This window comes from Phlebotomus papatasi, chromosome 2 (genome assembly GCF_024763615.1).
Source record: "Phlebotomus papatasi isolate M1 chromosome 2, Ppap_2.1, whole genome shotgun sequence".
Lineage (NCBI taxonomy): Eukaryota > Metazoa > Arthropoda > Insecta > Diptera > Psychodidae > Phlebotomus > Phlebotomus papatasi.
In genome coordinates, this window is record NC_077223.1 from 87,543,813 (window position 1) to 87,615,901 (window position 72,089).

Genomic DNA, 72,089 nt, shown 5'->3' on the forward strand with positions numbered 1-72,089 from the left:
TTTTACAAAGGTAAACTTTATTAGAGTAATTTTCAGCAAATATTACAAGCCTTTCTTTCAGAGTGCCTCATTCAATAAAGAATTTTACTTCTGGAACTCAAAGAGAGAGAGCAGTTATATAATAGTCTTTTTCTCAATTTGTCACCGTCCTAGAGCTTAAACGATAAAAGATATAAAATCCCGCTCGTCGTTGACCGCCAATTAAAAAACAATATCTCCAGACGTTCTTTTCCTACTCCCCACTCCTATCCATCCCCCAAAACCATGTTTTTTTTCGTAAACGGATCATACAATTTTTTTCAGTTTTAAATATGTTTTGGAAGTAGTCCAGGCGAACATTTCGTCCAAACAAATATATGACCTAAAAAAATCACCATCTTGAATTTTCGAAAGTCAAAGTTTAACTAGTCTTGAAATCAGTAATGAATTGGTTCGCAAATGGCTTATCTTTCTCGTATTTACATTTTTTGTTTGTTTGTATTCTTGTAATCTTATGCCAGAACATTTTAAAATAATCATCTCTTTACCAATTTTTGATTTTGAAATGCTTTTGTGATTTATACCAAAAGATCATGCGAAAAATTAATTCACAGAGAGCCCTGTCTCATGAGTTCGTGCGTTCCGCAAAACTGGGAGACTTTGGCATCTCTCTTCATTTATTTAATATTAAAAGAAATTCTTAGACATTTATTTAAATAATTAACTTAAAAGTACAGCAAATACTTATTTTAATTAAATTTATTAAAGCAAAAGGGTGGAAAAGCGTCCAATACTTTCCGGGCTGTTCGAATTATTCAAGAAGAGTACTTTAAAAATCATTAACATATTTTGAATTAATTGTTTGGCCAAATCAGGTGAAAATTAGGTCCCTTATCCTTGAATAATTCAAGATGGAAATTTTTCTGGAGAAAGGTCTCGAAAGATTTAATGTTCAGCTGAACCACCTCCAAAATGACAGTGAAAACTTGAAAAATGTGCATTGTAGAAACTATTCTCTTTTGAGTTTCAGCAGTTAAAATCTTTAAAATTTGAAATAATCGTAAATTAGTTTATCTCCATAGCTCAAAGTAACCCCACCTGCCTCTACTTCATATAAATTCAGAAATTTGTGGTCAATTTAAAGTTCATTTACGGACCTAATTAAAATACATTGCTGGTCAAAATGACACAATTCATTAACCATTTAAATTCTTCTAACTATAAAACTTATCATCTGACTAAATTTCATTTATATTGATGGAATTGTTTTATTCATTTGATCAAACTGCAGCTGGTTTATTTTTTTACAAATACTAGTTTCTTACAGTTTATATGAAATTTAATTATACTATCTCTTATAACAATTTCAAAGATCCGTGTAAAATAAAAAATAGGATAGGATGATGTAAATAGTTACACAGTAGGAAATTGCCGGGACTCTCCGGTGGTGGTCAGTGGATTTGGAGTCACTTCACAAAGAAAAACACTTCTTTAATCTTTCCCAGAGCTTTCGGTCCTGGATGTGGACCTTCTTCAGTGGTCGACTGAATTATGTTTTTTGTACTTTATGAGGATCGTTATTTTGTGTGGGATTGAACAATATCATCACTTTCAGATTATCAATTGGGAAGGTACTATCAGGAAATTAGGTACTATCAGGAAATTGTTTTCACTGATTTTCAACTTTTGAGCAATTTTTCTTAGGTACGGATATGATGTGATTTGGCGCTTTCTGTTAATAATTTTCTTTTGTGACACACAAAGCTCTGGGAAAGACTGAAGAAGTGTTTTTTTGTGAAGTGACTTCAAATCCACTGGCCACCACCGGAGAGTCCCCTATTAATACACATCACGCCAGTTCTTCATTCAATTGCCGTGTAGATTACAGTGATGTTTTCAGGTATCTGAAATATTTTTATTAAGATGTATTTATTTAGCAAACGTTTATGAATTAAATGCAAGATAGCTTTGATATTTCTTATTTATATTAATTTATTAACTTAAATCCCAGTATTCCCTATTATTTTACCTGGAATTCTTTGCCATATCTACTTCTAAGATTCGAGGTAAAATCCAATCTAGTTCATTGTTCATATCCTTCAGCCTGTAAATCTGTCTTCAGACTAGATGCTTAGGGCTCAATATTTGATACAAGCTGATCCTCGAGAATATTTAAATTGCAAAATTTGGCAGTGGAGGATAATGCCCTAGGTACACTTACGACTGAAGCCGAGAGACGGCTTAACGTAATTATAATCAAAATAATGAGTATATTACACTTCCATCAGTTTCTGACTAATCCGTTAGTCGGTTCAAGCCGAGAGACGGCTTAGTTAGTGGGAAACTTATATGGAAATTAAGTCAAATCATTATTTTGATTATAATTACGTTAAGCTGTCTCTCGGCTTAAGTCGTAAGTATGTCTAGGTCAAAAGGTAAAAGAAATTTATTCAATGGACTTCTAATTGATCATCCTAAGCCAACAGTGTATAACAATTCAGGATAAATCTTTTACCGCCAAATTTCACAGGCTAAATTCTCGAGGTCCATCCGGAATTTCTTTGAACTTTTAGTACAGTTCTCTAAGATCTTAGAATTCTAAATATCAACCAACTAGTTGGTTCTTCAGAATCTCGTTCTTTAATATTAATAAACCTATCTTAAGTAAATATTTTCCATAAAATTTTAATTGACAAGGAATTAGAGTATAGTTAAAGCCATATGGCTATGCCTTAAATCTGAAGCTCGTATTACGTTTTAGTCCCTTTAATATTTTGGTCAATCGTTTTCTTAATATTTGATTTCACTTTTCATATTTTAAACTACAGTGATACATACTTAAAAATCACTGAGATGCAATAGATTTAAAATAAAACGTTTTATTGTTTTATTTGATTGTGCCTCTTGGTATCTCAATGAGCCAAAGTGACAAAGCTTTTGTTTAAGATAAGCACATTCTATCATTCATAAAGCAATAAACTTACTGCACCGAGTCGTTATTGAGATTGCATTGCAAGTGCTATGAAATCTTAGAATAAATCCGTCCTAAAATCCGTCTCCTGTTCTTACTGGTTAATTTGAATATGGTAATTCAGTACCGCGAGCTTCGCCCTTTTTTCCAAGACCATATGGCATTGAAGGTGGAAAAAAATCAAAAACCAGAACCACTAGTTTCAATCACATGGCACTTATAGGTTCCTCAAGTTGTAAGAACCATTTGAAATACGCGCAAAATATTTCTGTGTATGTGATCACCTCAAAAATTTGCCAGAAGATTGTTTTAGAATCTTTTTTTGTGGTTCTCCTTCGTGGATTTTGTTGGACTTGGGCCGAATCTAGAGGCAAACATTTGCGAACAACGTGCGGTGATGATGGTGCCATTAATTGAAAGGTTCCCGTCCACATTTCAGCCAGACTCTGCATCAATCCACTGTGATATTCCATCGCGTTCGCATCAACTCGAGATTTGTTTGGTGGCATTGAGAACTTATGACAACGCAGTGATTTTATAATAAAGAATTTGATTAATTCCTAGAGCAGTGCAAATAATCTACGGACCAGTGATTTTGCATTCAGTTAGGGCAGTGGTGATCAGTTGTTCTCAATATTCCTCTGCTTCAGCATCTGCATCGTTATTCTGTTTCGTAGCAAAGTTCCTCTATACTCATCTTCCTGTAATTGTGTCCAAATAGCAAGAAAAAATTACCGGACAATTACCCAGTGATCTTAAGCGTGTAAAAACGTGATATATTGCAAAAAAATTAATAAAATTCCTTCCGTTACTTGACATTGAAGGAACTTTTCGTGATCTTAAGAGCAACAAAGAACAAACGAATTTTTTTGGTAAGTAAAATTACAAGATTTCCTTAATAGTTTTGGGCAAAATATTTAAATATAACTCAGAAATTGAAATCCCACCACACCAATTCCGACGCACATTAATTTTTTCTGACCTTTTTAAAATTTCGCCAGTGAGACCCATTAAGAAATATTTTTTTTTACACTCTTTCAACACAATTAAATTCCCAGTGATGCATGTATTGGTAATGTTAATTCTTCCAACTCTCTTTTTCGGCAGATTAATTTATGTATGAGATCATGATCTCATCGCAATCATCATTGGTTACTCACGTGTATCAAAGCACCAAATACCTATAAAATGATGTATGTTTTGTCATTCAACTTCCCTGTTCTCTCTTGCAAATTGTCAATTTCCTCACTCTCTTATGTTCTACCTTCCGTTAAAACAATTAAGAGAAAATTATACTTACGACTTTTATGGAAAAAAAATCGCAACAAAAGTTTATAGAATTTTCCTCACCGTTTGGTGTCACAAATTTGTGTCTTGAGCATTCATTGCGCCTGATGGGTTATTAAAAGATTTTTGCTTTCTAAGCTCAAAGCTTTCAATAGAGGGAGTTCTTCCACGAAAGCTCTCCCATACGGCTTTGAATTTGAAAGTGTTATACAAACTGATTGAGGCTTTTATCTTATCTTGGCTTTTTTTTCCTATGCCTTAATCAAAAATTGAATAATTTCTCAGGAGTGCACTCTCAATTGATGATTGAAAATTTAATAAGCGTTATGGGCTGTTAAATCTTTTCAATTTTGAAGAATCAGTTCCATTACGTCATTTTCCATTCCACAATCAATTTATCGCGGGCATTTGCAGTGGTTCTTTATTTCATTCTGTTCAAATAAATACAACAATTCACGGTACTTCCTATGACTAAGGGAAAGGTGGGGACTTTTTCAAATGTATGACGTTGGAAAATAATACGACAATCACAAATTTTTTTTGAAATGTATTACAAAAACAACTAGAAAAATTAGAAAAATAAAAATAGAAAAATTACAGTAGAGTTCGAGAAATATTTAATTTTTTTTAAATAAAATTTAATGATGTCTAAAAAGGATGATTTGTGAAAATAATTTTGTAATTAACTTTTAAAAATATTAAAAGTTTGAATAATTTAATTACCCGTACTAAAAAACTCAAATTCAGCAGATTGTTTTTATGAAAAACGTATTTCCATATTTTCATAAAATTAGCAGATATAAATTATTTATAATTCAATAAGAAAATAATACTATGATAGAAATACTACTTTTAGTCGCTTGATAAATCGTTATCACATAACTTAATTGGTTTATCGAGTTTAGTACACTACATACATTATGGGAAAATAAAAGGGACGCACTAATATTTTACATACAATATTAGAAACATTAAATTTTCTAATTTTTTTGTTTCTGTAAAATTTCAAATTACTGAAAATAAAATAGTATACCAAAGTCCTGTTTTACAATAATTATTTTTTGTTGTTTTTAATTGAAACTTTTTTTTATATAAATTCAATATCATTGAAGATTATTGAGGTAGGGTCGCAGCATGACCTATTGGTACTTTAACAAATTGTGTCATGATCTAATGGCACTCTTTTGTACGATTTGTAATATGAAATCTGCAATATGATAGATAAAGGCAAATTAATGGAAAATAAAGTCATATTTACTTTCTTTTATGATAATAAATTTCGATATTTTGACGAAATTGCTCATAAGTGTTCCTGCCGAAAAGGTCTACCTTCGACCCTTTCTGTATTTTCGCTTTTCGATTTTAATTATTTTTCAATTTATGCAATAACAATGAAGCTTTTCTATTTAAGTATTTATTTTAAATTAGCGTAGAGGGAAGTGGGGCACCTTTGAAATTGGAACTTTTCACCTATTTTGAAATAAAATTGAGCCTTATCGTGATATAATTTAGCTTCTCAATCTGTTTGTGCAGTTAAATTATAACAAGATAAGGCTTAATTTTATTTAAAAGTGTGTGAAAAATCCCAATTTCAAATGTGACTCAGTTTCAAAAGTGCCCCATTTCGCCCTATTGATAAGTTCGAAAAGAATTAAGGCTGTAAAACCAAAAGATAGACTTTTTATACTAAATTATTAAAAAAAATAGTTCTATATTGACTTTCTATCCCTCCTCACCCTTGACATATGTCTGAAGCCTATCGTGTTATTATGACCAAGATCTCATCACAAACAGAAACATTAACAGTTTGAAAATAAACAAATATCCTTATAAAAAAAATTATCTATCACTATAAGTCGGTATTATTTAAATACACCTTAAACTTCTTGAAAAATACTAAATTTCTTCTGATCCTAAAGCGTGGACATCTAAACAGGACGTGATCCTTTTGTCCTCATGTACATTACAAACCTGAAACGGTGGGTTTTCTACAACCTTAATATGAAAAAAAGGTCGATAGTGATTTGCGATTAATCGGCCAATAGTTGTGATAGCTCCTCTTGTTAAATCTCCCAATTTAAACAATAAAAAATATAGATCCTTTCTGTTCTTCTAATTCAGGTTTGCTCTTTAATCATTTTTTTGTAAGTTAATTGAATTAATTAACAGACAGTATATAAAATCCTGTAATTAATTGCCTTTTTTGAGGATAGATATTATCACAAATTTTTTATGTTCAATGTGTAATAAAAAGTTAGGTAGATAATTTTTTTTTTAGAATGACATTAATGTCTTAAAATCGTAATGTTTTAGAAATTAGATAGGATATTTTAACTTCAGAAAAAAATTTAACAATAAGTTTTATTATTTAAATTTAAGTATTTGAAAGTTGATCTTATATTAAAATTTACGTAAACAAAGAAGAAACATTAACATAATTTCTTGACATGTTCCTTAATTAAGTTTGTAATATTTTATTCATTAGTAAATTGCAAGTTCAATAATTTTTCTCGTTACAAATATGCATATTATCAAAAAATGAAAAATTTATTGTCACATTATTTTAAAATATTTTCAATGCTGTCGCAGATTTTGTGTGGTACGTTAAAGCCGGGGCACATTTATTAATATTTTTTAATCATAGATATTTAGTATCAAATTTAAATTTTATTACATTACGTAAAGGAATAAAATATCGGTTTATAAATGGATTACTACCGGGTTGTAATCGATTAGAACCAGTTCAGATTAGTCAGAAATTTTCATACCTCTCCATAATTCATTCGGTTGTGAAATAAGCTCTCTAGAGCCTTTTTAACTTTTGAACTTGAAAATCCATTATTGGGAATGATTCTACGGTATTTTCCTATAGGGGAAAGTACTCTCCCTTCGAACGTTCATGCCTTTGAATAATGTGAGTTTTCTATTATTTTTCCTAAAGACTTACACACAATTTTTACATAATTATCAATAATTCATGATAAGATAATTAATATTTAATAAAAATGTGTAAATCCCTTAGGGAAAATAAAAGAAAATTCACAGTGTTACAAGGCATGAACGTTCGAAGGGAGAGTACTTTCCCCTATTGACGAAATGTCCGAGTTTTGAAGGCAGTGCTGGAGAGAAAATTAGGAGCATGTTAATGAACACAGGATTGACTTATAGGGGGGTGTCCTGATAATCCCAAATATCTATGTATAACCGTTTGAGTTCTAGGTGTGGTAACGCCAGGGCAGTCGGACAAACAACGTGACATAATTTCTCGGAAATTGTCTGAAATGCGAAGAAATGCTGAGAAAAGTGGTCCCCGGAAAATGGAAGTAGTCTCTGTCGATCAGTGACATGGCTAATTTAAAAATCGTCATAATTCTAAACTACGAATGATAATCATCTTAATATTTTAAACTTATAGTTAACCGTTCTCTGTATTTTTTTGGACACTGAATGGGGTTTATGGATAGAAAAACTTTGCCTTACTAGCTCTAAATTATAAATGTCTCGGGTTTAAATCTATTTTAAAAGTAACCAGTAATTTTCGGATATTAAGGGTGTTTAAATCCAACTTGTAAGCTTCATGGCACCGTATTCCACAGGGAATGAACCTGACAATCCTATCACTGTATAAGTAAAAAAGTAAAAATACTTCAAGTGATCATGTACCGTAATTTAAAATAGTAAATTTTTCGCTTATGTCTGAGAAGGAATGAAATATTTATTCAATGGTTAAGCTCTGTGCGCAGCATCTAATTTCCCGATATACATATTTTTGTTTATTAAAAGAAAATGAAAAATCGGCAAAAATATTTTTTTACCATGACCATTGGGATGTCTCCATCATTTATTAATTTGAGGGTAGAGAATGTGGCTAAATTTAAAATTTGTTTTGATCTAAAGTTTCCGCACGTCATGCGGATAAATACACACACCTCCCGCGCCTAGAAAAATAAAACAAGGCGTCAGATGAACCTAACATGTGTAACACACACATTTGTAACCTCGTGCTTCGGCCTTATTATGATTCCCGATATCAAGCCTAATTCCATTCATACTCGACTCTGACCATCCTGATTCAAGAACGACGCACAAAACTTGAAATTCGTTGGACTTGGCGCATGATGTTGCGAAAGATGTTCCACAATCAACTTCACAATTGAGACAAACGTCCGAAAATGTCTCAATTAATTGATGGATGAACTGGAGTGCCGGAGAAAAATTGCGCATCCTCGTAAACTTTTTCCTCTTGGTGTGACGTGAGAGATATTAAAAGTTTAAAAATATTTTGAGGGTCATATTCACTATTATACGACGGATGAGGATGTAATTTTATGAAATTTAAGTGGGGACTTTTAAGTCATATTTATCACAATCTTCTGTAACTTCAAACAATTGGTTGTTTTATGCGTCTCTAATTTTCCTCTATCAGCACCATTTTGCAAAATATGAACTTTTTCCAGTAAATCACCAATGTCACAAATATTTTTCCACAATCTATCTTTGGAACCATGTTTAGATTCGTGATCATATCACTGAACACCAAATCACATGCCTTCAATGTGTAAATTCGTCTAAGAACACACACTCATTGAAGATTCTTTTCCACGAAAAACTCCATGAAAACGTCACGGAAAAAGAATATATTACACGATTAGCCATCGGCGGCTGAATGTAGATTGACTGCTAATTAAATTAGCTACCTATTGACTTTCCCCCACAAAACATCTCTTTCAGCAGTGTTGAATATTTATTTGCTGATTTTATTTATGCGGAAAATTGTAATATGTGGAAAATGTTCTCGTGACAAACAATTCTCACCAGCTTCTGCAGTTCATATGTACTTTTCTAATTTCCCTAAGACACATGGAGATTTTCCTGTAAACAATTTCATTAGAATTATCGTACTGATTTTACAGTAGTCATAAGAATAAATGGAATTTCCAATAATATAAGTTTTTATCGTTAATTTCATATTTTTCCTGGATTTATGAAGCTCTTTTTTCACAATTTTTTTGCATTGTATTAGTTTCACAAACATATTATTCTTCTTAACTGGTTTTCTTTGGATTCTATACTTATAAATAACTGAGAAGAAAAATATCTTTATAATGTTTCATTAGAATTATATTTAGAAAACCAAATTTGAAAAGAATTTTAATGTGACAAAATTTATTTACAATCTGTGGAAAAGTGTTTTAGAATTCATTTCTTGAAAAAAAAAAATGACTTAGTATTTATTGCAATTATTTAAATTGTTTATTCGTAATAAGAGAAACAAAAAATATTCAAAGAGTGTTAGAACTTTCTACAACGTTCTTTTTGATTATATTATTTTTTTAAAGTTTGATGTTTATGCAATTTTTCGATTTACGACGTATTTAAAATTATTTAGAGAACACCTAAAATATTATTCAAAATAACGGGGATATAATAAAATTAAATTTTAGATAAAAAAGAATTCTTGGTTCTAAAGTAAAGTACATATTATTTGAGAATCTGTTTATATTACATAATGAGATGGTAAAGCGTCCCAGTAAAGGGGTAGATAACTGTGTCGCTTACGGTTCACGGCACATCTGCGGATTGTGCCGATTTTCCGATTTCGCACGATTTTTGTAGATCTTGTGCCGGTCTGCCGACTAAGTCTAGAAAATTACAGAAAGTTCCGCTTTCAATGAAATTATCAGAACCTAAAAATATCCCGCGAATTCTCTACAGTGACACAGAAAAATTGCATACCCACAGGAGAGGTCTTTGGAATGAGTTGCGGAAACACCGTAATGTACGTAATGTATGCAAAACATTTTAGGCGCCAATTTTTCAGCCTATTTTCAGACTATATTAAAACTATTTGCATGCATTTAAGGGCATTTCAAAAATTATTTTACAAATGAATGCCCAGTAGTAAGCAATTTATATCAATTTTCTTCAATCCGTTTTTACTCAAGCCGGAACTCCCTGCAGTACTTTCAATACAGTACATTAAAATTTACCACTGGAATTGTCTGTAGGAAATTTATGATGTTACACAAGTTTAAATGAATTCTCTACTTCATAAGAGTGAACTGATACTTAAATTTCCCGATTCTTCACTAAAATCGTGCCGATCTGCCGATTTTCCGTAATGAACACGACAATCTGCCACTTTCTGGTCAAATTATGCCTTTTGAATTTTTAGTAAAATAATAATGCCGATCGCCGCTCACGGTTCACTCTCAGAGCCACTTATTCACCCCTTGGTCCCAGTTTTGCGGAATGCTCGAACTCACGAGATAGAGCTCAACGTGAATTAGTTTTCGCATGATTTTTTCGTGTTTGATGATCTTCTAGAGATCAAATTCATTCATATATCACAAAAGTATTTAAAAATCAAAAAAAATCTGTACTTAAACGATTCATTACCGATGAAGACCGTGCAGCCGGGTTCGAAATTTCAATACTTTTCCAAAAGATTGTGAAAACTGCTCTTTCTTGGAGTTCGAGCAGTTAAAATCCAAAATTAACCAAATCGGTTGAATAAAAGGGCCCTCCAAAGTAGTTGATCTTCAATAATTCGAAATGGAGAATTCTCACCTGGACTACCTCTAAAACATATCCGAAAATCATTGAAAAGCTTGAGCCAATTTTGAGAAAAACCGAAAAAAATTTGGTTTAGGAGGGGATGGACGGAGGTGAGGGATAGGAAAAAACGTTTAGAGATATTGTTTTTCAATTGGGGGTCATCGCAGACCGGAATTCGATATCTCTTACTATTTAACCTCCAGAACGGTCACAAGTTGAAAAAAAGACGATTATATATAACTGCTCTCTCTTTGAGTTCTAGCAGTTGTTCTGTTTCTTTATTGACACAATCATTCTGAAAGAAAAACTTGTATTATTTCTTGAAAGTTAGTCTAATAAAGCTTAGCTTAATAAAATGTGTCCATGATAAAATTATTGACAAGAAAAATCTTTTAAAATCAAAAATCACTGTGAAAAAAGAAAAATATTTTTAGAAACCTTACTTCATTGTAAAATACTCAGGGAAACATACATAACAGAATATACAGGGGAATCAGTGGCGCAATAGGCAAGACCGTTGGCTCTTGGGCGGATCGATTCCCCGGCTCGATTCACTGTTGTGAGTTCGAGTCCCGCCCGGTGCAAATATCTGAATGTTTAGAAAAAGACATTTTCACTGTGATATAACGTAATAAAAATGCACCGCCTCGCCCAACAACTCCGGGAGCATGGAAGAAGCATTCACCACACTACGGGAAGGCGCTCCTGGGCGGTCTACAATGGACTTCGCAGATTCTTCCAACACGGGATATGACATTGTAAAAATGATTACCTTGTAATAGATATCTCGATACGATTAATAATAATTGTAAAATACTTAAGATAAATTGGATTTTTATTTAAATTTTTGATTATCAATAATTTGCAGCTTTTTCTTGATTCCTCTTATCAAGTTCTTCACGAATTCATCAGACAATTTTATTCCATTTTTTCTTGAAGTCTTTCAAACAGTTAGCAGGTAAAACATAGAGCTTACTGTGTAGGCTTACTACCGTGCATACTTTTCAAAATATAATAGTATTGGTTATAAAAAAAGTTACAGTGTTTATTGTTTTTACAGATTAATGGAATATTTTAGCTGAGTTTCAAAGTTTATAGAAAATTTCATTGATTTTTTTCGGTTTAGTACCATCCCAGATTGATATAAGTTAATAAATCTGAAGACTTTTTGTTTCATTCATCCAATCATTAAACCATTCTAAAGTTATTATAAATTAACTTTAGAAAACGCTTATTTTTGCTGTAGTTCGCTGTAAATTTTTTCCTAAAGGAAATTAACCGCAATTTTGATTAGAGAAAAATGAGATTCCAACGAGAACCAGTAGAGTAATTACTAAAAACGAAAACAGAAAGTTAGAAACACGTGTAGTCTATTTTCTTTTAATCCACGATTATAAAAATGAATTGCCTGTTTTAGTATCTTCTTTAATGACGTTGAAAGAATTTTTTTGCGAATTGTTCTAACTGTGGTGGTAAAATGAGAAAGTTCGTTGGTAAGAAATTTTCCTATAAAACTCTGCAAGTTGCTATGAAGTTGAGACACGCGATGTTGCCCTTGTCCTTAGCGCAGAAGTTTTCTTTTAGGGTATAAAGTCAGAGGATTCGGCATTGTTAACCTTCATTGGTGACTTGCAAATCGAAGCTATAGGGCAGGAAAAAGAGTATAAATCTGGTGGTTTTCAATTTTGTCAAACTTTGTGCTGTGATAAAATTCTGTAATTAACTTCTTACCTTCATTTTTCACCAACACAAAAAAATCTGCGCAATTTGATATCAGTTATCATGAATTCTGGTGTGATTTTCCATATAGAAAAGATGCCGAAAAGTGTGAAATGGAAATATTCCATTACTGATGATGATCAATCAATTTTTTTTTGGCAAAAGCTAAATTTAGCATTAATTTGATCAATAGCCAATACCTATTGGTGCTGAACAATAATTTTAATTTGTTGATTAAATATGAACAACACCATGTGATTTTAGATCGTGTTAACATGTAGTTAATATCTAGAATCAATCATGAAGACACCTCTCAATTGTCGTATATTGCAGAAAAACATAAATATTTATAGTGATTAAAAATCACAGTCAATTGATATTGTTGATTTGAATGGAAATGTTATATTTTTAGCACGAGTTACGGCGAATTACCTCTGTTTTTGTATTCAACCAACATTCATAGAACACATGTAAAAATATTCATCATTGTCTTACCTCATTATTTACACAAAAAGAAAGAATGTTGGTGCAACGGAATGACGGAAAAAGCATTTCTTTTTGGGGTTTACTTTCCTGACATTCCTGGTGAAAGAAATCAATTTAGAGGGGATTACTGAAAATTCCACTGAAAGAGAATGATCATAAAACATTTACATATCTGTCAGAATTTGATTGATTGCCAAGATAAAACGTTGAACTATCGCTTATGTAGTCCATACAATCTCGCAAACTTAAGCTTCTGCAAAAGCTTTCGATGGAGACGCCTAGTAATTGCTACATACATACATGTCTATTTATGCTCGTGGTAGAAATAACTAATAAATCAATTAAATGTTTTGCTTAATTGAAAAATTATCTCACCTATATTGACGTTATCGTCAGATTTGAAATTTTGTTGTGGTTTGTCATTGTCACAATTGCGCTTTTTTCCCTTGAGAGCCTTGCAATTGTTCATTCAACTGGATTTTTTTGCACTTAAACTTCCGTTTTTGTGTTCCGGAGAAAATATTTTCTCACCTGTTGACGTCATACAGTCAACAATGATGATTTTATTGCAATTTTTCCATGACTACGAAGGTTCATTTGCTCTGTATTCGAATTGAAATGCCTTTCCAATGAGAAAAATGTTGATACTGGAGTATGCGCGATAAGGGGCGCCAACTTATAGCGCCTCCGATTTTTTTTCTACGCTCTATATTGTGTTATATTTAGTTCGCAATGCTTACAAATGCTGAATTTCATTAATACCTAGACGAGTGGTTGAAAAATAAGCAAATTTATGAACAAATTTGGACTAGGGTAAGTGTGCCAAATTCCGGCCAGCTTGCAATTTCGCCCACCTTTTTTGTTCCTCGTATTTCCATAAACTTTTAGATTTTACATAGGGTAAGTGTGCCAAATTTCGCCATAGTTGCATGCAAGTGCCAAAGTCTCAAGTTTTAAATGTAATATTATTAATACAAATTGAATATTTTTATTACTTCTTCTTAAGAAGTGTTGCTTGGAACCTTGTAGACAGTACATCGTCTTTATTTGCTCTAATATCATTCTTAATACATTTTAAAATAAATAAAAATGTTGACATATCTTTGGTGCCCTATTTCGGCCACCTTCATTCTCATACTTCTTTGCCCATCGGGAATTCTTCAAATGTCTTTTTCACGTGATTTCGTTTGTGGAAGCTGCATTTTTTGTTATTGTTTTGCACTGTATATTCTATAGAGTATGTAAAAACCAAAAATTCATGAAAATTCGAGGAAGAAAAAATGTAGCCGGAATTGCAAGCTGGCCGGAATTTGGCACACTTACCCTACTTTAGAGATTATACAATGCAAAAGAATAACAAAAAATGTAGCTTCGACAAATGAAATGACGTGAAAAAGACATTGGAAGATTTCCCGAAGGGCAAGAAACTATGAAAATCAAGGTGGCTGAAATAGGGCACCAAAGCTATGTCTATATTTTTATTCATTTTAAAATGTATTAAGAATGATTATAGAGTAAATAAAGACGGTAAAATCTTTACAAGATTCCTAGCAACACTCGTTCAGAAGAAAGAATAAAAAAATCAATTTGAATTTAAAATATTACATTTCAAACTTAAGACTTTGACGCTTGCATGCAACTATGCCGAAATTTGGCACACTTACCCTACATCAGTCTACACAGAAAAAAAAATATAAAATTGTTTGTAAATGTTTGTGAATTTCTACTGGGCACTAACGAAATACTCGTAAATCGTATAACCTATAAACAAGTTCGTAAAAGTTCGAACTGTTCCACAAACATTGTACGTAAGATGATCATTTGACGAGTTTATTTTGTACTTTTACAAAAAAGAAAAAATAACTTGATGGGTATTTTTGTTCTTTTACGAACTTTTGTACGTACATGTGCGTAAGCACACAAAAAATGTTTGTAAAATTTTACTATCCTTTCGTGCAATTTGGCTAGACAAACAAAACTATACGAACATGTTTGTAAGAAAACGAAAAATACTAGTCAAATGATCATGTTATATTTTTGTTTTTCTGGTAAAAATTTACGAACAACTGACAAAATTTCACGAACATTTTTTCGTTCAAGAAAAAGAACAAGAATGCTCGTCAAGTGATCATGTTACGAACAAAGTTTGTGAAACAGTACAAACTTTTACGAACTTCTTACTTGGTTATACGCTTTACGAGCATTTTGAAATTCACAAACATTTACGAACAATTACGAAAAAATATTTCTGTGTATAAAAAATTGCCCAAGCAAAAGAAAATTAATAAATTAATTAAACAGCAAGCAATTCCACGAAAACCTACTTTAACATTTAACCTGAATGGCACAAATTGTCAGAGCTTCTCAATACTTGAACACGTTTTTGGTGACTCACATTATCCGAATATCTTTTAATCTAATGAAGTAGATAGAATTTTTACTTAATTTCAGTCACATGACTTCTTACTCATATTACCCATACAGTTGAACAGAAAAAAGTGGAAAAAGCCTGTAAGGAAAAAACTTTGCATTTGGCATAATGTAAATATTGTTTCTTTTAAAATGTTTATTCATGTCATTATTTCGCTACTTTGCCAATTCAGCTGTAAGCTTGGTGGATTAGTAAAATTCCACTAAAAGAACGTCACAAAATTGAATGTGATTTATGTGAATGAAAAGAATTTATGAAAATCTTCTTTCCACTTTTAAAAAGAATGTGCACATTAATTTTGCAAATCATACACTGAAGAAATGATCAGGGGTGGAAGTTACAGAAGTCAAGGAAACTGATCACGATAAACTGGCAATATCACGGTCTCTCTATAATCACATAGGAAAATGTTATCAGAGTAAATATCTGATAACTTTGGTACACCTTGAGGAAGAAGTTATTGATTGATTTAACAATTAGAGAAACATCTTAATTCGTGGCGTAATTTGTAGCTTTAAATATACCATATATTTACAAAGATACAACCAGTTGCGAATAATGTTAAAACAGACAAAACGTAAACACTGAAACTTCTGTGGAAATAAATTCAAAGAATATGAAAAATTCTAACAAAATTTAATGGCACTATACACGAATATGCATTCCTGAGTTCTGGAATCATTAAGAAAATTGTAAATATTTTGATAATAAATTAATAGATTCTTAGGAATTAACACTAATGGATGAAAACTTGCTGATGATACTGTATAGGTATGGGAAAGTGCCCATTGCCCATGATTTGTACGATCCTAAGCTTCGTAATGACTAAATTTTTCATATGGGGAAGTGGGGCACCTTTGAAAGTGGGGTACATTTGAAATTGAAATTAAAAGGAAAAATTTAGTTTCCCTTCCTTATACAACTCAAATAATAGCCCAGTTTCTGAACTTATACTGAAATAGAATTTGAAATATAATATTTAGTTTTCAAGGTTTTGGAGTTTACTTAAAAAAAAAAACAAAAATTACAAGTAAGGTTACTCCACTGAATTTCGGCCAGCTGGCAATCTCGATCACTTAATTTATTTCTTGAAATTCCATAAATTTTTAGTTTTTTCCTACTCTAGATGTTATGCAATAAAAAAAAAAACAAAAAATACCATCTCTACAAATGAGATGATATAGAAAAGCCCTTAGAAGGGTTCCGGAAGAGCAAAGAACTATGAGATGATGGCTGAAATATTACTCAAAATAATGTTCATATTTTTATTCATTTTAAAATATATAATATTAAGAGTAATTTTAGAGAAAACAGAGACTATCAATTACCTAGAAATTCCAAGTAAAGATTTAAAATATTACATTTTAATCTGAAGATTTAAGTCCTTTTACATGCAACTACGCCGAAATTTGTTAAGATTCCCCTAGTTTATTTCAATTAGGTTTGTAGGTTCAAGTGTTCCAGCATATAGGATGGAGGGAAAACCCATTAGATAAGGAAATTTTATTGGAAGTTTTGTCAAAATATTAAAATTTATTGGGGAAATTAAAACACGGATTGACCTTTGAGCTTTTCTCTCCTTTTCTCTCCTTACGACGTTTCGGAGGTTTCGTAAGGAGAGAAAAGGAGAGAAAAGCTGAAAGGTCAATCCGTGTTTTAATTTCCCCATAATCCAGTAGTGACCGAATTCTTAATTTAAAATTTATTCAATGTATCAATTTTCAAGGTTTGTTCAATATTTAAGGTTCAGATACCAAATTATATTCAGAGAGTCAATAGGGTCATGGCATTACATATCGCGCCCTTATTTATTACCTATATTTGTAAAAATCTTCAACTTTTGTCAAAAAATAATTTCGAAAAACCATAAAATTAAGCATATGTAGTGTATTATGATAGCACCACAATCTTTTTGGATTTTAAAATCATTTTCTGGCAAAAATTACGACAAGGCCAAAAATAAAGACAGGCAGACAGGCCTTAAGTAATGTCGTTGCGCTAGGTGTATCTTTGACTCTAATACAAACTTCAGATATGTTTTGGATAATTTTGACTTGGATTATTATTATTATTAGTCGTATCGAGACACTTTATTTTTGGTATTATTACAAAGTGCCTCGTGATGGAAGAATCTGCTGATTCTCCCAGGAATGCCTTCCTCGCAGTGTGGATGCATCTTCCGCTCCTGAAGTTTTTTGGGCATAGACGGTGCATTTTATTCCGTTTTATGATATGTGAAAATATATTTTTCTACACATTCAGTTGCTTATATCGGGCGGGATTCGAAATCACAAATGTGAGTCAAGCCAGGGAACTATCCCGTCTGACCAAGTAAGCGTGGATTATAGCCTCAATTAACCCCTATCTTTCATACCTTACTTTTAAGAAGCTCCCATACAAAATACCCCTTACTAAATATATGTGAAGGACACTGTTTTGCGTTCATGGTGGTGAGCAGCGGAACTAAGAAAATTATGTTGACGGCCTTGTTGCTCACCTGTCAGTGATAAGATGGAATATTTTCCAATCATTTTATTTCTTTTTAAAATTCTCGCAAAGATTCTCAGTGATTTTAGTGGTTTTTTAAATAATAATAAATGTGCGTGGGTGCGTTTCGTATAGAGAAAAGTGTCGTGGTAACTATAAACAAATTTCCAATCTTGAAATACGTGTTTTTATTTCCTTTCGGGGGTATTTTTTAGGAGACAATTTTTTTCAGAATAGTTATTGCTTTTCTAAAGTGTTAAATCGTTCATTCTGGTTAAATAAAACATATCCCTATCTTTGTAGCTTCTATAATTTATATAAAATTTGAAGGTGAAATCAGGATGTGAAATTGACAGTTTCATTCCACCGCCATTGATATACGTGGCAAGATTCAGTCCTTAATTTGTGCCTACCACTCGGATCTTGCCTATGAGGGCTAAAATAGTGCCTAAAGCTGGGTGTTAATTAATGGCTCAAGGCTGGGTCCCCCTTACCCTGTGTCAGACGGGATCCGCCAAAGAGCTAATGGTCTTGCCAGTTGCGTCACTGAGATCCCCAACTTGGATTGATAAGGGAAAATGATCAACTAAATTTCTAAAAACTTATTGACTAACTGTACTAACCCGTACTTTGAAGATCACTATGGTTAACAATGTTCCGTACAATAGACCCTCGCTTATTCGTGCAGATGGATTAAAAAGTCACACGGATTAATTTGGATTGAAACACAATAAATCGTTTAAAATTAAACGATTTTTTGTTTACGTAGGAAGTTCGTGGAGTGAATCCTTATCTGACCTAACCTGACTGAAGGTTAAAGAAAGGTACTAAAACGACTACAATCTCCAAAGTCTGATTAATACGTTAACAAAATTTTTAAAATTCAACTTTTGCCCGGATTATTTCATAAGAGAGAGCTTCCTATAGTTTATTTTCGTTTCTATCACCTTAGTTTTCGTACTAGTTCTATGTTAAGAACCTGGCAATAAAATATATATCTGACCATAATTTTAGGATTCAAAGATTTTTTTTTTAATTTCGAATTCTTGTTATTAGATTCATAAAGAGTAAAACCTAATTCAGACTAGAGATTTAGTCCAGTTTCCGAAGATCTCAAATTCCAAAATAGCAACCAATTTTATTAGTAATAATCTAGTCCTGAATTTTTTTTTCAAAAATTTTCACTAAAATAAAAATTTAAAGCATTACAGCCATATGGCTAAGCCCGTCTTCAGACTAGAGGTTTAACCTAGTTTCCGAAGGTCTCAAAATCCTAATTATTAACCAATTTAATTTGTTCTTTTTTTTCAAAATTTTCCGAAAATTTTCGACTGATAAGAACTTAGGAGAAGTTAAGCATTTTGGCTAAGTCTTAGGTCTGAAGTCCTTATAACCCTTGGATCTGAAGCCCGTGTAACCAAAGAAAGTTTTTCAACACTAGTTTTTGTATTTTGAAGCCTTTTCAACTTTCTGTTTAGAATAGGGGTAAGAGTCTCGCATAATGGGGAAATGGTATGTTGCATGAGATAATAGGTATTGCTCGTGTTTAAATTTCTGGTCATAATTTTTATTTAACTTCTGTTAAAACACATTAGGGGAAACTGGGGCACCACCAAACACGGGGTAGCACCAAACACTAATTTTTATTTCTAAACTACTTGGACTATCTCGACCATTTCTTCAGTAGACAAGCATCCCTATAATGCCTATAAATTTATATAAGTCTTGTCCTCTGAAGTCGACTATCTGAGTAAAAAATCGCAGTGTTTGGTGCTACCCCATGTTTAACCTATATAAAAAGTTTTCATTTTTAAGAACGAATATGAAAAATTGGTCTAGAAAAAGGTCATAGTCTATTTAGTATAGGGCGTACAGTGATATACCAAACCGTTTAGTCATTCTAATTCTGGTAATCTCCGCAAGGAGGTGTTCGTGTAGTGCAAAGTGCATCCTCAAACCATTGGTTGAGTATCGAATATGTCAAAGAAGCAGTTGCAGAGGGTGGTATATCTGGTTAAAGCCACGCAATTAGCAGTTTGCCGAGTGGCAGTTTCGGTATGTGAAACGAGATCGAGCACCATCTCGAAAATTCACCACATTCACACCACACACATACATGATTCAGAGAGTGTATATGGATTGCGCAGTGGCTTATGTCGTGATGTGCTATCGTGAATGCAATGGCCATGTGTTGGGACCGTATGGGTAGCCGATGGTATATATATTGGTCTGCACACAAGTGTGAGGCACAAGTGAAGAAGTAAAGGCACATGCCGTGGAAATCGGCATTCTATTTTGATATTCGCTGATTAAGAGACTCTCATTCCTATTTAGAACAGCTTGAAAAACGGTTGTACGAGTATCAGTGAAATTCCTCGAAACGAATCTGTCGCTCTATCGCCATTGAACTAAATTGATTTGCAAAGCGCCACATCCACCGGATAATTACATTTAAAAAAAAATAAAAATCTTGAACTTTTTTTCCTCATAATTTTTTGACCATTTTGGAAAGAAACAAATACTTCTCTTTTTGTCCCAAAACTCGGATTGTAACAGACAGAAAGAAATACTTCTTGAGACATATTGAGCTCTGTGATTTTTTAAGGTGTGATTCGAGTGGTAAATTCTGTGTTAATCTTTTTGAGAGATTAGCGAAAACGTAAAAGCGATTAATGTGGCAAAAGTTGAAATTTAAGTGATACTTAAGGACTTCTGAAAAAAATTATTCAAAGAAAGTCTCCAATTGGACTGAGACAAAAGACAGATTTTCTCTTGCATTGCACGGACATTGAAAAGAGAAACGCTCGTGAGTGTTTATTGTGCTAGAGACAATCCCAAAATACAAAAACCTACTGTTTGGAGGGAATTTATCCGGAAAACTGACCAAGATGGATCGAATTCACAAAAGTTCTTCCAAAACGCCACTGGCGCCAACGGAATACTCTGTAAGTTACAAAAATGCTTCATTTCTCCTCACATAAAACCCCTCAAAAGAATCATAATTTTTTCGCGGCTTAAATGATAATATGCGGGAAGTGATAAAAAAAATTCCACCAAATATTTTTTTCCATGTACGGGGAAAATTCCGATTAATCGTGAGCATGAATCAATAAACCGCGTATCAGCAGTGCTGCCTGTTACTGTAATCATTCTGGATTTTGCAGTGTCTTATGTTAGCTGGCGCCTTGAAGTTTTTTTTTCCTCTTTCAATTAAATAATGGAAAATTTCCCCCTACACCAAAAAAAGACAAGAGCTATGAGTTATATTTTCTTAATGTCGTCACGTGCTAAAATTTTTTTCCGTCTCAATAAGACAGAAATTGGGCCTGATAACGTCTATTTTCACGTCCACACTCGTGAGGTTACATAAAATGCCTTATCAGCGTACTTGTGCAAGCGATAAAAAAAGGGAAATAGTTTTATATTTCGTGATGGAAGTTAAAAAAAAAGAAGACTGATAAAATATTCACTCGTGAACAAATTTCAATATAAACTTGATTAAATATAGACAAGAAGGAGGAGTCGACTAGCGATCTCTATATAGAAAATTCTTCATTGGTATTTGTGCATATGATCATGAGAAATTCTATTCTCTGTTCTACCTCTATGAAAATCAACCCTTAGTATCAAGGGTGATTTCCTGGACTCAGACAAACCGGTAGAAAATTCCAGACAACGTTTTTCCAATCTCCATCGACCTCCTGCAGCTATTTTCTATCCCCCAAAAGATTATATTAATGCTATAGTCTCCGCACTCGAATGTTGATGGCGCTAGTGAGGCAACTAAAGGCGAGCATAGTTTTGCTGCTTAAGTAAAAAAAAAGAAGAAATAAATAAAAGAAGAAGTATATTTATAGCTCTGCTCTCTCACTCTCGGTCCCATCTGTCACAGTATGAGTGAGTGGAAAATTCCGTTCGCGAAATAAGCGAAAACGCATTCTGAGAACATCAACCCAGAGAGAGCCAAAGACACTCTACCTTCCTTACATTCAATACCCGATGTGTTGGCTCGAACAAGCATAAAAGAAAAGGCAGCAAAAGCATCAGCATAAACCTACAGGGTGATCCCGACTAATCTCCGTCTGTGATCATTCTTGCGATCACCATTAGATCTTAGGCAGAGATCACACCTTCGTATTGCACTTTTGGAGTCTCCCTCTTTCCGGCCACTTGCTTAAAATATCTATTAATACCTTCCACTCTCTCTCGATCTCGCCAATTATTCTGTCCCAGTATTGTTCCGCATTGAAGGCAACTGCCAGTTTGTGGAACGGTTGAAGCCCTAATGACATATTAGGTCTGTTTGGTAGATTAGGTCGATTGAGTTCACTAACCTCTTCAGCATCTTTTGTTACGTAAAATTGGTAACGTTTGTTACATTAGCTAACACGAGTTTCAATTTAAAGGCTTAATAACGTTCGATTAAGCGACATTCAGACTAGAGGTTTAGCCTAGTACGCACAAAGATGGACTACGGTGATTTCCAGTTAAAAGGTAGTCACCGGAGATATATCACTAAAGGGTTTAGCTTAGTTCCTGAAGGTTATTTTTATGCGATCATGTTATTATTGTTGTTATATCCCTTGATGGAATAATCTGCTAGGTAAATTTCGTCGGTTGGATCAGCAACTATTCTAACTGCATTTGCTTTTCGTTCCAAATGCCACGTATCGGTGCGTCGTTTACAACTAATGCAGACACAAAGCAAACGCAGTTAGTACAGTTACTGATCGAATTGACGATTTGTAGATCGCCCAGGAATGCCTTCCCCGCACAATTGATGTTTTTGCTGTGCTCTTATTGTCTAAATTGACTAAATCAGGCATTCAGATCTTCGGGTGGGACTCGAACTCACAACTAAGAGCCAAGCCGAGGATCATCTCCCGCGTGATCTAACGTTCTTATCTATTGCGCCGCGAAATTCCCCATTAAACAACATGGATAGGAGCCTTGATAGACTTGAGGAATAGCCGAGAGACGACTTAGCGTAATTGTTTTTTTTTGTTTCCCCCCTTACCTACCCCCCTTACCAAGGTCTTAGGCCTTGAGGCCTATTTTGACCAAAATCAAATGTTAAGATATCCGAAATACATTCATCTATGTATTCAAAAATACCAAATCGTCGATCAATAAAAAAATTTTCTTATCAACTGGTAAAAATAAATAAATAAATAAATAATAGATATGAATTAGGACCTTACACATCACTAGCCGTGTTAAGCGTAATTGTATTCGAAATAATGGTTAAACCGTATTTCTATCATTTCACACTAAGCCGTCTCTCGGCTTAAGTCGTAAGTGTTGTCTAGAGCATAAGCCTTGTGTGAGATTCAGGCGGTAGGATTAGAGATTAGACATATGACTTAACTTCTTTAATTTCTCATCTTGATTTATTTGAATTTAATTCAAAATCCGACGCCCACCGGAGGGACATTCTGTTCCAAAATAAATCAAGTCCACATTCATCGTCGAATCATCACCCTACAATTAATTTCTTATCAATCAAGACTGTTTGGAAAATTTTGACTTAGACTGGATGATAAGGGTAAATGAAAAAATGTTAAATTGCTTGTTATTTAGGATATCGACATTCTCAGAACCAGGGATAAACCTCTAGTCCGAAGATCGCTTTAGATCTGAAGCCTCTAGAAGATTACCAAACTCTTAATATCAATCTGCTTTAATGAATTTTACGACTTTGACGATTTAAGTCATATCTAAAAATTGGTCTGAAGGGGTCTTTCTTAATGAGTATTGCAAAACTGATCCTTATCAACTAAAAGATATTTAACTAAGTAGTCTCCTTTGTCTGGAATATAATTGAACAATATTGAACTTCTATTCTATGAGAAGATTTATCCGTGGTCTTGCAAAGTTCGGGTATAATTTCACTGCTAGTGGTAATGGCCCAACAGGAATTCCTCCCAACAGGACTGATTCATTTTACAACTCTGATTTTTATTAGGGCCAAAGTATTTAATATCGATCTCAAAGAAATTAACGCCTTAACCATTTTTTGATTCGCTTACGCTAAGCGTTTTCTTATAATATTGAAGTGGTGTACGGTCCATTGTGATCCTTAAAAAAGTATGATGAAATCATCATACTTTTTTAAGGATCACAACTGCCTTTGCGTCAGTTTTACTCTTCGGATCCGCAGCACCTAGGTCTTCATTTGAGCCCATTATGCGGCCCCTTATTCTCACATTCTGATTTACGCCTAGCGTAGACATAGAATTGCTTTACCTTTAACCTGTCTCATATTTTTGGATTAGTAGCTGTAAAATTTATATCGGTCAAGGTTTGTTATTTTATGGATTTGATTCAGCCTTAATTTCTAAAACAAAAAAAAAGTTAATGTCTATCACCTTTTGCGATACCCCTCCATAGACGTTAATCACTATATAACAAAATAAACATTCTTAAGGGGAATAGCCACCACATCGAGAGATGCAAATAAAGTAAATTCAAAGAGCAACTTAGCGTTAAAACGTTATGAAAAAACTAATGCTAAATAAGTATATTTTGATACGGTTTCTAAAACAACATCTCATACTGTTTGATGCGTTCTGTTACGATTGATTGGTTCGATCTGTAATCAAACTAAACAGAACAACGAAGACAAGATAAAAATTAAAAAGAAAAGAATAAGTAAGTCTTTTTCGTAAACATTATATTGTTTTGAAGAAGATACCGGGGATGTTATAGTAAAATTTTTGATAAGATCCATGGGTAATTTAAAAATTAATTTGGAAGTATTTAGTCTCGGAAAAATATTTCCCATGTTAAATTGCTAACCTTCTTTATAGATGACTATTAGGTTCAAGAAAACACCATAGTACAAATCATGAGCGCTGAATCAAATTTTACCCTCTGATCCCTAAGATAGCTTCTGATTCCATGAATCTACAAAGTTTAAAGATAAGACCTTGTAAATTTAAAACAGCATGAAATTGATCATGACTAAGCTTCTTACGTAGAGTGACTCAGTCATAGTCAAGTCATCTATTTATTTTTTGATTAGACTGTCATTATCGATATTAGATTTACCATTTATCTTACGAATTCTTCAACGTTCCATGAAAGACAAGCGTTATAACAGTCTTAACCAAATTTTATTTTAAAAAAATCGTCATTTGCTTTAGGAATTTCATAGTTGAAGGCCTTCTGTAATAAAATGTTGAACAATTCGTCCTAAGTTTCAGAATTTAAAGGCGTAAATTTAATCCGAAGTCATACCCTTACGTAACTCGACTACTCCTCCTGTTGAAAATAAAACACAAATGTTTGGATTGAATACACAACGAATATATGTCTCGTTATAAAAATCTTTACAACCCTCATAATTCGTGTGAAATTATACGACACTTGGTCTATTTAAAGAAGTACAAAAGAGCCTTGATTCTGTCACGTGCTTTCAGCAGTGACTCTTGTTTCGGAGGGTGTTCTACCAAAAGCGCAATCTTGGTTGTACTCTGCTATCTAAAAGGTCAATTACGTGTTGATGACTTTAATTATAAATACCAGTATTACAAACCCTGGAAGGGTTATTATTTTCAACACTAACAGAGAAGTTTAGATACAAAAAGAGGAAAATTAAGATCACTATCATTCTTCAAATTATTTTATTTCAATCTGTCTGAGTGAATTAGTACCCGTTCACAAAAGAGTTAATTACATATGAATTGAGGATTAGGATTGATGTGTTGGATTACACGGATTACACTAACCTCAGATTACAAACCTATTGCACAATCTTGAATAATATGTACAGGCTTTCAGCGTAAAATCTACTATCGCGTAATTTTATTTAGAAATCAGACTTTAGACTTTAGACTCTAGACTTTAGACAAGTTAGTGTATGGTTTTATTGCTGACTGTTCTTTTTATTAAGGGATTTGATCTGTTTTTTAATATTCTTTTCATATAATATAGTAATAATTGCTAATTTGTCTAGGAGTTATGATAAAAATGCGGGTATTCATGAAAAAGCGATAAAACATTGACGTAGAAGGAAAGGATTAGGTCGTCAAAATGATTATGCGTCTTCATTATATGTTTAACTTTTACGTATTCAATACTAAAATGAATCAGCATTATAACGGTAATTTAAAAATTTTAATTATGATACATTATTACCTTGGAGACCTTTTTTTTACTTGGCTAACCTATTCCTTAATTGCTGGTACCTGCCTCCCGCACTGGTTATTACTTGAGCCTATGCGCAATTGTATTTACACGGTACTTCTAAGATAAGGCTTGGATTCTAACCAACAATAAAGTGAATTTATTTATGATTCACATAGTTTACGTTTATGGGATATTGCAAAACCGTAGTGAATTCTTGAACTATTTAGGTTCCAGTAGTCGTCAGGAAACGACAACTATCATCACGACAACGTCAACTATCTCCAAAACTTTCGGCTCGATCTCCAAGGATCGACCGGAAGCTCTGGAGTTAATTGATGTATTCCGCTGTGTGATTGATCTTTTCCTGTGGCTTTCGGTACCCCTATTGTTGATTGTTTGGCCTTCGTATTATGCAATATGGTACAGAATTCTGAGCTTCAATCATAATTACGGTAGGCTACAGGCTAGGATAGCCCTAAGGTCTTGTCTTATATTTAAAACTTACTGTCTCACAACTTTGCTTAAAACTGTAACTGAATATTTAAGCTGTTCCGTAACAACTCTTTTAGTATGGACTTTAAGGTGACTTGAGCCTGGTATTCCCAAACGGTATTCATCTTCGTCTTCTCGATTTAAATAGTTCGCCCCTACGGTACCGTAGATGCGGGTGACTTAAGTGCTAGAATTAAAGAAAAGCTTACGAAAAGCAGAAGTACAAAGTCATTCGCATCTATGGTATATTAACTTTGATATAATCGTAAGTGAATTGCTGAGCTGCTTCGTGCTGATATTGATCAGTTATTGCATTTTTATAAAATTGAAAATTTTCCCATGGTAACAGTGCAACAGTGATTATGTTGATCTTGTTTTCGATGTTCTTCAATTAGGAGTTATCTCTTGCGTACGAGTGCTTTCCAATATGACATGTTTAATGTACTGAGATCTATCTATCTCATAAAGGAAGTCCTAGGTCCTAGGTCTCAGGTCCCAAGTTCCAGTTCTTCTAACTTGGTCTTCTGGATTTATCTCAGATTAATATAGTTTAATTGTACGGTTTATAAACGTTGATCAAATTCAAATGTTTTCCAGTAATGGCATCCATAATGATCTCAGGCCTAGTCCTCGCCTAGAGTGTCCTGAAGGCTTAGTGAACTTTATTTTCTTGATCGTTAAGGTGTACCTATATGGCTTTTTAAAATTAATCCGATCACCTTAGAACTTAGATATTTTTCCTTCAATATTGCAATGTAAATACTAAGATCACCCGAACAGAACAACAAAAAGTTAATTGTCGAATTTAACAAGTTACCTTTCACGCCCACAAGATTCCATTCGATTTACGTGGCAAGATCGAAGACGTTCAAGAACAGATAGTTACTTTGTTCAACTTTCTCTCCACTTTGCTGATGTATTTGGATTTTAGAGGAATTTTCCGTGGCAAAAAGCACCTGAGTCAGTGAAATCGAATGTAAACATTTCGCACTACATTTTATCAATAGTAGCATCTCATTTAGAGGCATCACATTGTGATCCCCTAATATCTCGAGATTCATTCATACATTTTGGTTTCCATATGGGAAGGTGATAAGATAATTTCGCAATATAGCACTGATGCTTGTCCAATTATCAGTGTGATTCACACGTTTGCGAGTGCGTCACATGTGGGACAATTGATGGAATTTTCATCTTTTTTTTCCTTTTGGGTGGATGCCACGAGATACAGCGTATGGGGAGATAATGTATGTCGAGTCACAACAGTAAGACCTCCCAATATTTGCATATGAATTACTTGAGAGATAGTTGAGCGATGAGAATGTTCCAGAAGACACGTTCGTCTATTAATAGATTGTCAGAGGTTTTTTTTCGCCTTCGCCACAATCATACAAATTAATATTGATCGAGGAAAAATGGCAGAGTAAAAAAAAAACAGATCGCCATGAGAGTCAGACAGTTAAATTTTCGGGGACTTACGAAGATGAAATTGATTTAATAAGTGTGATTGACGGGCCTGTGATCGCGCGACAAGTGGTCACAATTGAATAAGGAGTATGAGTAACGACAAGCAATTTAGCAAATTTATGAATGACAGATCGCGATCCATACGTACGATCAATATTGGCAACTCTGTGGCATAATGAACCAAAAATAGGCTTAGTCATTCAATTAAAAGTCGTCACTGTGACGTAGGCACCTCAATGGAAGCCAATAAAAAAAAGAGAAATTGATAATACAATACCCACGCACGAGATCTCTGGCCAACGATCGCGCTCAAGTCTCGTGATCACTTTGTCGCTTTTGGAATGGGTGCAGCGTGCGAACCTTAAGTCTAATCAACTAAACATTTGCGCTTCCCAACTTATGAATCTTTTAGTCTCAATCTTCCATTTCAGTTCACTGTATCACCCTGCTCTTGAGAGTTTCAAGATCGTCTCCAACTGTGACGATTGCTATAGGAGAGTGAGAAGGCAAAACGCTTGTCCATGTGTGCGCCTTTGAACAAACTTCTGTAGTTAAGAAATTTTTTTATTTAAAAACCTTTTTTTTTGTGCTCATTGAAATTTTGAAATACATTTTCAACCACAATGATGGCATTTTTTTCTCTCCTACGACTGCTCTCCATTCTTTACATTTTGGGTTTTTTCCTTCTCTCTTTTTTTTCACCATTTCTTGTGAACTCGATCGTTCGTTTTGGATTTAATGAAATATCGGTTTTGTGGTGTCAAATTCACACACAACCAAAACCATAAACCCAAGTAAATACTAGGCGACACGATATCCATCTATATACAGAGAGCTGAAATGATTGGTATCGAACGTGAATTGAATACTCATCGTTCAATGAATTATCGACTGTGACAAAATTATTCCATGAATTTGCATATTACCTGTATGTGTGTTACACGTGCTTCGCCAATTTTGCCTGTTGAATGTGAGCATTTGCGAATTTTTTTCTGCATTGCCAGCCGAGACACAGCCACGCAGTCTCCAGTTGGTCGCCAATAGGGTCAAAAGTTCACCCAATTGAACCCCCCATATCAATTCGCATTTTGTTAGATCTAAATGCTGATTGACACCTCATGAACTGACGACAACATTTCATCATTCTGTCTGATGCCATAAAACATGAGATTTACTTAATTACATTTCCCACGATAAGATTGCAATCAAGCTGGAATCGAGATTGAAATATTGCGGAAAATTTTCTACCCATCAAAGCACGTATCAACACTAATCAATCAGATTGTCATATCTCTCGCTGAGTTGAAAAGAATAGAAGACCGTTTATTCTGTTCAAAATTGAATTTCAATAGATGAGTAAAAGTGACATTGTCAATTTGACATTTCCAATTTGACAGTATCAATATTTGTCAGTTTGACAGTTTTGACAGTTATAAGCCTTAATCATTTTGATGCTCTACTTTGATTTTCATCACAATCAATAAATCAATTTGATCTGATCAGATTTGATCAGAGGCAGTCCACTCTTCGATTTCCAGATGACAGCTGTCAAAGACTCTAAATGTTTAAAAATTTCCCTTCATATTTGAATTTTTATATTTAGTAAATGAAATAATCAAAAGGGAGTAGTAAAACCTTAATGAGTTTAAAAGTATTGAAATTTTCATAGCAGGAAAAGAACAATCTTATATTCCTGGAATTTACATAAAACAAAAATTTTCATGACCCCTAGATTTTAATTTACTGAAATAAAATTAAAAGGGATGCTATTAATCTGGAAACACCAATTTTTAGATATAGTTAAGCACGATGGATGATACCTTAAATCAAATATATCAAAATAACATCGCCAAAAGAATTTAAAGATAAACTGAAAGATGACAGTGACAACTTGTCATTTTTGACAGTTCTTAAAAATAAATATCAAGAGCCATTTTTGTGTAAATTGTGAATAAGAGGAACATAATTTTAAAATGCATGACAGGTTAAAGATATTTGAATTATTTAGCATTTGGTGTACTATGTCAAAAAAATTAACCACTGAAGTCAGAATAGTAATCATATAATAGCAGAGATAAAATAGAAAGTAACAAATTCAATATGGTAACACTACTAACATACATGATAAATGTCAAAAGTAAACAAGTTGAGTAATTCACAAGTTTAATTTGTAAAGTGGATTGAAAACTCGTACATCTCAATAAAAATCGGAAGAGATATTACCACAAAATCACAACATGAATATGGTAACACTAAATTTAATAAATTTTATAGTTGTCAAGCAGATGAAATATCAAAAATTCAAAGTTTAATGCAGAACATTCACGTCAAGGAAACATTAAAGTAACTTAATAAAGCAGATCTCGTCAAACCTTAAAAGATAAATTAATAAGGTACCATTATTAATGTGTCATCACGAAGAACAATTAGTTTGACATATTTCAAAAAATGCACATAGTGCACAAATAAATGGAAATTCGCTAATGATTTGAAAGATTGCGGTGATCACCAGTGAGATTTTTCTTCACCTCAAGACTAAAACACCTTTTTAATTTTTAAACCTTATAGCCACTGAAGAAGGTCCATATTCGGACCGAAAGCTCTGGGCAAGATTAAAAATAAATGGACGAGATTAAAAAGGTATTTTAGTCTTGAGGTGAACAAAAATCTCACTGGTGATCACCGAAATCTTTCAAATTAACTTATCACATCAGTTCCTTATCCATAAAGAAAATCGCTATCTCAAAATTTTTCAATTGAAAGCATAATAGAAAAATAAAGACGCGAATAATGATCGTAGTATGTGACACATCTTACTTAAGACACTGTGACTTATTCAAGACATTTCAACAATGTTCAAGATAAATCAAAATAGTCGAGTATTGATATGACAACACAAATTTAAATGAATTTCACAAATAACAAAAATAAAAATGTGAATTATTTCTTGCAGAAATTTCATTTAAGAAAACATTTGAAAAAATAATTAAATTTTCAAAATAAATTAACAAAAAATGAAAAAAATAAAATGTCTATATGACATTTTCTTTTCTGACAGTCAATATGACTAATTTTGAAGTATATGACTGATTGCATTAGAATAATGCAAAAAGTTTAATGTTGGACTTATTATGGTGACTGATAAAAACTGTTGTAATAAAGGTGTAATAGGCTTTCTAATCAAGCCTTCAAGACGAGCGCCAAAAACAAAGAAACTAAAAATTACCAATGTCAATGTGACAATATCAGTATATGAACAATGTTTTCGAAATCGTAACGGAATTCTTGCAAAATATCCTAAATCAAGAAAAAAGTAAGTTTGACTTGAGTTTGACTCAAGTTTAATTTGAGTTTTCTTTACATAACCTCTGAAAAAAATTAAATTCAACCGTCGGCGTCGCGCAGAGTCGTTCAAATTTATTAAATCCGTGTTTAAGGAACTTTCTTGTGATTTGAACTAAGAAATAAGGACATCTAGATTTTTTAATAAATGAAAGTAATATCAATCTGACAACACCAATTTTTGACAAATTTCTATCATTTTGACAACTGACCTATCGTAAGATATAAAGATTTTGTATAGTATATCCCACTTGTTGCATAACATGTCCGACATTCCTAGAGGAAACCTATTAAGTAGCGGTACTCATGAGGCTCTACGCTAATCTAAAAATATCGCAAAATTGTCAATAAACCTTTTTTTCTTGAGTCTATGAGTACAGAGCCATTCAACTCTGGCAAATTTCCTCAAAATCGCACTCAACTCTCGAGTGTAGGCGCTTTTCTCTTATGATGACGTCGACTCTCTCCCAAGTTGCGCCCTCATCCCACTTGATGGCTTTCTCGCTGTTGGATGACCCTGCAAAATAGTAAACAATTGCGAACGAGTGTCATGACCTCAAATAGCAACAAAAATATACAAAACCAAAAAGAAAAAAAAGCAAATTCCTCGAGAAGTCATCATTACACTTAATGCTGGTTATCTCACAGTTTTTGGCGCCGTTTTCAGCATGCCCTGTTAGATGGTGAGCAAAAGAGATGGAGAGACATTATACCAGAATGGACCTGGGGCACGTGAATGGTGGAGTCCGGAAATCTTTCCATGTTCAAAATGCGATTGATTGTATCTGACGTGGCTGAAAGAGGCTTTTTTATGGATCATTCAGTAGAGACCAAAACTAGTTGGATCTGGTTCCGTGAGGCAGATTATGACGCCTCTGTTGAACACCTTTTGAGCACCATTTGGCACTATTGTTGCTGTGTGACTTTCACGATTAATAATATTTTGAGATGAGATGGTGAGAAAAAAACGAAAAGGACAGTGACACGGTGTAACACTTTGCAAATCTTATGCCAATTTCCCGCAAAAGACGAAAAAAGACCTTCGACCTAGCAATTCCCATTCACGCCTCCCTTTCGCGTTGAAAACTCTTCCTCATTGACGGCACGGGGAGACCTTCGGAAACCCTGGGTTAACCCACAGATTCAGGAAGTCCGATTGACCCTCATCTGCAAGTATACATTCGGATCGCATGAGGGAGTTTGGACTTTGAGCTTATTCGGTTGCATAAAATTGTTTAACGATTATTTTAAATAAGCTGTGTAAATATTTGCAACACGAGTTTTCAGTTGACCAAAGTCACAAGCATCGTCAGCAAAGAAACGACCAAAAAAACAAATCGACATGTGCCAAACCCCTTATCTCTTACACATATAAATAAAAATTGCTGATTTCGAAAATCATAAACCTTGAAATTCATCGAGACCCTCTCGAAGATTTGATTCTTCAGGAATGGCAATCTTCAATCTATCTGGATCGCGAGCAGAAAATACTTGAACCTCTTCTTTTTCAATTGATAATTACTACACTGATATGTGGGTTACGTTTAAATATTGAGTATGTTACATAAGGGGAAGTAGTAAACGAATAAGGCGTACACCAAAAGTTGATTCTCTAGAATATTTAGCCTTTAAAATGTGGCAGTAAAGATTTATCCCAAACTATCCTACACTGAGGGTTTAGGATCATTTAGAGGGCCTTTACATAGATTTCTTTGATCCAATCCGAATAATAGTCTCGAGGACCAGCCTGAGTCTATTTGACTCCTTAATTTTGTCGATTATGGATTATCTTACTATCTTCCAGGAAATAGTTTTATCAAATTTCGCAAAATAAATGCATTTTTTTTTCAAAATCCGGTTAACGCTTGAAAAGAATAGGTTCTATGGTAGGTACTTAAGATACTCCTTGTGCAAAACTATTTTAATAGAAAAGAAATTTATTTGAAGGCCTGAAAAGCGAATCATCTGGACTGGATGATTCAAATTCAAAATTTGGGACGAACAAGTTGCTCTCTGAGTGAACCGTGAGCGGCGATCGACAGATCGGTGCCGATCTGAACCTAGAAGTCGGCAGATCGTTACTCTAGTAAACCTTAACCGTCACAGTTATTTACGCCTTCGTATGAATAAGTACCTCTCTCAGTGAACCATAAGCAGTGAATGGCAAATAAGCGGCAATATGATGGCCGAAATTGACATATCGGCGCCGATTTGAAGCCAGAAATCGGCAGATCAGGACTCGAGGGAACTATGAGCGGTACCCAGTAAATCATAAGTGGCACAGTTATTTACGCCTCGGCGTGAATAAGTGGCTCTCTAAAGGCTAAAATCGATAGATCGGCACAGATTTGAAGCTAGAAAGCGGAAGATCGGCACGAGAGTGAACTATGAGCGGCAAAGTTATTTACTCCTTGTTCAAAACTCATTTAACTATGGGATAGGTAATCCTTTTTATATCATCTTATTCTACAAGGGAAGCTTTTTTTCTAAAAGGATTGAAACTCATTTTTTTTACGTTTCTTTCAGTTTTCGAAAGTTGGAATTTAATAATAAATCACCTCCAGATTCTATTAAGTCATTATAAAACTGAAATATGAGGAAGTTGAGCACCTTTAAAATAGAACTTTTTCTCCTATATTCAAATTGAATTGAGCTTTATCGTACGAGTAATGTAATTTAGCTTCATAAAATTATGCGAAAAATCCCTATTTTAAAGGTACCCCAATTCAAAGGTAACCTGCTTTCCTCTACTAAGACTGATTCTCTGATTTCGTTATTAGTAAATAAAATCGTTTCGTGGAGGGTTTAAAGCTTTTAACTTTTTTTCAAAAAATCAAATTTAGTGGTAATATTCCTCATAAATCTAATCGTCACGTTTGATTAAGATGTTCTCTTTATCATTCGTATTTCCGTAAAGTTTAAGCCAGGGACTTTTAATTGTTAAAATACGATTTTATAGGTATTTTTAACATTTGAAAGATAAATGGGATTGTTCTTACTTTTTAATGAACCTCTTAAGAAATATTATAAAAATAAACATTAAGCATTTAAATATTAAAAAAATAAATAAATTTATGTCATACTCTTTCTTTAAAATTTAATATTATTGATAAAAAGGATAAAAATCATCATGCGGACACAAACAATCCTTTTATAAGAATTGACGGTTCTTTAAGATTTTGTTTTTTCAATTTTTGAGCGTAACCTATAATCCTTCAAAACATCGAAGATATTTATTAAAAAAAATTGTTATTTCTAGGATATCTCTACTTCGCATTTAGCTCATGAAACTGTTTTCGTTTTTACTTATGTTTCAGATGTAGAATTCAATAACATTTTTTCAGAATTCTAGTATCTAAAACAAAAATAATAATTTATGAATCGGTTATTTAGACTGGATTAGGCTTATTAGTTCTAGATTCCGTCGCTAAGACTGGATAGTCCACAATATCCTTTGAACTTGAAATTTAGTAGCTGTTTTATTGAGATTTTGTTTTATTAAAATTGTATCCAACTCTTAAAATAAATACTACAAATTTTAGTTTATTTAAAAAAGTTCTCTTATATTTTTTAAACTTCATATTTTTAAACCTATTCTCGTATGTGGACGTTATAGCTCGCAAAATGAAAGGTTTTTAAATTATTCTATTAAGAAATTAAATTCTGTTAATGGGGTTTTTGAATTAAAATTTGAACTAGTTTTTTTTTAATTTTGTGTTATTACTTTCAGTATTAAGGGTAAAGTATCCTTTAAGACTTTCATATTTGTTCTATACTCATGCATATTACATAATATACTATAAATATTCTTTTTACACTACAAATTGAATGTCATTTAAGTTGCTTTTTGTTGTATCTACTCCTAAAATGTGATTCATAAACGAAAAATTAAAATTTGCAACGCAACTATGAGATTGCCAAACCGCAAGTGCTTACCACATTAACCAAATATGTGAGACGTTTGAACAGTTGCACAATTCTTTTTGTGAATTCATTGCCTCGGGTTTTTTTTAAGTTGAAAATTAGGGAAGTGCCGGAATGTGTGGATTCGACTTTGTTTTGTTTCCGATTTTAGAAAAGAATACGAATTTTCTTTAAGCTTAATTATTCGACTGTACTATGTTTACTTGGTTATTAAGATCAATTCCAAGGGTATTAATATTCTTTTGTTATATGATCTTCAAGACGTACATATTCAGATATTACACATAACTAAAAAGTCTCCCTTCCCCCCTAAGGTATATAGCAAAATTTGTTTTCTTAATTTTTTATTTTGAGTTAAAGATCTCAAAAGGAAGACTATGTGCATTTAAAACCTTCTTCAGTTAAATTCCGTCGTAGATTCGAAAAACTTAATCCGAGTGCATTAATGTCTGAGAAAGATGACACTGAAGGTTGTTGATATAGCAAACGTGGCACAATGTTTCTCTGTGTAAGAGATCGCTATTAGTATAACATTGTTTGCAGTGAAGAGGATTTGGCACATGAGAAATAAATTTTCTGGCGGTTTTCAAATGGTCAGAGGAAGAGTGAAAAATCTGTGGATTCTTGGCAGATGAACTGGGTAAATTCGAATCAGTGGCTAGTTTTTTTTTTTCTTATTCCTCATGCCACTGACTCAACATACGTATGTGGGAGAGCGGGATAATTTGTCGACGAAGGCGGTAGTTCAGATCAGAATTGTTTAATGATTTTGGTTGGAGCGTTCTCTTTTTGGCAATTAAACCCATATCGTGGAATTCTTTATTGGCTGAAAAATTTTCGAGGGCGAAGTAATTTGTCACATTTTCAACATGCAAATCTCAAGATGAGATTATGATTGTAATTTATTTTGGTAAAGTTAATATTATTCTTGGACATGATACTCTTTTTGGTCAATTGGATCACAATGCAGAAAGAAAACATTGTGCTCTTTTTCTGGGCTTAATTTATGACTCAACTGAGAGACACAGAGTCTCACAATCTTTCACTCCACTCTCTTCATCGAATAAACAAATTTCGCTGAGTTGTTTAACAACAAAAATCAAAGAAAAATCCTCCAAGGTTAACGATTTTGATTATACAGTTGAAAGGCATAAAAAAAACTGTGTCAGTTTTCGATTTGAACTTTTCCTTCAAGGTTGAATATTTTCGATTTCAATTGATGGTTTGAACGAAGTTGGAGAAATTTACAACAAATGCCCTCATCCTTGCGTGCCGGCCCGAAATGAAAGGCAAACATGATATAAAGCATAAATAGAGTATTGATTAAGAAAATAATTGGTCTGATTCCTTAGAAGAGGTTGATAGATTGCAAAAAGGAGGAAAAATGGAATATTTCAGAACATAACGTATAAACCATTTCGAATTTTTTAAGGACCGTTCGAAAATTATTCGAATTTTCGAGGTTTTTAGAATTTCAGAATTTTCGAAATTTAGAATTTTCTTGCAAAATCTGCAAGATATTTCTTGAGTTTTAAATTTTTAAAATAATACTTTCAGTATTAAATATAGCCTTAAAAATTTACTTAATCAAAATAAGGTCGTCCATTTCTTTTTATATTCCTTTAAAGACTTTGGAAAGGCTTGATATTCAAACTGCTTGACGAATTTTAAATTAAAAACTTGCAATAAACCTCTTTATGGTTTTAAAAAAGAAACAACTTATTTTTTCATAAAAAAATATCGTCATGAAAATATAATTTCATAATTTAAATTTAATGGCTTTGGCACACCTTTTAGATCAGGAAAATTTCATGAAGTCGAAATTGGAATACCTTTCATTCTCACGTATTTTGCATATGACTATCTCATTCTTTCGCATACAAAATTCAATTGAGCTAAATTAAATTTGGAGTGATGTTTAAAAGAAGAAGAAGAGTGCAAGGGAATGAGATAGACATATGCAAAGCATGTGAAAAAGAAAAGGATTGGAATTTCGACTTTATGAAATTTTCCTGATCTAAAAGGTGTGAGGGAGCCATAAAGAGTAATATCGCTTCGTTAAGTGTAACGTTTAAGTTTTCTAAAATACAATTTGGTAGAGAAAAAAAAATAAAAAATAAAATAATAAGTTTTGTATATTTAAAAAAAACTGTTCGATGGCATATAAATCTTGAAGGATCAAAACGTAGATTAGATTTTGAAAAATGATTAAAGTGAGTTTCATCATCAATTTAAACCGCTTATATTTATTGGTTTCGCGGGCCTAGGATATCCAGATTAACAGCCTACGCCTGTCGATCCTCCGCCACTTCTGGAAAATGTTCGGATTCGATCTCAAGGCGCTCAAAGGCAAGATCCTGAATTTGATTCAGCCACCTTGTCCTAAATCTGCCCCAAGGTTAACGTCTCTTAACAATGGCTTACACAGGTTTTTTGGGAAGTCCTTCTGCATTCATACGTTGAACAGGCTTTAAGGATTTTTCATCTTTAAAAATACTTCGAAGAAAAGGACCTTTAATTGGATTGTACCATAACTTATGGTCCGTCTACATTTAGGGTCCCGTCGCACGTTATTTTAAAAAACCGCAAAATCGTGATCGTTCTTCGAAATTATTTTACAACAAAAATTGAAAATTTGAGAGAGTAGGTCATACATAAATAATATCTCAACCTTAACGTAAGTTTAAGGACTCTAAATCAAAGTTCCTCAACACTAAAGGAAAACTTGAAACCATTTTTTTTTGGATTTCGTTAGGGTTTTGATTAGGCTAAACTTAAATAGGTAAAAACGAAAAATTCGTTTGGATAAGGGTAATTCGAATTTTTTTAATTAATTTTAATTGGAACATTTAAGTCAAAGGCAATCTAAGATCTTTATTCTTTTCCAACTTCGAAATTAATTCCATTTAAAAAACTAAGTTCAATTCAGATTATGGCACTATTCCAATAAAAAATGAACATATTCTCTAGCAGTTTACTGTTCTCAAGTGTTTCTAGATTATCGATTTTTAGAACACAGCGAAGACTGGAGAAAACAATCGAGACAGGAACCAATGAAAATAAAAGTCGATAATACAGAAGTACTTGAGAAAGTAGAGTACTAAATAAAATATGTTCATTTTTCAATAAAATAGCACCATAATGCTCATATGATCCATTTTCGAACTTCGAATCAAAGTTTTTTTTTTTTTTTTTTGAAAAGCATATTAGTGACAGAAGATAGGGTTCTATTGAGTGTCACTTGTGGATTTATCCACCCCTCTGACAACTTTGATTGTTGCCAATTGTGGGATGTCTGATATATCGGAAGACGGTTTAAGCGGAACCTTGAAAATTTGATGTTATTTTTAGTGGTTGAAGAGAGAGAAAAACCTCAATCACTAGGCGCCTCCATTTCAGAGGTCGCAAAATGCAGCACATGTCCTTCAATCTTGTCAAGTTTATCTTTCCCAAAAGTTGAAATAATTTGCTAGCCAAATTAAAATTTCTGACAAAACACACATACATTGATCCATTTCACCACCCACGAAATTCTAACGTATTTCCTCCAAAGAAGACACACCATATGCCATTAATTTCGCAGTCGTGCGAGGGACATCGACTGAGAATTTCTGTTTTTTTCTTCACTCTTTGTAAAGCGGAAAAAAGATTCAGTGTTGTTTAGAAGCTATTTTCGTCCAATAGTTAAGTGAATTAATAAAGCAAATTGTGTGCAATCACCTTCCCAATTAACCAGTTTGAGGCCACAAAACGTTCATTGCACCAACTATCAATGCCAAAAATTCCCTCTCAACACAAAAATTCAACATGTTTCAGCCCAACAATCACCAAATAATATTCCACGTAATTGTTATTCCAAATTTCCAAGCCATATATACTTTGTTCATAAAAAAGAATCCCATCCACTTGAATCTATTGGTTCTTTTTTTGGTCTTCAAAATTTCTCTTAACATTTAAAATCCACTCCCACTGACTTTTTTTTTGCGACAAACTTGAACAAAAAATATACTGCTAGCAGTTCTCATTCATACAAAATAATTAAATCAACAGAGATGATGAAAATTGGCGCATGAAGAAGGGGAGATTTTTGGGTGGGCAAGTGCGTTTGAAAATATGTTGAATTTTGTTAAAAATAGATGATTCTTTCGCCGCGACGCACAATATTCTTGATATTTTTTTTTCTCTGCCAACAGACGAAAGACACACGAAATCACACTGATTATAATTGATGCTGTATAATGGGCACTATTGAGCAATATGTGGCAAAAAGGGGGTGGTAATGTTTTTGTCATGATATTTCTCACAGTCGAGCACTAAAAATATCACCAACATTTGGCGCCTTCTTCGGGAGGAATGCCTCAAAATAAACCAAAACATATAACGTCAATGGAGACGCCTGGTCATTGGAGACATATAGCTCAGACACTTTTATTTATGTTGACCAATGCGGAAGAGAGGCTTTGCAATCCTGAAAGTTTCAGTGAAATATTTCCTAAGCTGCATGAAAGAAATGCCTTACATCCAAGCTTGCACCTATTTGTTGTGAAAATTTATGAATTAAACATTTTTGTTTTGTAGTTAACAGTTTTTATAGTGAGTTTTTTTTTTTTTTTTTAATAATGACCAGCGTACCATAACTTTTCTTTGTAAATATGTTGTCAAAATTTCCTATGAGAGTGAATGAAATGTATATCTAGTCGTCTCGCTCTCTCTCATAGAAAATTTTGAAAACATGTTTTCAAACAAAAGTTATTGTGCGCTGGGCATAATGCAGTAGTTGATCCACTGAGAGAAATCCGAAAAAGTTATAATAACATTCCGAAAATGCTTATTTTACCCTGTAGTATTGATCCGAAATTGGTGTAAATATTATGCTTTTTAGGTGTATTAGGAGTTAAAGTTGCCCTTTTTCATGTAAATTTTACCATTAAAAAGATGTAAAATTAACATTAAAAAATGTTGATATATTTTTACACCTAAAAAGTGTTAAAGTTATGAGGAAAAAAAGTTAATCGCACTCCCGTTTTTTTCTCAGTGTCAAAAATCACTTGAATTGCTTAAGTCACTAATGAGTTCTCCATAATATGATGGTACAGTTAAAATGAAAAGGGAAAATCTTTCTCCTGAACATTTTTTTTGCACTTTACTGTTCTCAAGTGCTACTGCATTACCGACGTTTCTTTGCATTGGTTCCAGTCTCGAGTGTTTTCCTCAGTCCTCGTTGTGTTCTGGAAAAAATTAGCTAAAATTGATTATGCACTTTAGGAACAGTAAAAGTCCAAAAACGTCAATTTTTTAATGTAATAGCATTATAACACCCTTTTTCTACAACAAATTTTAATTAATTTAAAATTAATTACTTCCTTACGGAGTTATCACACTAGAAAATTTCACATTAAAGTTAAAGTGAAAAGTTGCTCATTAAAACTTCTAGAAGCACTCGAAAATACTGATTTAGTTAGGACACATTGCTAGAATTGCTCAGTCACGATGGCACACGGGTTGTCAGATGAGTGTTTTTGCCTTTGAGGCATTTCAGTCGTTTGAGCGAAAATGTGCGATTTTATTGAAGAAGAGGAAGTCTTCCTCCTGTACACTACTTTTATGTCGTGCAAAAGGACCCGCCAAGGGAAAAAAAGGAGGATGTGGGCGAGAGATTGGCTCCAAACACGACCTTCACATGGTGTCGTTGAAATTCTCTGGGGCGATTTTTTGGACATAATAATTTTCTCCGGATGACTTCGGAGGAATTTGAAGAGCTGCTTCAAATCGTAGGGCTTTATTTTCAAAAGAAGACTACGAAAATGAGAGAGCCAATATCACCCAAATCCCGACTGAGGTGTGAGTTCCGGCGATTGGTGACTCAATTTGTCGCAAACGGTCTGAAAACCATCAGATCGGCTGCCTCTATTTTGTATTCCCGGCAGTTTTAGTCCCAAATTACGGTTTCCTGATGCACAGCCTCAATTAATTCGGCCACCATCTCATTTGACTACGAAATCCTAGAAGTTTATGAAGAAGTATAAAATGTAGATCCAACACATTTTTGTTTAGCTTTTTTCTTACTTATCCTCTTCACCGATCTTTTTCAATGTCTTTTGTCCTTTCTCCATCTCGTGCGCGATAAGTAGTAGGTATTAGCACTACTTTTTATCACAATTTAATCACGAATGAATTGGTGAGAAAATTGTGGCGCAGAAACTACCCGAATGACTGCAATAAAGTAGTACCTGATGAAAATTTAATGAGCAAATTTTGCTCATAAATTTGCTCAATGCTCATTAATTTGCTCATTAATTATCAATCGTATTTACGCTATTTTATTCTATTTAAACCAATTTTTGTGACTCAAATCCATTTTTTTTTATCACTAAATGAATCGATTTCTAAAAGCTCTTGACGAAAATTGCACATTAGGACACATATCCGCAACTATTAATGTGATTCACATTAAAATTTTAATGTGAAATTCTCTAGTGTGATACCATGGTTAGGAAGGGTTTTTATGGTCATTTATAATTATTTCCTGATGACTTCGGCACATCTTTTAGATCAGGAAAATTTCATGAAGTCGAAATTCGAATCCTTTTCTTTCTAACATGTTTTCCATATGACTATCTCATTCTTTCGCACAGCAAATTCGATTGAGCTAAATTGAATTTGGAGTGATGTTTAAAAGAAGAAGAAGAGTACAATAGAATGAGATAATCGTATGCAAAACATGTGAAAAAGAAAGGGATGCGAATTTCAACTTCATGAAATTTTCCTGATCTAAAAGGTGTGCCGAAGCCATGATAAAAAAAATTGTTAACGGTTTTTTCCAAGAATGAAAAGAGAAAAGCTTTTACTGAATATTCTTTTTAGAATTTTACTATTCTAAAGTGCTTCTACATAACCGACTTTTTATTGTGTTGGTTCCTGTCCTGACTCTTTGGTGGTTTTGGAACACGGTGAGAACTGGGGACAACAGTCACAACAGGAACCAACACAAAAAAAGTCGTTAATGCAGAAGTACTTGAAAACGGTCATGTGCTAAAACTAGTGATAAACCCAGATTAGCTTATGGTAGCTGAGATTCTCAACAGATGACCTCGAAATGCATGCAACTCGAAATGAACGAAAATTTATTAAAAAAAATATATGAAGGATTTTTAATAAAATTATATAAAAAAATCCCCAAATAATAAGAATATTTATCAATTATTAAACCCACTTAACATTATTTAAAAATAAAAATCATTAAAGTTTGCCCACAAACCAAATTTAGAATGAGAGTATAACATCTTTACAAGGTGATCAAAGTTATATCACTCGCTTTTTTTTAAATTCACATTTTAATACAAATAGTATTTGTCTTTCTTAATATAATGAAAAATATGCTAATATTTTGGATAAGTCGCACATTTTCATTTTTAAACTTTAGGTATAATGAAGAGGAATTGATATTTTTAATACTTTTTGCAATTTATTTTTTATACAAAAAATATGGAATATGAATCATGGACGAACTAATGCATTATTTAAAAAAAAATCATTTTACCGACATAAATGTCTTCTTATGAAAACTTTGTTTTTTACCTTGTCAGCTTTATTCCGAATAATAATAATTTTATATTATATTTTTGAAATATTAGAAGTATTCTTAAATTATAGCAATACGTTATTCTGAAAACGCAAATAAGAACCGTATGAGATCGTTTACAAAAAAAAGCTGGTATTTATTTTTTATTAGAAGATATCAATTTTGCAATTTATTTTATAGTAGGTAGAGCAATTTCAAAATGAAAAATATAATGTAGTAGAAAATATTTAATTGATCCAAGGTTTTTTGATATATCATTTAAAAAATTAACAGACACAGATATTTTTTTTTACATTTTATAATTTCTTCAAAGTCCACTAAGGCAAACAAAGTCCCTTTGAAAGTAAAATGTACCATTCAAATTTTCTATTTTTTTCATTAATTTAAAATTTATGAAACCCATTCTGAAGCTTACGACACGATAATGAAAGTCATGATTCCCAAATTCTTTTAAAAAAAAGTTCTATAAAAAACAGCAGTCATTGATTATAACAAAAAGAAAACACAAATAAAATTACTTGTTTTGTGTTTATTGAATAAAATTGCCAGTACTTCGGATTAAATCTTTTTAGTAAAGATTTAATAAACATGATCGCAAATCCACATAGAAAAATTGGGAGAGTGAGCAAAATGAAAATTTTATTGAAGTCTTACTTACATCAGAATTGTGAAAATAACTTGCTTTTCCCATAAAAAGTTAGTGAAATGTGTGTTAAGGCGGTAAAATCGGTTTAGTTTCTGTTATAGAACGTCCGATCCAGGATTGAAACATGGGCTAGTAAAGACTTTTCTATTGCATCCCACGCGATCGAAATCTATCAGAATAATTAATTAATTAAGACTAATGAATCCGATGACATTTTAACTCTGAAGAATCTGGCCTGATGTTCAAATAATCTAATGGATTAATTTATTTCTTCCGCAGGAATTTCCCATAATAACAAAGTATGATCAGAGGAAGCAGACAACACGGACTGAATTAAGAGACTCACTGTACACGAAAAGTAAGGCTGACATGAATGACGTGCCAGTAGCTACAGCGGCAGGATCTACGCTGCCTCTGGTTCAGCTGCCTAAGGATGAAGAAGCGGGAGAGTACAACCCTTTTGAGCACCGAAAGGTGACGCATCCCACCACAGATACAGAAACCCTAGTCCATCTACTTAAGGGATCACTGGGTTCAGGTATCTTGGCCATGCCATTGGCCTTCCTCAACGCAGGATTGTGGTTTGGCTTGGTAGCTACATTTGCCATCGGCATCATTTGCACCTACTGTGTCCATATTCTGGTCAAATGCTCTCATATCCTCTGCCGACGTGCCCAAATCCCATCCCTGGGATTTGCAGATATTGCGGAGACGGCCTTCTTAGCTGGTCCTGAAGGTCTTCACAAATGGTCACGATTTGCCAGGTTCATCATCAACCTGTTCTTGGTGGTGGATCTCATCGGCTGCTGCTGTGTCTACGTTGTCTTCGTAGCTAGTAACATCAAGCAAGTTGTCGATCACTATTACTCCATAGATTTGGATGTCCGAGTCTACATGGCGTTTCTTCTACTCCCACTGATCCTCATCAATCTCATCCGCAATCTCAAGTACCTTACACCATTTTCCATGTTCGCTAACATCCTAATTGCTGCCGGAATGGCCATCACCATGTACTACATCTTCAGTGACTTGCCTTCTGTCTCTGAACGTCACGCTATTTCTGACATTAAGCATATGCCCATGTTCTTCGGAACAGTCATCTTTGCCCTGGAGGGTATTGGTGTAGTCATGTCCCTGGAGAATAACATGAAGAGCCCACAGCACTTCATTGGATGTCCCGGCGTCCTCAACACTGGAATGGCCTTCGTCGTTGGACTCTATGCCACTGTGGGATTCCTAGGATACCTCAAGTATGGCGAAGATACCAAGGGCAGCATCACTCTCAATCTACCTAACGAAGAACTGTAAGTATAGAAATAAGCCACTAATTAACTTACATGTACTTGAAAGATTTCATGAAGATTTATCTGAGAACACTTTTTCGCGAATTGTTCTTTACATCTCTTCACCTCTCTGTGATCAAATTTTATTAAAAACCTGATCGGTTGATACGAAAACATTTGAAAATGGTTGAAGTTACAGTCTTTAACGATACAAATTAGTGAAGGTCACTTTCAGTTGATCAACCTCCATTTTGCTTGACTAAGCTTTGCTTAGATTTCCCAAGACTTGAGAAGCCTATTCCGAAATGTCTAGAAATGCTACAAGTTCAAATATTTAAGATTGAAATAAAGCTACCTGTCTTATTCTGTACCAGTTAGGATTGTCTTTGAAAACATTTTGAAATACAATTTCCAATAGTACCAATGTTCAAGATTTGCTTGTCTTAGCCTTGGTGATAAAGGATATCTCCATGTTACAGAAGCGACTTATTTGTAACAGAAAGAAACGTTGCAAGTTCAAGTCCTGAAGATTTCAATAAATATTTCTTTTAATTACGCTTGCCCAAGATTTGCTTCTCTCAGCTTGGATGGCTTGGATAGTAAAACGGTTTTCAAATTAGAGGTTTAGCCCAGTACCCTAAGAGCTCAAAACCCTAAGTAATAAGTAATTTTACCAGGTTTTAGGAATTTCATGGTTATTTAACATTTAATATCCAATCCTAAATCAAGATTTTCCAAGAAATCTTGGATGATAAGAATTTAGACAGGTGGAACCATATCGCTCCTTGGAAATTATAAGGGGCCAACTAATTTTCGGCCATTTTTCAAGAGACAGCATGAAAGTTTCAACTTTGTGTAAATAAGTAGGAGAAAGTGCCCATGCTTGATACCATTGGAAGCTTCGTAATGACTAAATTTTCTATGTTTCACAATATATATGTGATTCATCGAAACCATATTTTAAAAACTATGGGAAAGTGGCCAGATTTTAAAATATATTGCGGAGTTACATTTATTGAGAAACATAGGAAAAATTTAGTCATTACGAAGCTTCCAATGGTATCAAGCATGGACACTTTCCCCTATCTCATTTTAATGACTGAACAAAAACGATTTATTTCTTTTCTATTTATATGAGCACTAATATAAACATCGAAACTTTTATATTTTTATCTTTCAAAATATGTTTTTTAATGAGTTAGCTCCTTGTCGTTTTAAATGATGTGCAAATTTTGCTGAAATTAGAATGACAAGGGATCAACTTGCTTGAGTTAGTCCCCTATTTCACAAAAATTTGAACGATGAATATATTTTGTGCTCCTTTACTTCAAACAAAATTATGCAAGTAATCAAAAAGATTAAAATTTTGGAAAACTTTTCTAATAATGAAATTTAATGACTACATCTGAAAATTTATTAAATTTTCTTTCTAAGTGCATTAGAATCTCAAAATCGAATAAAAGTGAGTTGACCTCTTGTAATGTCCAAGGAGCGATATATAGCCTGAGGTCTAAAACCCGTATAACCTTTTAAGGACGAGAAGGTCAAAAATTGAGGGTCAGGAAAAATCACTTTTTCCGGCTTTTTAGAGCAAAGCAACTTATTAGAAGGCCGTAGGAAAAATTTCATTTTTGGATCACCGGTGACCCAATCGTCCTTAAAGGGATAAGGGTTTAGTAAAAACAGAACTGGCTGGATTTTGAAACAGTAGGACACTTTAGAAGTCCAAGCTCTAAAATTCCTAATGAGTATTTCTTTCTTTTCATGAAGTTTCAATTCTTGTTCAAGCTTCTATTAGCTTTAAGCGAGAAGGTTTTATTCAAAACCATTTCGATTGATTTGAAAACATTAGGAAGCACTATAAGCTTAAGTCATTAATATTTTTTGAAGATTTCATTTAGTACACGAATTTCCGATATTTATCCAAGATTTGCTTCTTTTGAAGCGGTACATATTCAAACTAGAGGTTTAGTCCAGTTTCTAACACTGGCTTCATAACTGAGACATAGCCATATGGCTTAACTGCTATAATTTTTCAACAATCAAGATTTTTGGAAAAATTTAACTTAGATATTGGATTTGGTAAGGACAAATGATCTATAATATTAAATTCTGAAAAAGCAATAAAATTAGTTCCTATTTAGGATTTTGAAACCTATGGGAACTGGGCTAAATTTTTAGTCTGAAGACCGCTTAAGGTCTTCAAATAAAAATATTTAAGCTTTTATATCCAATTCTAAGTAACAATTTTTCAAATAAGATAAGGATTCTTATCCCTCAGAACCGTTTCCAACCTCCCTTTATAAGACTTTTGGCCCAGGGTAGGGATGGATTGGCCTTTCTTAGTATGTTTGGGAAACAATAGGATTTCAAGTTATAAGGTTGATTTATTCCACTTCAAAAATTAATCCATATGCATAAGCTCGATAATCTTAGGGCTTAGAGTTCCTCAAAGACCAAAAGATAACTTATACTTTGGTTTTGTAACTGATAACGTTATGGTCAACAGTTAACACTATCGGATTTTCCTTCAATAAATCTCAAAAAGAAATCCCCAAAAATGAAATTTATGTCTAGACAAAAGACCTTTGAATTTTTAATTAATCAAAATTTTCCTATTGCAGATTGGCTCAATCCGTTAAGCTTATGATTGCCATTGCCATATTCCTCACCTATTCTCTTCAGTTCTACGTCCCAATGGAAATCTTGTGGAAGAACCTTAAGGGGAACTTCAACGAACACAGGAATGCTGCTGAATATACCCTCCGAATCGGGCTTGTGGTACGTATTTGGTAACACAAAATCATTTAGCTAGATTTCGGACTAATCTCAATTTTGAATTTTGCAGATTCTTACAGTGGCCATTGCTGCAGCAATTCCTAATCTTGGACCCTTCATCTCTCTTATTGGTGCTGTCTGCTTAAGTACTTTAGGCTTAATCTTCCCATCCGTCATTGAAATTGTGACATACTGGGAAAATGGAATGGGCCGATTTAACTGGCGATTGTGGAAGAATATCCTGCTGATTTTATTTGGGATAGTTGGCTTCCTCACAGGCTCATATGTCAGTATAATTGAAATTATCGAATCCCACATATAGACAGAAATTATCCAGAATCCTCACAGTTGATGTATTTCGTTTTTTGACTATCTCCGAAAAGGAACACAAAAAAATGAACATCATGTCAATCATGTTAATTTTTAAATTATCTTTCGGCGAAATTCTGTAGTGTCATTTGACTAAATGTCCTTTTTTTTATAGTTAGCGAATTTACAGTGAATTTTCTTTCTAGTGAAAATGGTAAACTTGTGATTTCTTCAATGTCCTAAAATATCTTTTAGTTATGTTAAAGACAGAAATCGTAGAAAAAATTCAATTGTAAATTTGTCATTAGGCAAGTCCTTGGCAACTCTACTAAAAAAAAATACAAAAAAAAAGAATTATTTATGCAAAAAAAAAATCGTTGGAGGGAAAATTTTTGATAACTGTGGTTCAAGAAAAAAAATACTTTTACGCCTATGTTAGTTCTTAAGATGACTTTATAAAAACATGAAAAAAAATCATATACAATAAGGCTTTACTTTTAGCTATTAATAATTATTTTCCTCAATAGGAAATGTCTATAAATATATTTTTTCCTCTTACGGAAAATAACAATTATTATCGGTCGCTAATACCGCTCATAGACTTGGAACTTAAATTTTAGTATCTTAAAAAATGAGTTCTCAAAATGAAAGCTTTATCTGGAGATGAGATGAGATGGACAATTCTCAATTTTTGTCTTTAAAAGTATCGTTAGATACCAAATAATTCTTTATATTTAAGTATTTAATGATAAAAAAAAACCAGACGAATCTTGTGTAAGAGAGCCTAGTTTTTAAGAAACCAAAATTTCTTTCTCTGCGTCTGTGATCGGCACAACTGCTAGAATTAGAGCCATGTTTTTTTTTTAATTTGAAGTATTACAGAAATTGAAAAGCAAAAGATTAACCTCATTTACAAATTTTCATATCCGTTTCAATCATGCAGCAAAATTTTGAGTAAAAAAAAAAACAAAAATAAGAAATTGCATGCATATTTTGACTTTTAAACATTACGCCAGAGAAACATTGACGAGAAGTGTGATAATATTAATAGTGTTTAAATATTTACTCAGTACTGATGTGTTATGATTAAATTAAAATTTCATATCGCAGAAATCTCCCCATTGAGCAAACGTACAATATTTTCTGGAAAAAAGGAGTTTCTTGTTATATTCAATGTGAAACAGCAATAGACTTTCTGTACCTTCTCACCTATTCGAATCAGAAAAGGAAACATTTGAAATTGTATAATTTTATCGTAGTGTAAGAAATTATTGGTTTTATAGTGATAAACTTGAATCAATATTTTGTTATTTTTTAAAGACAATAAAAAATCCTTATATACATTTAATAAAGAGAACAGATGAAAATATTTCAATTGTTTTACTTCATACTGGATCGTTCAAGATTGGTCGTGAATGATTGGTATTTATACATAAATTTCGAAAGAATTAGTTTACTTATTGCCGAAACATTTTAGTATGTATTTTGGTAAGTAGACAAATGAGAAATCAATTTTAAAATTTTAACCTTGGGCCATTTCCATTGAGAAATTTCTTGACAAACTTGTTGGAAACTTTTCAACTGCATATGAAAAAGAGTGCTAAAAAATAAAAATTGGGAACAGTTTTGATAGCGTTGATAGCGCCATCTATTGAGTTTATTTATTTATTTATATTTTATTCCATTAAAAGTACAGGAATATATGCAATTTAAGTAAGTGTTCCAATTTTAATTTAATTGCTATATCTTTAATTCAGAGTAAATATATTATAAATATTAAACTGAGGTTTAGAAAAAAAGAAAATACAAAGTAGATTTGGGTAACTTTTACTTAATGAATGATCTATTGAGTTTTTTTTTCTGACACTTGCATTCCAGTGAGTTGTCACCAGAGCAAATACCTAAAACTTGTTTTAATTTCACAATCAAGGTGTTTTTAGATGATATTCAACTTGTGGTTCCTTGCAGGCGCAAAATAGTGAATAAGAGAATGTTCCTGTGTGTGGGATACGGTACGAGTATGCCTAGATATCTGATTTACGTTAAAGACGCGAAGTGTCAGAAGTCCGTCGTTAAAAGTATCATTGTGGGAATAAGCCGATGTTAATTAAAACCAACAAAAAGGAAATCCGGAAGTCGTCGGGAAGATACAATCACTTAGGGAAATACACCAACTATCTACAGAGCTTTCGGCTCGATCTTCAAGCCCTCATCAGTGGCTGGAGCAAAAAGAAAGAGAGCCGTTTTTATTTAGATCTTTAAATAAATAACAATTTTTATGACAACTCACTCGAGACTTGCAATCTTTCTTTGAGACTCGTTCAGGGTTTCGGTCAGGATTATAACAGGGCATAAGAGGGAACGGGGGCACTATTTTTACACTGTCTTTTACAATTTTTGTAATACTTGGCACAATTTTTGGATCTTCTTCTTCGTCTTGGGTTTTGCTGGGATTTTCTCTTTGTTAGCACTGGGCAGTTCAGTGAAGAAACGGTTTTTCTGTTCGAGATTTTTTGATCGTTGGCGATTTGAATTCTTTTCTGGTTTTCTCGATAGAGATCAGACTTCCCCACAAAAAACATCAAATTCCATCCGTTTCATTTGCTCCAATTAAGGATAAGTATATTATGCCTTAGTGATTGTCTCTTCCCGACGACTTACGGATTTCCCTATTGTTGGTAAAAAGTATCGTTCCTGTTTTAAAGTGGTAATAGTTACAATCTCCCGTCATTATCTTTTTCATTGCCTTAATTCGCATATCAAATGATTCAAGACACCATTTCGTAGTAATTTCACGAAAGAAACAATTTTCGTTTCCGGCTTTATCCATCCCATCCTATCCATCGTATAAGCACTTCTGTAGAGAGAACGGAAAAGATATCGACAAGTGGTATTCGACAGAAGTTATGTCGATGTGCGGCTAGAAGTAGGTGATGTGAAATTTATACGATATAATCGAAAGATAAATTATTCGAAAAATCGACTTTCGAAAATTCCGAAAATTCGATTCAAAATATTTCAAGAACATGTGAGAAAGTTGCTCAGAAGTGACACCATGCGCTAGTTGACGTTTTCGATTTTAAAGGTAGTTAATTAATTTTACGGAGGAATTTGTTCTGAAATAAAAAGAGGCGACGGACTACTTTAAATAACGTCTGACATCTCTACATCCCATATTCTTGTTGAAGAATACATTTTCGGTAAAGTAACAAAACCGAAATTTTTGGAAAAAAATGAATTATTCAAATTTATTTTTGAAATACTAATAATACTGTAGTTGCGAGTGATTTTGCTACCTTGATGTATTTGCTTTACTTTAATTCTATCACTTATGAATGGTCGTCACCGATCGGACATTGTAAAAGGATCGGTTAAGATCATAATTTAGTGTTAAGGGTTACAGAAAAGTTTACGAACACGAACAGCAAGGGGCAAAGTCACCCACATCTACGATATTGTAGATGTGGCTGACTCCTGGTTCTCCTGTTAGTATGCTTTTTTTTAAATTCTAATATTTAAAAACAGTTTTCACTGAACAAATCAGACATGGTATATTGGATCGGTAAAGACCATCCTTAAGTTCTAAAAGTAAAGAAAAGCTTACGAACTGAAGGATGTCATAGTCAACCGCAGGGGACAAAGTCACTCGCGCTTACGGTACAATAAATCCTTAAAAAAGTTTTTTTCAATTTAGGACAAAATCACATTGACAGTAAAATGCTCCCCGTATTTCGTTAATTCACGCATTTTCATTGTAATTCTTACACTGAGAGAAATCCGAAAAAGTTAAAATAACATTCCGAAAATGTTAATTTTACCCTGGGAGTATTGATCCGAAATCGGTGTAAATATTAACCGTTTTAGGTGTATTGGGGGTTAAAGTTACCCTTTTCATGTTAATTTTACCCTTAAAAAGGTGTAAAATTAACATTAAAAAATGTTGATATATTTTTACACCTGAAAAGTGTTAAAGTTTTGAGGAAAAAAAGTTAATCGCACCCTTTTTTTTCTCAGTGTACGCAAATTCTCGATTACCGTATTACCTTATCTCATACTGGTTAACACTGGGTGAAAATAATATAAGAAAATTGAAGAAATAATACGAAAATGCGATAAACGGTGAGCAAAAAAAAAACTGTCTCTTACAGTTTTTTTGCTCACCGTTTATCGAATTTTCGTTTTATTTCTTCAATTTCCTTATATTATTTTCACCTAGTGCCACCGAGTATAAGATAAGGCAATACGTTAATGGAAAATTTGCGTGGGAATTGCAATGAAAATGCGTAAATTAATGAAATACGGTGAGGCTACGGCGAGCATTTTATTGTCAATGTGATTCTACCCTTATTCTAATTTTTAATTTTATTTTGCACAGATCCCAAAACTAGTCGGCACTTCGAAATCCAAAAAATCAGTGATAATCCCAGATAAGCTTATGGTAGCTGAGATTAGGTAGGTAGGTAGTAGGTTCGTAAGTGTTTGCAACTCGGAATGCGTGAAAATTCGATTGTGAGTTGAATTTTGGGAATAAAGAATCGCGTCCAGCAAACAGTTCTCAACGGCCGAAAGGAATAAAATCGGCTCGACGTGCTTCTTTACCTCCAAAATTTAACTCACAATCGTATTTTCATGCATTCAGAGTTGCAAACACCTAAAGTTGCACGCATTTCAAGGTCGCCTGTAAAGAATCTCAGCTACCATGAGCTTATCTGGTCTTATCACTCGTCTTTACCTTTGTAAGCTTCTAAATTTGAATGTTAAAAGTGTGCTATTTTCAATTCCTTTCTGTCTGGATTTATCAAAAACGACGCAATGTTGCCGCAGTCTTTTGCAATAATTTCAGACAGAAAGGAAATGCAGATTACAATTGCTGAATCCAACCGAAAATCTGGCAAAGGTTATTTACGCTTAATAAACTTAATAACTTTAAAGCTCTTAATAAAGCGAATTAAAATATTAGAATATTAATATTAGAATTCCCAGAGAATTGCACTTTGGAAAGTTTGTCGACAACAAATTTTCCGGAAAGTTTTTGACAAAGTTGTAGCAGATAATGTTCTATAATATAATAATGTGTTCATTAAAAAATGTCTTAGGTAAAATGGCAGAAAAATTGATTTCTTACATTCTCCTTCTACGTTTTCTTGAATGAATGAGAACATTTCAGTAAAGTATGATTTTTTTAAATATAATAAAATTTACGAAATTAAATTTAAGAATTTGTACAAAATTTTGTTAGGTCTTCAGACGTTTAAACGATAAGCAATAATTGCAATAATTACTTATATGAGTTTATAATGTTAAGCAATTAAAGCAAATATTTTATAGTATCTTCTAACCTCTTAAATCTTAAGAGAAACCCGTTGACTTAAGAGACTTTTAAAAATGTAGATCTCTTTAAAACTTTTCCTAGTTAAGAATGATAACAGTTCAGCCTACATTCAGGCAGAAGAGGCACAGAGAAGACACAATCTTTATCACAATATTCTTATCAGTATTTTCCCACGCACCCTAATCTGCATAAATCCTATTTCATATATCGATATCTCACGAAAAGAAATCCCTTTTCGATTTTATGTGACGCAATTTACTGCTTTTCCCGTGAGAGTTATTACCTGAGAACTCCTCTCTTGTACGTCTTGGACTAAAAGAGTCATCAACAACAATGAGCACTGCTGTTACTGCGCTTTGCTGCGGTATCAAATAAACCCCTTCACCTCTGATAAGGAGTCAATAATTGAAGGTATATATTTGTTTGCTCAGCAAGAATCAATCTCACGCCTTTTCTGCGCCCATGTGGCTTTGGAGGAGGAAAGACAAGAAGCCGTGGGAGTTTTTTTTCCGGATGATCATCGAATGACTTCATTCTTCAAACACTTTCTTCTCATATTCTTTCTCTCTCTCTCATGAGATTTACATATTCAAATTTACTCAAGTATGTGATCTGCTTTGGAACTTTGCTGCCCAATTATAATCATATTATCTGTGGGGCCATTCGCCACAATCGATGCGGCTTGTCTTTCAAGTGGTTTACTCGGAGGCCACCCACCTAAATTAATGGGCAGCCAGTTCGAAAAAAATCGTCAAAGTAGATCGACATCACCTCAGGCATCTTCAGGCAGTCTTGCCTTACGATTTATGCTTAGGCCATCAACGTGACTCAAATTTTATTAGGTAAAAGTCATAAAAAAGAATATTATGAACAAAAACGAAGACACTTAATGAGATAATCAACATCTTTACCTCGTCTCTTCATCTTTGCACACACTCCCCAGCGATTTCATGTAATGACTGATGATCTCTCCAAGACAAACAAGTAATTAAGCCGATTGGCACGTTATTTGATCCATACTAAAATAGTCACCTCTAATGGGAGCTTTCATTTAGCAGTAGTATGGTTTTTTGCATAAAAGTCTGTTGTAGGTGGATATCATGTCTCGGCGATGATATTTGGCAGATCATATTAATATTAATAAAAACGTGGGAAGGTAATCCCCGCCATTTAAATCAATTAAGAAGCAATAATGCTTAATTGTAGTAGAATACAGAATGTGTTTCCTAAATAAGATATTTTCTAAATTCAATGTTTTATTGGGTTCTAATTTTAGAAAATTTCTAAAGAGAAACTTTGGGATCTTTTTTTAATAAAAAGATAAAAATCTTCATTGACAAAATCGTAAAATCGTCACTTGCATCAACAAATATCCTAAATGAATTTTAGCAATTTCAATTCAATATTTTCTATTTGTATATATGTGAAATAAGTTGAGCAGTAAGACAGTGAATTTCCAGATAGTTTTTCAATATTTATACCTAGGGAGAAGAGGGGTACCTTCGAAGTGGGGCAGCTTTGAAATTTGGATTTTTGTCATATTTTTAAATGGAATACCGTAATTTAATTTAGATCCACAATTGTTTTGCTAATCTAAATAACATAACATTAAAGCTCATTTTACTTTAGAAATATACGAAAAGTCGAATATCAATGTAGCCCCATTGCTCAAAGTAGTCCCACCTCCCCCTACATTTTTTGCAAGGACATTAATCTCAATCCATATTTGATACACAAAAAATACGTTTTTTTTTTTCAAAACAAAAATAGTTGTATTTTTACTATAAACGAAATTTGGAATAAAATTCATTTAGGGATTATTATTAAAAAAGTAAATAAAACAAAAACAAACCATTATTCCGGAGAGGAAATTGTGTGTGTGTCAATATTTCAAAGACTATTCCGAATAAAAGTAGAATTGATTCCAAAAATGCTAAAAGAAATTACTCTGAAAGAAACTCTTTTCACTCAAATACTTATAAATAATTCAATTTTGATCATAACTTTTTAAATAATATTATAAGGATGGCATTTAGGAGAATCTTGGTATGGTTCGCACAGAGTGAATCTTCAAACAATGCGAATTTTCTCTTTGTTTGCAAAGAGCTAACTTACCATTTCTCATCTCGTCTCATGAGCTTAATAATTATCTATTTTATGGCTAAGAAATGACGAACTAACTCTTTGTAAACAAAGAGAAAATTTGCATTGTTTGAAGGTTCACTCTGTGCGAAACATGCCAACATTCCCTTATGGTCCGCACAGAGAGAATCTTCAAACAACGCAAATTTTCTCTTTGTTTGCAAAGAGCTAGTTCGTCATTTCTTAGCCATAAGATAGTTAATTATTAAGCTCATGAAATAAGATGAGAAATTGTAAGTCATTTTCTTCCAAATAAAGAGAAAATTCGCATCGTTTGAAGGTTCACTCTGTGCGAACCATGCCTACATTCCCCTACTTACTTATTCCAAAAAAAAGTAATAAGTATAAATAAGTATTAACTTGTAAATTAATTGTTAATGTTCTTACCTTTATTCATTTTTGTTTAATAAAAGCCATTCTTTTTCTATTGTTTTATTCATCAAATTAAGAGAATGTCATGCTGAATTATTTTAAGGGTTAAATGACTAATTAAGGCTAAAAAGTAGCATATTTTGCCGAGTTTTTGTTCAGAATAATAAAAAAATATATATTTAAAGCAAACTGGAGCTGTAGTAAATACGGACTTTTATAACTACGATATTTGTACTTATTTCGATTATTTCTGCAGTGGAGAAGGATCCCTATAGAGTCTATGAATATTCCGGTGGCAGCCAAAATCCCGAAAGCCAAAATACCGAAAGCCAAAATCCCGAATGTTCAAAATCCTGAAAGGGTTGAAATTATGTGGAGGAAAATGTTTAGAATAATTTCCCAAGATACGGAAGACTTCCTTTGCCTCCAGCAAGCGCGGGTGCAATCATGGGAGTAGCTATGACACTTTTAATAATTGGAGATTTTGGCTTTTGGGATTTTGGCCCATTCGGGATTATGGCTTTCGGGATTTTGGCATTCGAGATTTTGGTTTTCGGGATTTTGACTGGGACCCGAATATTCATATAGGTCTCGGTATCTAAAATTTCATTTCTTATTTAAAAAACCTCAGTGTTCCTCAAAAATTCCTCAAAAACCTCAAAAATTCTTAAAATCTTCATTAAATTTAAATAATAAAATTAAAATTTTAAAGATTTTAATTTTAAAAATTTTCTAAAACTCCTGAGCTTTTTTTAAAACTATTTACTTTTTGATGGACAAGATTTCTCAGAGTAGATTCATCTGAAGCCAAAGCACTAAATGTTTCCTGTTAGCTGATGTGTTGTGATGTCCTGTGTTGTGCAGTCTCGTATGGAAAATGATGTCCAAGATTTAAGATTTTCTATGAAACACAAATTGAATCAATTAAATACCACTGTGTCAAAAAGTTTTCTTACTTATTAGGTTCATAATTCCACCTAACAAAATTCCTGGAAATCCTCGGATTTTTTTCTAGAGAAAAATAAAAATTTAGTGGCGATTTTTACACAGTTGCCCTGGTTTGCTCAGCTTCGTACAAATTCTTTCCACTTACTATGTACGCCTCATTTTCACTCGAAAGATTACAGTGGATACAAAAAATTGCACATCACTGTTTAAATGGAACATTCATCTATTTACTTTCACCGATTGTAGGAGTTCTAAAGTCAATTTAATGTTGTTTTTCTAAAACATGTTTTTGTACCATTTGGAAAACCATTTTCTTTGGATGGGTCAAGTCTTCCAGAGCGGTGTGCACAGTGTGACCCAAAACAGTGAGGAATTCTCAAAGTTTTTGGTCAATAATTTGGACAGATGCTTTTTTCAAAGCTGCAAAGTTCAATTTTCCTGAGGTGTCAAGGTGATAATCTCTGTGAATTTCCCTTGACTGACAAAACTACCTCTTTTGAGCAAGAGATTTTCACTAATAGTTGCTTTTTCGAAAAGGCACTTGTAATGTGAAAAAAAATCATAAAATATTAAACAATAAAATCATAATTTAAGGCTCATTTTTTTTTACTTTTGCCTTTTGGATCCTGGAAAAAATTTAGCTGCAACATTACGCAAACCCTTTCCCCAAATAGTTTTAATGAGTTTTTAGGAAAATTTTAGTACTTCTTTGAGTGAATAACAATGTCAACGACTTTTTTGTTATTTGCTCTACGAAAGAATCCTAATTTTTCAGAAGGGTTGTTTTTATGCGGGTTCGACTTTTTGGTCAGTAAAAAATAAAATTTGGTCAGTAAAAAATCAAATTCGGTCGGAGAATAGTCAAATTTGGTCGGTAAAAAGTCAAAATTGATCAGTAAAAAATCAAATTTGGTCAGTAAAAATCAAAATTGGTCAGTAAAAAATGAAATTTGATCGGTAAAATATAAAAAAATGGTTAGTAAAAAATAAAGAATCTGGTCAGTAAAAAAATCAAATTTTCTGTGCTTCGGAAAATTATCTGTATCGCCGGTTGAGGCAAAGGGAAATTTTTCGTGCTTTGGGAAGTTATCAGTAGCACCTGTTGAATTTTTGTACAAAATTTAGAAAAGACGAAATATGAAATACGAAATGTACAATACTTTTTATCCGGATATGTAAAGTTTTAACTTTTATTGATTTCCTTTTAGTTTTCTATTGACTAAATTATTATTCACTGATCATATTTAATTTTCAACTGATTAAATTTCACATTTTACTGATTTAAAAAAAAATTACTGACCGAATTTGATTTTTTACTGACATATATTTTATTTTTTATGCCTCCGGCACACCTTTTAGATCGATACAATTTCATGAAATCAAAATTCGCATCCTTTTCTATCTGAAAATATTTGAGTAAGTCCATCTCACTCTTTCGGATTTAAAAGTGGATTGAACTAAATTTACTTTGGTGTGACGTTCAGAAAAAGAAGAAGAATGTGAAAGAGTAAGATAGATATATGCGAATTTTTTAAGGAAAAAAAGGGATGTGAATTTTGATTTTATGGAATTTTCCTGATCTAAAAGGTGTGCAGAAGCCATTAGTGTCCAATTTGAATTTTTTTACTGACCAAAAAGATTTTGCCTTTTTATGCATGCATATTCTAATGTCTCATCTTTGTCTATTTTATTTTTTCTTGATTTTATTAACATCTTTAAACAAAAAGATAAGTTATTAGATTTCAAGTTGTTAACATTGATATATCCAATGCCTGGGGATGAATGTATAAGTCTATCGTTCATCATGTTACATATATATTTAATGGTCAGCAATTGACTGATTAATATCTAAAGAAACAGCATTCACAATATTCAGAACCACTTCTATTCTTATATTTCCTTCTCTTTACACAATCCATTGTGCCGCCTAATTTGACAATTTTACAAAAGACTTCTTGTTATTTTTATCATCAGAAACCCGGACATAAATCTCTCAAAGATCTCCGTAGAATTTTGAGGAGTGGCTTGTAATCACAACAAATCGCGATCAGTGTTTCTGCTTTGATACCTAAATTGATCGTGTGTCCCGCAAGTAAGATTAGGAACATTTTTTTTTTCTTTTACTAAAGTCCGAGACAGAAAAGTGAGGAGAGAAGACCACAGAAAATTTAGGCATTTGATTGTAAATTGATTGAAATGTTCTTGGGATTCAAGAAATGAGACAATTTTAATGATCATACCAGTATTTATGCTAAGTCATTTCTTTGCTTCATTTTTTTCCTGTCTTTTAAATTTAGGGAGAAATGGTTGGGTGGATAGGGAAGCCTTTTGCGTGAGTGAACTGTGTAGGTCGATGATTTTCGATTCACTTTAATACCTCAATCACTCTGCTGTGGTAGCTTTTGGGTGAGATGCCTAATTTGTTAGACAGGTGATGCATCAATGCTATTAAATGGAATTTCCATCTGCCACACTTGAAGAAAAGTCGTGTGTGATCGACCGTGTGGTCGCAGGTGATTTGCCGCCTTCAGTGATTTCAATTCTCTTCCTCTTCTTCTTGCCACCTCACGTTTGACCCCACACCTTTGGAGGAAGTGGATTGCATTGACTATCTGAAGAAAGGCAATTTGATATCAACAATAGAGTCATCTCAGCACGTGTCCAAATCAACAAGAATGTTCCATCTTGAGCTTTGAGGTTCTTCGAGATCACCTTTCCCAGGTGAGACATTTTTGTGTGAGGATCGTCTCTCAAAATCTCTGTGAATTTATGACTATATCACAGGAAATTCTCATTGAACCGTCCACACCAATTCATATCACTGTGACACAGATGGTTATTAATTTATTGATTGACGCTTTCTCACAATGCACTATCGAGCAGAAGAATCACACAACTTTTTCGCAATCTCACTCGATCTCGCGGTATATCTGTCTTCTCGATCTAAATTTAAAGCGATGCGCCCAAGAAGCAAAAATTCTGCACTATATTATCCATATAACTCTGGAAAAAAAGTTTTGTTAAACGGACAAATTGATTTTGTTAAAATTTTGTCAAAAGGATGTTGTTTCCCAATTTGACAAAACTTTTTCTTATATTTTAAATGGAAAAACATCTTTTTGACGACCTTTTATGAGAACCAGTTGGTCGAAAATTTGACAAACATTTTCCATATTTTGTATTGAAGAAGATCCCTTTGTTAAACTTTTCTTGTTAATTTGACAAAGCTTTTATCTTCAGAGAATAAAGACAAAAGCTGTTGAGAGATCAATATAGACAATCAAATACACTTCAAAATAGGTTTCGATAGATTGTTCATATGGTTTGTGAGGATAACAACGACCTAGGGTGTACTTTATGATTCGAAAGGACTAAGTGAACCGATTGTCGGATAAACCGATGACGTGAATTACTTCGTGAACTGATTTTCTTATACCGGCTTCAGACTGGAGGCTTAGCCCAGTTATCGAAAGCCTTAAAAATCTAAATAACAAACAATTTTGTTGATTTCTCAAAATCTACACTGAGAGAAATCCGTAAAAGTTAAAATAACATTCTGGAAATGTTAAATTTACCCAGCAGTATTGATCCGAAATCGGTGTAAATATTACCCATTTTAGGTGTTAGGGCTTAAAGGTACCCTTTTTCATGTTAATTTTACCCTTAATAATGTGTAAAATTAACATTAAAAAATGTTGATATATTTTTACACCTAAGAAGTGTTAAATTTCTGAGGAAAAATGTTAATCGCACCCTCTTTTTTTCTTAGTGTGATGTACAATTGCTCTTAATATCCAATTCGGAGCAACAATTTCCTCAAAAATCTTGCCTGGTAATGAATTAGAGAACTTAAGCCATATGGCATAGCTTAAGGTCTGAAGCCCGTATTAGGGTTTGAAGTAGAGATTGTGAAGACTTCGTCAATCAAATTTCCTTGACAAAAATTAGTGTACCATTTTACATGTTAAAGGTATCGCAACAAATATAGTTTATAGAGTATTTCACAAGAAGGTATGGAGAGGAAAATGTTTCTTGAGCATTAAGCACCTGCAGAGATCACATTCAGCAAGATCTTACACACCTTATCTCTAAAGCTAAGGCGATCATCGATGATGAGGCGAGAAGAAAAAGAATCTGCACTTGTAACGCGAAAGAGAGCTTTTGTATAGATCGTATAAATGATTTTTAATTAATTGCTTGCCCATTTGTTACCATCCCGTGTAGCTAGAGCGCCTCCATCTACGATGGCAAAAGGAAAAACTAAAAAAAACAGATATCCATTGGTAATTCAGAGTTTTACAAACTCAGTGTTTGGCGTGACAGGAGAGACAATAGCTCGATCTGTCTCAGTATGATATGGACATCATACCAAAAATGCAGAAAAAGAGCGCAAGATCTCTAGTTCTTTCCGGCCATCATGGTGACCAGACTATGCTGGGAGATGGTGATCCTCTATTTGAAATTCACCGCCAACCGCCATATCGTTCGATGATCGAGACGCGATCGCATGAAAATTGCGAGGGGGAGCACAAGGGAGTGAATATTTCAGCAAGATGCAAGAAACACTCTTGATATATGCAACTTTTTTTCACGATATCTTTCTTTCCACCTCAATGTGCTTCTTGATACACTACACTGACTAAATTCACGTTCGTTACACTTTGAGATCTTTGGCTAAAAATTTTATGGATTCTATATTAACAAGGTTACAGAACAATCAGCTGAAACGCAAAATATCCAGAGAAACAAGAAAAAACATCAATCGTGCTATGTATCATAAAATCGATGTTTATGTGCTGTAACTCGTAGAATGAGAAAATCTAATTAATAAATAAAATTTTGCAATAATTGAAACAATTTGGATCTATTAATAGGAGAAATGTCCGAGCTTTGTACGATTCCAAGCTTCGTAACGACTAAACTTTTCCTATGTTTTGAGCAAATGTGACTTCGCAATATATTTTAAAAACTCGGCACTTTCCCGTAGTTTTTAAAATATATTGGTGCGATGAGTCACATTTATTGAGAAACAGAAAAAAAAATTTGTCATCACAATGCTTAGGATCGTACGAAGTGTAAGCACTCTCCTCAACAGAACTTATTACAGAAATTTTCTGATAATTTTCTATGTTTTTTAAGACATTATTGTTTCTCAAAAATAATTATTTAAATTTGTAAAAGATAAGGCCTAACTTTATTCAAGTCTCAAAGTAATTGATACAATAAATCCAGTGGTTGGTTTTGAATTACAGTTGATTTATTTATATTTTTCGATATTTTTGCTTAATTTGAAAAAATTGTGTCATATTTTCCTTAATTAAAAAATCAATATACTATTGCAAATTTCGCAAAATTTTTATTAATCAACGAGAAAGCAATTTCATGTGCAAAGCAAAAGCTTGAAAAATATGGAATAACCGATTCCAGAGAATTTTCTATATTTTAATAATTTACTTTATTAATTTTATTTATTCGATAAAATTAATAAAGTTTTCAACAGCAGCAAGGCACATTTGCCCATTAGTAAGTTATTGATCGCCGATCAATGATCGAAAGATCTAAGAACTAAAAGTTTCAACTTCATGTCTTCATTTTAAATTGTTATATGTTTTCTATCTTTTTCTATGTTTTATTCTGAATGAAATTTAATCTGTGCGATCAGCGATTTTTTTTAATGTTTAGTAACGGCTTATGATGTATAAGTTTGCATTATTATTATTATTACCTATTTATTAACGTTTTATTGTGATTGTCATGAAATTTCAAGGAATATGTAGGGGCAGATAGGGGCAGACTTTCAAGCTCCACACACCTCTGGCTTCGAACACTTCAAAATTTTTGATATATTCTTTGAATGAATATAACCTATGGCAATATATTTTAATAGCTAGCATTAAGCCACGCATTTTCTGAAAAATCAAGTCAGATTCATTTAAAGAATATGGAAAATATATGAAATGTTCGAAGCCAGAGTGTGTGCGAAACCTGAAAGACTTCTCCTAATTTTGTTTCTGGTTCTAAGGAACTTGACAGACCTGAGGATTAGCCGAAAGACGGTTAAGCGCAATTATATTAGACATAGTAGTTAAACCTCATTTCAATCATTTTCCACTAAGTCGTCCCTCGGCTTAAGTCTAAAGTGTGTCTAGGGCATAATGTATTCGTGGTTCACATTGCACATTACATTCCATTTTAAAGTGTTACTCATGGTATTAAGGTAAATGTCCTAATTCAAAACCATTTCCAGACTGACTTTAACTTTAACTTTGACAGAAGATTCAACACATTAAGTTCATATTTTTTCTGAAGAGAATTACATAAATTTGCTTATTGACTCTTCTAGAATGTTACTGTTTAGTGAAAATTCTTTAGATATAATTTGAAAACTTCTTAAATACAAGAAAAATACGCAAGTGTAAAATGCTTCTATTGGAAAAATATTAATCCAAATGGAGACAAGGGAAAGTTTCTAATTGGAGACAAACAGTGTAAGTGAAATCGCGACGAAAGGGTTCCAAAACCTTGTTGAGTTGCTCCTGAGTGCAGGATCTGGTCTTTTCACCTTTCCGATCTAAAACAATAAGAAAATCTCTCCAAAAAATCATATTTCCGGGGTTTCCTATTGAAGCATTTGCAGACACTTCAGAAAAACGCTTTTGTTTAATATTCCAGAAGCTTTTGTTTAATATTTAACTTTTTATAAATTAAATTTTTTATAAGGCTGAACTTGTAGTATGAACATGTCATAAGCTTTCATTGTTAAATAAAGTGGCAATATAAAGGAGTCAGTCAGTGTAGATGCATTTCCACGTTTCCACCAACGGAGTTAAGCTGCATGAAGTTAAAGCTGATAAAAATTGTCTATACGACAAATGGAACATATAAATTAAAATTGTTAATTCTATACATTCTCATTAATTTATGTAATTAAATTTGTTTTACAAAATACCTCTTCAACGAACATCCACTTTTTGCACACTCCTCACACTCATCATCGATATTTACCATCGGGATTACCGATCGAGACTTTTGGACGGTACTTGGGGAGTTTATCTGAACTTTTTTCTCTGCCACGTCAGAGCAGGTGTTCTTATCACGTCAATTTTTAATATAAAACCCAAAGAATGTATACTTCCAACTAATTAATACTCTATTGAGTCATTATTTTTGGCTTTATTCGACTAATTCTGCCGATTCGGTGTGAAGCTAAGGTGACAAAAAAACAGTAAAATTTATTAAATTTTGCGGCAAATTTATGGCTCAATTCGTTGATTTCCAATTGCTGTTTATTGGACACATGGTGATTGATCGTTAGCTATAATTAAACACGAAAAATCTAAGGTTGAAAACCAAAAAAGATCGGCGGATGGCAATCAAATCAGAAATTTAAATTTGATAACAGGTGATAATTAAACCGTTTCCCCATCCGCCCAAAAGCCATCTTCCTCTCGAATGATTCCCCCTCAGAGATTTTATAACTACAAGATCTCACCTGATCATCAGTGTCTTCCTTCGCCGCGAACCTATAAATTCCAATCAGAGATCTTCTGAAACACCAGAGAATTGTGCACGAAAAGAAATTGATGGAGGCAAATAAATTGGCAGAGATTTTCAGTAGGAAAAAGCAGATTGGTTGAAATAGGAAAAAGAGATTTACAATAATTCGAGTTATTTTATGAGTAGTGCCAAATGATTCTTTCACTTTTCTATTTGCCAAAGTTGGCAGCGAATAGCAGTTAATTCCTTATTTCAATTAGTTTTTAATTGAATGGCGTTGTCAAACAAATTTACAATAATTTCAATTAAAATATGTGGAAACTTGTTTAACGATGTGTCGCCATTGCGCAGTTGATTTCTTCATGGGGTAGTGAATTCCTTCTCTACGTATCGTTTCGTACCTCTTGATATCCTCTGTCTAATGCTTGTCTACGAATAAGCTAGAGAAATTTTCAAAGCATAGCTAAAAGACTTTCATAATGCTCGGGAAATAAATGATGAATGCTTTAATGGTATTCTAACCAATTTAAATTAAGACACATGATATTTATTTGAAAGTTAAAGAGCTATCCAAAATGTTGCCTTACGTTTTTATTAGCGTGATTGTGGATACTAAATAATTTTTTGTGTTATCTGAGCCAGCGAAAATCAGAAATACAAATTATAAATAATACTAAATGGATCGCTTTATGGAGGGTCGTAGAGAGTTCCAAGTCTCTATCTTTACCCGCTTGGCCTCTAGATCTATCGACAGTCAGACGGAAAAACAGCGCGACGTCAAAAAACTCGAAATTTAAAATTTCCAAAATTCTACCAAAACACGACACCTTAAAGTCATCCGAAATTAAGGTGACCCTTGACCGATTTTTGGCTAAGGACGCGGAGCGGATTGTGGGCAACCTGAGCATTACGACGCTTCTGCATTTGTGTTCTGTACGTCTAGGCCTTTCTAGTTCTTCCCACATCTAAAACACAAAACCTGTACCTAGGTCCTCAGAGTAAAATTCTCTGTCTCCCCCTCTCTCTAATGTATACCAGTGCCTGCAACACATGCCTTTTGGTACAAGCTTACACTAATCCCTCAAAATGCTTGCTCTTGATGACCTTTGCTCACGCAAAAACAGTTTTCTTAACTGATTAAATTGTAATACATTGAAATTCTAAATCTAAATAAATCTTGGCATATACGATCTGTAATTCAGTGGTTTCTTCCATTTACTTCATGATATCGGTCGTGGTAAATCGGTGGCAGACGCAACCACGCATTAATTGAAGAGAAATATATGAATTGAATTGAATTGAGATTGATCATTTGATTATCCCAAACCCAAAGCATATAGTAACTCTCACCTGGTGAAGCATCAAAATCGGCATATCAAATAAATTGTGTCATGAAGACGACAATGTTTAAGGTTCGGTGGGACTACTTGGACGTAACGTATACAATAATACAGTGTAGAGGCTATGTTGCACAGGCTGGACGTAACTTTTTTTTGTAGACTTTCACAGAAGAGTGAAAGAATCTTTGTGGAAGATTTTGTCTATGGAACATAGCATCCGTTTTATAGAGGAAATGTTTAGCCTGTGCAGCATAGCACCTACACTGCATTAGTCCGGCACTCAGGAAGCCCATGTAGCAACTCAGGACTCACAGTGATATACCACTTCTTCAGCCTCAATCTTTCAGTTCTCTTGAACATCCTCCACCGGAATTATCTTCTTGGTGATCCTATACATTTTCTCAGTCATAAGAATTACGTAGATGCAACTTTTCCATTCATCGTAGCTACTCAAATATGGCTAAAACATTTTTGGTAAGTATTTTGGTAAAAACGATAAGTAAAAAATTCACTTAGTAAGTAAAATTTCAAAATTGGTATGTAAAAATATTAATTTTGGTAAGTAAAAAAAAAATCAGGTTTGGTAAGTGAAATGTAGGAATGGTAAGTAAAATTGTAAGTTTGGTAAGTAAAAAAAATCAAATTGGTAAGTAAAAAAATCAAAAATGGTAAGTAAAAAACTCGAAAAGAATATAAGTAAAAAAACTAATAATGGTAAGTATAGAAATCAAAAATGGTAAGTAAAAAAACCAAAAACGATACAAATGTTACAAGTATATTTTATAACTTTCCAAAATGTACCTTTGTCCAGGAAATTTGCTTTTGCCTTACAGGGTGAAACTAATAATTTCCTAAAACACAGAAAATTTCCTAAATATTTTCCTTTTCCTAAACAAGAAACATTGAAAACGTCCAAAAACATAGAAAATTTTCCTTTGCCCCAAAGGACAGAACTAATAACTCCCCAAAACACGAAAATTTCCCTTTGCCCCAAGGGACAGAACTAATAATTTGCCAAAACACAGAAAATTTCCCTTTACCTCAAAGGGCAGAATTTATAACTTCCCAAAACAGAGAAAATTTCCTTTTGCCCCAACAGGCGAGAAATTCCAAAACACGGAAAATTTCCCTTTGCCCCAAAGGACAGAACTAATAACTTTTCAAAACACGGAAGTTTCCCTATGCCCCAAAGGGCAGAACTTATAACTTTCGAAAACACAGAAAATTTCCCTTTGCCCCAACAGGCGTTACTGATAAATTCCTAAACAGAAAATTTTCCATAGCCCTAACAGTGAAACATTTTAACATTTTTGTTTTTTTTACTTACCATTTTAGATATTTTTACTTACCATTTTAGAAATTTTTACTTACCATTTTAGTTTTCTCACCATTTTCGATTTTTTTACTTATCAAATTTGATTTATTTACTTACCATTTTTGATTATTTTACTTTCAAATTTTTAATTTTTACTTACCAATTTTTATGTTTTACTTACCAATTTTGATTTTTCACTTACCAATTCTGAGTTTTTACTTACCAAATTTACATTTTTTACTTACCATTTTTGATTTGTTACTTACCATTTTATCAAAATACTTACCATTTTGCTGCAGCCCTCAAATACCCAGCAATATTCTCAACAAGATTTTCACCAATTTCACATCCCCGCGTGTAGTTTTGGTATTTGAAATCTTTAAGTAAAAAAACAAGAGTGTATGATCTCGGAAAATTTTATAAAAATATGTTTCCATATTACACTACTAGCTAATGAGATAGAAAAGTTTTGATTATATATAGCTGATATAAAATACAAAGAGGAAAACTGAGACGTCAAATATACAATTTTTATCACTTTAAAAAAAAATGTTCATAGAATCTGAGAAATAAAACTGAGGATATCCATTCTTTTAATCAAGATTCATCTTATTGTTGCCTACGACTGAGTAGTGGTTAAATCCCATTTATTTCAATAATTAATGAAAAAATCGCCTCGTCCCATACTACCCCTGTCCCAAGCTTCCCCGGTCTCCCATACTCAAAAAGGTACGAGAATTTTTACAAGAAATCTGCCGGAGTTTTTTCTGGTCCATTTCAGAATCTCGTGAAGATCTTTTTATACTTCCCAAGTACGATAACTCATGAAGAACTCATATCATGCTGATCATTATCTCTTCTCCAGGGTATTATTATCTCATCCTTGGTGCCAACATTAAGAGACGCCAACACTGTTTCTGGGTATTATTACTGATAAAAATTGACCAAGTTGGACCACGTATTATTCGAAAAACGGCTGGAATGGGTAGATACACTAACGAGTGATACTGAACCAAGCAGTAGGGGAATTCTGTGACACATTCTGTCAATGTCATATCGCTCCTTGGAAATTACAAGGGGCCAACTCACTTTTTGGCGATTTTGAGGTTTTAATGCACTCAGACAGAGAATTTAATAAAATTTCAGATGATATGAGTCAATAAATTTCGTTATTAGAAAAGTTTTTCAAAATTTTACTCTTTATGATTGCTTGCGCGGTTTTGTTTGAAGTCAAGGGGCACAAAAAAGATTTCTCGTTCAAATTTTTTGTGAAACAAGGGACTAACTCAAGCAAGTTGATCCCGTGTCATTCTAATTTCATGAAAATTTGCGCATCATTTAGAATGACAAAGAGCTAACTCATAAAAAAACATATTTTGAAAGATAAAAATATGTGTGTTTCGATGTTTATAATAATGCTCATACAAATAGTAAAGAATTAAATTGTTTTTATTAACATACTTAATTGAGATAATTATTCATACAAAGTTGAATCTTTCATGCTCTCTCCTGAAAAATGGCTCAGATTGAGTTGACCCCTTGTAATTTCCAAGGAGCGATATGATAAATTTAATATTTTTTATGTGGTAAAATCGGAAAAACTACTTAAAAATCCGATTCATATCAGTTACTGAGAGCTTCACAGAGCTGTTTACGATGGGCATTAAATAGATGCTCACTGGGGCTTTAACTCTTTCGCGTCCATAGGGTAATGTCATGACTCGGGGAAAAAAGTTTTTTTTGGGTATTTACATTAATTGAAATCTATCTGTTCGTGCACGACATCATAATAGAAGGATGTAAGATTCTTGGCTCATTTTCTCAAGACTCCAGTTAGATTTCAATTAATGTAAATAGCCAAAAAGAAACTTTTTTCCCCGGGTCATATATGACCCTATGGACGCGAAAGAGTTAATGTTGTCCTGTTCCAGATTTCACTGTGAAAATTTTTCATATGACATAGTCATACTGATACAGAATTCCCCTACAGGGCAGGATTAAATGTGGGTGGCATATGCTACCACCCCTTCTATACTCTTGAGGCTTAACCCCTTCCTTATTACCATTTTCTATTATTCTTCTGAATCTTCTGAATATTATTTTATAATTAAAGAAAATTTAGAAGTTTAACATTTTCATTTTAGTTTCGTCAGTGATGTTTTTTTGTGTTTCGGTTTGAAAGCTTTAAGAAATTTGAACTTTAAAATTCAAAGTTACTACCTGAAAATGCAAACAAACCTTCAAAAGCTGACTTAAAGGTTTATCACTTGGAGATTTACCTTAGGATTGAGGGTATAGTTTTATAATTTTATTTACTCTAATTGCGGATTAATTGTCCTGATCAATTTATTAAATTCTCCATGTTTCTCAACCAATATCACGTCTCAGCGTGTACCCTTTGAAAATTCTATTAATTACTGTATGTGTTATATAGCCAGATAAAAGTTAATTAATAACACATTAGTAGTTAATTTGAACATGGCAATATCGGTCATTTCTTAATACAACTTCAGCGAGCAAAAGCACTCAAAGTCCATCCCCAGAAGCACGAAGCTCCTCTTTCAGTCTCACCACAGTGTTGGTCTCTCTACACACATTAAATTACCCGACGACGAATAAGATTTATTAATTAACATTTATATAGAGAATTATCACATCAATCTGGTGGGTTCAATGGGTGGAGTGGAGATAGAATATGGGGCGACAAGACCACGATGTACGCGAGGGAATGGGACAAATTCACCAAGTAAGAGATGCATTACCAAAAGACTCAAGACTAGGCGCTTTTAATCAATTAAATAACTCACGTGTGAGTGTAAAAGGCGATCTTATCGGGGAGGAGACCAACTCCTTCGTGTAGTTTCACACGGTCAACTGAGCCACGATGACGACCAGAAAAGAACCCTCTACTCTATCTGCTCAAGCGTTTACAACACTAAACAAGTGCATAGCCTTGTTCATATTTAATTTCCAATCCTCAGTGGAATTGTAGGGCGCGCAGGAGGACAGCGACAATTTCTGCAAATAAATAAATTATCATCCGACACCTTTGCTATCGCATGAACAAAAATGAAAAACGAACACAAACACTGATATTTACAATTCCACCTTCAACATTCCCCCATCGTTGTTGTTTGCTTCAAATATCTTCTTGGAAGATGATATTTTGCAATTTAGAAATGAATGTCTGAGTCTAGCGCTCAATTTTAGATCAATAAAAATACTCAGAGTGAGAACTGATTTAAAATAGTTTAAGAGCGTACCTAGTGTGAAAAATTTGAAATGTTTGTTTTGAATGTATCATAATTTTACACAATTATTGCATATTAATTTACTATTTACTTATTATTAATTTTTTTTATTAAATATTATTTTTAAATAAATTAAATTAAACATTTATTAAAATAAATAAAATAAAAAATTAAGAAATATTTTAAAATAATTCAATAATTTAGTAATATTTAAACGTAAATATTATTAACAGACAGACCTATCTTTTTACAAATCCTAAATTTTTAATATTCTAAGAATGAATAAGCTAAAGGGTTAATAAATATTTAAATAAGCCACAGGTTCAATTCAATTTTATTGATTTTAACTAAATATAAAGTTCGACTGGGGATGATTAACTAAATCTCTATCAGTATCAAGGGGGAGATATTAGTCCAAAAATTGTGTACACCACTTCCAGCACTTCCTAAATTTGTATGGAAAACGTCAGAGACTTCCACACTTCCGGAAGTGCCATAGGTGATTTCCACCACTTCATGCACTTCTAAGCACTTCCAAGCACTTCCGGCGTTTGAATTTGAAAGAAATGACTAAAATCTAATTTGAATGTTCTTGAACAGTTAGATTATTATTTTTCATTCCTTTGGATATCGTAATTGCATTTTAATTCAACTGAAAATAAAATCTCTATTTTAAAAATTTCTATTGGAAGACTTATTTTCTGACTTATATACTCGAATACTTTTCAACTGAAAACCGTAATTTTAAATTTAAATTTTTGGAAGGCATTCAATTATGTTTCCTCCATTGCAACAGAGGGCGCTAGTGAAACGATATTTGATTTTTTAACGAGGATTGTAATGAGGAATTGACGATAATTGCCACAAAAACCGACATAAATTTAGTCCTCCAGGATAAGCTTTAATTGCGCTACATGCTTACCAGCAGTTTTCATACTGTAATTAAATAAAAAATTCAAAAATCATTTCATTTTTTGGGACTTCCACTTCCGCAGTACTTCCACCTCAGTGTACACCACTTCCAAGCTAATATCGCCCCCTTGATCAGTATCATATTAGCTAGGACTAGGACTATAAAAAACCACTTACAAAAATTAGTGCATACACGTACTAAATCTTTAAAACAATACATTATGTTTAGAAATTTTGTTGCGTTGTAAAATCTTAAATTTTGATACAGTAATGGAAATAGGATTAATATTTTCGACTTAGAAGAAAAGTATTTTAAATTAAAAGAAATGTGCAGACTACAGCATGGAGATTTTTAGCACAGGGCACTATAAAGTTGTAAGAGAAATTTTTAGCTTTCACGTGTAAAATGTTGAAATAAAGAATAAAAAAGCCAAAGAATAGACAGTAAAAATATGGTTATAATTTATTTCTAAATAGAACTTTAATTAAAAAGCTCTCTTTACGTCGAAAGTCTCGAAATAAACGTTTCATATATCCATACGCCCCATACCATTTCAAGTACTAAAATAACTAAATGTACAACGTTGTTTTTCTAGTTGTTTAAAAGCGTACCCTGCGAAAGTACTGAGAAATCTCATGACAAAACAGGATAAAGATCACATAAACATATTTTTATTTACTTAATCAATGATATCGGTTGTTCTGTAGACTAAAGGAAACATTAAAAAACGATGTGAGTGTGAGTACTAAAATGCAGGCAAACTTGGGTGAAATGTGGAGGTCTATTTTGAGTGCAATGATGCTATGCCAATGACAAATGAAACGAACAAGCCCTTCTCCTGAATATGTTTTTAGTACATGACAGTTCTAATATATTTCTGAGTAATCCACTTTTCTTTCTGTTGGTTTCTGTCACGACTGTTTGATTGTCCAAACGAGGTATGGATAAATAATCGTGACATGAATCACTACAAAGAAAAGTCAATTATGCAGATGCACATAAGGATAATCATGAACTAAAAAAAAGGTTTAGGAGAAAGATTTCTTCTCCTCCGCTTCATATCGGAGCAGCACCATAAGTCCGATGAAATGCTAGATATCAGATTAAT

The 72,089-nt window shown here is 33.1% G+C and overlaps 1 protein-coding gene across 3 annotated transcripts; it reads left to right on the forward strand.

The window, feature by feature from the left end:
• The first annotated feature begins 3,754 nt into the window (after positions 1-3,754).
• Positions 3,755-49,240, forward strand: LOC129804908 (proton-coupled amino acid transporter-like protein pathetic). 3 transcript variants are annotated; one of them, XM_055852677.1, is made up of 4 exons: positions 3,755-3,822; positions 43,781-44,805; positions 47,409-47,565; positions 47,633-49,240. In XM_055852677.1, the coding sequence occupies exons 2-4, from the start codon at positions 43,871-43,873 to the stop codon at positions 47,882-47,884; spliced, it is 1,344 nt and encodes a 447-aa protein (XP_055708652.1). In that variant the 5' UTR covers positions 3,755-3,822; positions 43,781-43,870; the 3' UTR covers positions 47,885-49,240. The 3 variants fall into 3 exon arrangements, with proteins under 3 accessions (XP_055708652.1, XP_055708651.1, XP_055708653.1); XM_055852676.1 differs by lacking the exon at positions 3,755-3,822 and adding an exon at positions 20,160-20,863; XM_055852678.1 differs by lacking the exon at positions 3,755-3,822 and adding an exon at positions 38,901-38,956.
• Positions 49,241-72,089: the final 22,849 nt, after the last annotated feature.

Coding starts and splice junctions, on each gene's coding strand:
- LOC129804908 (XM_055852676.1), top strand. CDS start 20,807: ATGGATCGAATTCACAAAAGTTCTTCCAAAACGCCACTGGCGCCAACG. Junction 20,864..43,780: donor TGGCGCCAACGGAATACTCT/GTAAGTTACAAA, acceptor TTTCTTCCGCAG/GAATTTCCCATAATAACAAA. Junction 47,566..47,632: donor CCCTCCGAATCGGGCTTGTG/GTACGTATTTGG, acceptor TGAATTTTGCAG/ATTCTTACAGTGGCCATTGC.